At 38.1% G+C, this 72,089-nt stretch overlaps 3 protein-coding genes across 4 annotated transcripts; 1 reads left to right on the forward strand and 2 right to left on the reverse strand.

Annotated features, from left to right (window-relative positions):
* Positions 1-25,913: 25,913 nt before the first annotated feature.
* LOC135636826 (bifunctional 3-dehydroquinate dehydratase/shikimate dehydrogenase, chloroplastic-like) lies at positions 25,914-35,406 on the forward strand. The gene is made up of 11 exons (XM_065148900.1): positions 25,914-26,181; positions 27,060-27,165; positions 27,599-27,817; positions 28,866-29,212; positions 32,731-32,794; positions 32,922-33,030; positions 33,148-33,294; positions 33,957-34,105; positions 34,595-34,757; positions 34,861-34,908; positions 35,083-35,406. The coding sequence occupies exons 1-10, from the start codon at positions 25,994-25,996 to the stop codon at positions 34,902-34,904; spliced, it is 1,536 nt and encodes a 511-aa protein (XP_065004972.1). The 5' UTR covers positions 25,914-25,993; the 3' UTR covers positions 34,905-34,908; positions 35,083-35,406.
* Positions 35,407-37,016: 1,610 nt separating this feature from the next.
* Positions 37,017-44,037, reverse strand: LOC135634662 (phenylalanine--tRNA ligase, chloroplastic/mitochondrial-like). Of its 2 annotated transcripts, XM_065145126.1 has the most exons (10): positions 43,706-44,035; positions 43,424-43,617; positions 39,865-40,071; positions 39,669-39,786; positions 39,454-39,530; positions 39,069-39,248; positions 38,097-38,141; positions 37,649-37,753; positions 37,361-37,474; positions 37,017-37,275 (listed from the first exon to the last, which is right to left on the reverse strand). In XM_065145126.1, the coding sequence occupies exons 1-10, from the start codon at positions 43,953-43,955 to the stop codon at positions 37,225-37,227; spliced, it is 1,341 nt and encodes a 446-aa protein (XP_065001198.1). In that variant the 5' UTR covers positions 43,956-44,035; the 3' UTR covers positions 37,017-37,224. The 2 variants fall into 2 exon arrangements, with proteins under 2 accessions (XP_065001198.1, XP_065001197.1); XM_065145125.1 differs by having other exon boundaries at positions 39,454-39,786; positions 43,706-44,037.
* A 308-nt stretch (positions 44,038-44,345) lies between these two features.
* LOC135634670 (receptor-like cytosolic serine/threonine-protein kinase RBK2) lies at positions 44,346-47,063 on the reverse strand. Its single transcript, XM_065145140.1, has 9 exons — positions 46,643-47,063; positions 46,473-46,570; positions 46,011-46,403; positions 45,561-45,812; positions 45,336-45,490; positions 45,183-45,262; positions 44,952-45,087; positions 44,722-44,871; positions 44,346-44,649 (listed from the first exon to the last, which is right to left on the reverse strand). Exons 1-9 carry the CDS (start codon positions 46,681-46,683, stop codon positions 44,476-44,478), a joined length of 1,479 nt encoding a protein of 492 aa, XP_065001212.1. The 5' UTR covers positions 46,684-47,063; the 3' UTR covers positions 44,346-44,475.
* Between the last annotated feature and the right edge of the window lie 25,026 nt (positions 47,064-72,089).

The following is a 72,089-nucleotide window of genomic DNA, read 5'->3' on the forward strand; positions in this document are numbered from 1 at the left end:
ATAGAGGGCGGCTGTGGGACCACATACATAATGTGATTCATCCATTTCTGGATGACCACCAAGCATAAGTCTCCCACGTTTGGGAGCTCCATCCACCCATGTCTGAGTGAAGTCAATGGGGCTGACAGAGCAATCGCGGGCTCTAAGCATAACTCCCTTTACTATTTCTGACAAAGGTTCACAATATCCCACAAGACACCAGAGTACAAACGGGTAGTATAAACAATAACATTGACACATATCAGAAGCACATGCGGAACAACGAAGATATGCATGTGCCTTTATCAAACAAGGAAATGCAAACAAAGCATTACATAATAAATTTCAGATATACAATAATTTCAGGATGAATGATACAAGAACTTAAAAGGACTAATATAAAGCTTAATTGAAGAAGAATTTAGCAGAAATCAAATTTCCAATAGGATGAAAATTGAATAGGCAAAACCCAACAAAGTTTTCAATTATGACAGAATTTGAATGGTACATTTTCTGAATTGTTTGAGTGCCCAAGCGTGCTCCAAATCACTAAAAATAGGTATCATTGGAAATCTGTATCAATCTATTTTTAGATGAATTCAGATTTCTAATTTTTTGAGTTCTTAACAGGAAGTTGCAAAAAATAGAGTAAAGGAAGGTCAGAATTGATCATCCCTATTTTGCAGACTTGATAGAATCAATTTAAACAGATGTTTCAGAAGGCAAACATGCTTCAAAATTTCCTACTAGGTGTCAAAATAAAGATATGTAAATCTAATTTCCAAAGAACTAAGTTTTACATAATTCAGAATTTTCTCTAGAGAGTTATGAGCAATTTAGTAACAGAAGGTCAGAAATTTCAGTCCCTAGTTTGCAGAATCGGTAGGGTTAATTGAAACAGAAGTCTTAGTAGGCATTTAAACTCCAAATCATTCAATCTCAGTGTCAAAATAAAGATATTTGAGTCTACTTTCAAATGAATTAGGCTTTGCCTAATTCAGAGTTTAGTGCTAAAAGTTAGAGCCAAAACAATGTATAGAAGTCAGATTACCAAAAAATTTCAGATTCATGGCTTTGTATCAAAAGGAAAGAAATGTTTGGTACTAAGCTGAAATCTTTTGAATTATGAAGAATTAAAAGGAAAACAGAGATTAGGAATTCTGTAGGAAGAGGTTAGAACACTTGCCTTAGATGAGTTTGATTCCCAAATATAGGGAGTTGATGCAAAACCTCAAACAAAGTTTCCTCTTCTTCTTCTTCTCCTTCTTCTTCTTCTCTTCTTCTTCTTCTCCTCAAACTAACGTTGGCTGCAAAGTTTCTTTTTAATGATGCCTTAAATTACTTAGGTTTGGCTCATGCTAAAATAGTGAGGTGGCAAGCATGCATGGGGGTTTAGGTGTCAATCTTTAGAATAAATACAAGTGACTCATCCTTGTTAATGACACATGTCCTCCATTTTATTTTATTTTATTTTTATTTACTCAATTCTGAATATTTTATAAATCATATCAAAATTTTAATATTTACTCTTAGGTCCTTAGCCATAAACTTTAATATAATATTATTTTTAAAAAAATTATTAAATAATCCTCATATTTACAAACAAGCATTTACTATTTTTTTTTTAAAATGGGGGATGTTACAGCAGTGCCCTAAGATATCTAGGCGGTGGTACTACAAGCAGCAGTGCTGCCAGTGGTGGTACCTCAGATTCCAAGGATGTGATACTCTTTGGCTCCAATTTTGAAGCCATTGGGGTCTATAAATACCCCACTCTTTTCTACATGAAAGGGCACGAAATCTATTGGCATAATCTTGAGTTCTTGAGTCTTAAAGTGTTATAAAAGTGAAGAGTTCTCATCCTTCATCTCTTAGCCTTGTAACCATCCAAGAAAGAGGAGTGAGACTTGTAAGGGTTGTCTCCTAAACCTGGGAAATAGAGAAAGTATTGTAAAGAGGTGTTCGGTCATCACCTATTGAAGGAAGGCTTTTAGTGGACGTCGGTGACCTCGTCGGAGGAAGAATCCGAAAGTGGATGTAGGTCACATTGACCGAACCACTCTAAAAGTTGGTTTGCATTTACTTTGAGCAATTTACTTTTATAGCAAACTACCTCTCCTCCTTACTGTGCTTTTACTACGCCGACATACGCTTTCATGTAAATACCTTTCGAGATCGACTTTAATCATACGAAGACTTTACAAAATCGATGCTTTTCATTTGTGTAATTTACATTACTGCAAATTTCCTTAATCTTTTCTTGCACTTCTACGAAAGCTTTCAAGTTCAAATTATCTCCGAAACGGATTGAATCGAAACCATTTTTGTCGAAATCAGTTTTAATCGAAACAAGTCTTTTGAAATCGTGAAAGTTTTCCGCTGCACTAATTCACCCCCCCTCTTAGTGCCGCTCTTGATCCTAACAATTGGTATCAAAGCAAGGTTCACTCTCATTTGGTTTTAAACCCAAGAGAGATGGCATTTGCCAGCAACCTAGAGGTCCATTCAATTACACATCTGCCTATGTTCAATGGGACTTGATTACACATATTGGAAGACTAGAATGAGGATCTTCCTAATTTTGATGGATTTTGAATTATGGAATATTATAGAAAATGACTTTCAAAAGTCTTCTCTTCTAATGAACGATTGGAATAATTTGGAGAAGAAGACTTTTGCTTTAAATGCAAAAGCTATGAATGTCTTATTTTGTGCATTAGATAAAAACAAGTTTAATCGAGTATCGATTTGTGAAATAGCTTTTGATATTTGGCACACACTCGAAGTCACTCATGAAGGCACTAGTAGAGTGAAGGAGTCAAAAATTAATCTTTTAGTGTATTCTTATGAGTTGTTTCGAATGAAACCGAGTAAGACCATTAGAGACATGTACACCTGATTTAAGGATGTCGTCAATGGTCTAAAAGGACTCGGTGAAAGTTTCTCGGATTTTGAGCTTGTTAATAAAATTTTAAGATCCCTTCCAAAGAGTTGGGACCCTAAAGTCACGGTCATTCAAGAGGCCAAATATCTAAATAATTTTCCTCTTGAAGAACTAATTAAGTCACTAATGACCTATGAAATGACATGTAAAGCTCATGAAGAGCTTAAAGACACCCTTCTAAAGAACATGAAGGATATGGCACTGAGAAAACAAGAAGATCATTTAAAAGAAAACTCAAGTGATGAGGACTTTGATGATGATTTGACATTCTTAACAAGAAAATTTAAAAAATGAATAAAAATGAATAAATTTAAAAATGACACTAAAAATAAATTTGAACTAAAAAAAGATCAAGTAATTTGCTACGAATGCAAGAAGTCGGGACATTACAAGAGCGAATGTCCCCTAACCAAGAAGAGACAACCAAAGAAGAAGGCTTTCAAAGCAACATAGGACGACTCAAGTGTATCCGAAGAAGAGGAGCCTACCATCACCGAGCAAGTTGCTCACTATGCACTAATGGCTATTGGAGATGAGGTAACAAGTTCATTAGATACAAATTTAATTTTCGATGAGCTTTCAAGTGCTTTTCATAAATTATTTGATGAATGTAGAATCTTAAGTAAAAAGTATAACTCTTTGAAAAAGGAACATGCTTCTCTTATTAGCGACTTTGATAAAGTAAAGATTGAGCATGAAAATAACTTAGCATCCTGCACAAAATGCCATGAATTAGAAATACTTCAAAAGGAAAACTTGTTACTCAAAGAAACATTGAAGAGATTTGAGGTTGGTAGCAAGTCCTTGAACATGATCCTTGCCAACAAGGGTTAAGTTTATAGAAAAGGCGGAATCAGATTTGTGAGTAGCTCTCACTATAATCCAACCACCTTTGTTAAAGGCCCTACTTTGTATGTTTCACCCCGAAAGAAATGTAACTTTTGTTGGATATTTGGTCATGTAGCTTATCATTATCCATTCAAGAAATGTAGTCTATATAAATTGATTTGGGTTCCTAAAAGAACCTCAAATGACTCAATGCAACATGATAAGCTATGTAGATTGATTTTTGAGGCACCCAAGGTCAAATGGGTACCTAAAAATCATCATTTTTTGTAGAAACATTTATCATCACAAGCTAGAAGCAAGAGATGATACCTTGATAGTGGATGCTCAAGGCATATGATCGGAGATCAATCTCAATTCCCTAAGCTCACTAGTATAGACAAAGTATATGTCACCTTCGGAGACAACAACAATGGTAAAATCATTGGCAAAGGAACCATAGGTAACAAATCCACCTTTTTTATTGAAGATGTGTTGTTAGTTAATGGCTTAAAGCATAACCTTTTGAGCATTAGTCAATTGTGTGATAAAGGATACATTATTAAATTTGAATCTAATGCTTGCATTATTGAAAAACCACATAAAAACACATCTATGATTGTACTAAAACAAAATAACGTATACACTATTGACATTAATGATCTTTGCAATGAAATGTATTTTTCGGTTTTGAATGACGATGCTTGGCTTTGGCATAGGAGAGTAGGTCATGCTAGCATGAAACTATTTTTTTAAATTTCATCTAAAGAACTTATAAGAGGAACTCCTCATATTAAGTTTATCAAAGATAATGTGTGTGATGGATGTCAACTAGGAAAACAAATAAAAGGTAGCTTCAAACCTAAGAACCAAATAAGCACCTCTAGACCTTTCTAATTGATCCATATGGACTTTTTCAGACCAATTGCTACATCAAGCCTAGGAGGTAGCAAATATGCATTTGTTATTGTGGATGATTATATTATTGATAAGACCCTAAAGTCTTATCGTAAAAAAGAAGAGAAAGGGATAATCACTTTGAGGGGATCGGCCCTCCTTGATCGCTTCGAGGGGATCGGCCCTCCTTGATTACTTCGAGGGGATCGACCTCCTAGGGTTTGTCAAAAGACAGAATAGTATTTTTCATAGATAACTGAAAAGAAGCAGTTACATCCCTATTTATAGAGTTCCACCTAGAGTCTATCAGGACTTGAACTCTAATAATAAATAAATATTAAATAAACCTCTACTTAACTCTAATTGAACCAAGCTGACTCAATAAACAACTGGACTAAATAGACTCGATAAACATTATTCAAAAGCTCAAAAAAAGGTCCTAATAGTTCCTCCCTCTTCAAATCAGCCTTGTCCTCAAGGCTGAGCAGCATCAATCTCGGGGAGCTTCTCTTTCAGTACTTTAGCCATAGACTATCTGCAACGCATCACAACCCGTTGATCAAGTAAGTATGGTCTCCACTTTTTGATAGTGTAAGCAACATGTCAGTCTTTCAGTGTAGTAATTATTGCATGAAACTTCTGGCCCTGTATAATCAATTTTATCATTGAACCTTTACTATCACAAGTGAAAATCTGTTTATCAACGATCTTTACTTCGAATCTATCATAGTCTTCAATGTGGTGGGCCAATCGATCAACGGCCTCACTGTCCATAAATTGTTAATACTGCACGTATCAATCAAAATAGTGACAGGCTGATGCTTCAAAGTTCCTCTGATTTTCATAGTTTGTGGGTTAGCATAGCCAGCCAATGCATGCACTATATGTGTGATGGCTTCCATATCTTCATTAGTTTCGACACCTTCATAATCAGAGTATAACTCTTCTGCTTTCGGTTCCTCTCTAATTGGCTGAATCATTAGATGTTGCCATTGTTTACATTGGTGCTCCATACTCCACTTTTCATCATAGTGCAAACCCCTTGCTGATCTTTCCTTGCTAATTTTTTTCTCATGTAGATGTGCAAATGAGATCACAACTATCATAGTGTGGGGTTGACAAGCCTTAACTTCACACCGGATCTCCGGATTAAGCCCTTCAATAAATATATTCAGAAGCTGTCATTCCGACCAATCTCTAGCTTGATTTGATAATCTTTCAAACCTACTCTGATATTCCAATACTATAGAAGTTTAAAAAATTTTGGCGAGCCGGCCATCAACATTCTCATATTCGGATGGGCCAAATCGAACAAGAAGCCCTCTTTTGAACTTCTCCCATGAAGGAACTCCGTAAACAGTTTCATACCAATCGTACCATTGGAGTGTATCTCCATCGAGCTAGATTGAGGCTATTTCCACCTTGGATTCTTCTGGAGTTCTGTGAAAATGGAAAAAAATTTCTGCCCTAGAGATCCAACTGGTCGGATCCCCATCTTTCCATATGGAAAATTCCACCTTCATGTGTAAGTAGTTTGTGTCACAGTCTTGGGGCCTTTTTCTTGTATTTTCATATCTATGTAACGTAGAACTTGAGCCCCCATTTTGTTGAAATTTACTGAGGCTCTCCAGTAGGCTCTTTTTGAAATCATTAAGTGTTTCTTGTAGTCGGTTCTCAATTCTGATTTCTAATGTTTCCATTTGTGCTTTCACCGAGTTATCAATAGCCATTACATAAGACTGCAAATCTGTAATCTCAACTCCTGTTTTTGGTGTCGGTCAAGGGCATCAACACTGTCGATGCGAAGTTGCCAAGGAGGTGGATGCCAAAGGCAGTGCTGCAGTAGCTGCGTTGGAGGAAGAGTAGCTGCCCTATTTATATCGCTGCGTGGGGTGAGAGCGCCGGGGCTGGAAGGCGACTGCGTTGATGTAGCTACAGCTGCTACGACCTAAGGGGTGATCGCCGAGCAATGGGGTTGAGGCTGCTATGATGGCAACCTGTGGTGATGGCAACCTGTGGTTGTGGCCGAATATGCTAAGCAAGGGGGAGGCGACGTTGATGCGGCCGAGGTTGAGAAGAGGATTCGGTGTTACGTGCACTACTGGGGTTGAGGCAAGGCAGTATACTTGCTGTGGTTGCTGCGTTCGCTATTGGAGGGTGGTTGCTGCAGAACAAGGGGTTGGTCTTTGGCCGAGAGCGATGACGGTGGTTACAATCGGCGGCTGCAACAGCAGAGGGTGCCACTATTTTTGTTGCTGCGTACTTTGTTTTTGTCGCACCACCGAAGGAGTTGGCCGGAAGGATCATGAGCGGTTGAGGAGAAGGCTACGGTGGCTGGCAGCAGCGGTGGTCACTGGTCGAAGCACAGCATTGGCGGTGGAGAAGGAGGCAGCGAGGGTCGCAGCCGGGATCGACGGGGGCTGCAGCAACAAAGGAAGCTCTATTTCTATCGCACCACAGTGAAGCCACTAGCGATGCTGGCAACGACAGTGCGGCGGTGATCGTGTGGCTGAGAAGCAATGGCAGCGGTGGAGAAGGAGGAGTCGGCGGTGTCACGGTTGGGAACAAGGGAAGCCGGTGAGTTGCCTTATTTCTAGCACTATGGATGCAGAGCAAGGAGGATCGGCTGCTGGGAGGCATGTGGCGGTCGTCGCACGGTGGCTGGTAGCTGTGGTGGCTCGGCAACGAAGAAGAGGGGTGGCATTGAAGTGGCCGAGAAATAGCGACGGCGGTAGAGGCAACCGGCGCTTGCGGCAGTAGAGGGACCGGCGGCTGCTCTGTTTCTATCGCACCACAAAAACAACGATGCCGATAGATTGCACCGTCGAAGCTGCAACCAAGGGAAGGCAGCAATGGTAGTGCAGCTAGGGCAGCGTCGCCGATGGTAGAAGCGGCGATGGGTGGTCCGCTGGCTGGGAAACCGCGACCGCGGCCCTTCTCGCTCGAGCGAGATGCGGGCAACGAGGAGGCAAGGTGAGAAGTTTGCTGGCCGGTGTCACGCCCCCCGAATTATCACATTCAGGAGGTGTGACTTTGTCTAAAATCAATAATATTATAATTCATTATCAATTCAATCTAGGATCCAATCTAACAATTTGAGGATACTAAGAATCATTCAAAAATCAATATCCATAATTCATAAACATGTACGTTACATAAATCATAATTCACTTCACTCAGAGATTCACAAAATCCAAAGACAACTCAACTAAACATCAATCACAATACAAATCCATAACCATAGAAGTATATACAATCACAAAAAGATAATTATTTACCATGAGTTCTTATCCTTATACAACTTAAATGTATCATTCCATAAACATGAGCGGTCCTTTAAACTTTTACAACACATAAGTATCCACATATCCTTAACATTACATCAGCAGTAAAGTATACTATACAACAAAAAAACCTATCATCCAACAAAGATTAGCTCAAAAATCTTCTAGCCTTTCACCGCTTCAACCCAATTCTAGCTTTTCAGTGCGTGACAAGCTACCTTGAAAAATTTATATAGCAACGGGGTGAGCATAAAGAGCTCAGCAAGTGACTAACGTATCCATGGCGTTAGGAGAAGTTCAAGCAGGCTTAGTATCAAGATACAAAAGTAGAAATACAAGTGTTCATTTGAAGTCATCTCATTTGATATAAAATCACAAAGGTTTACCTCATTCAAAAACAGGCATTAGACATAACAATAGGAGAAAGGAAATTGGAGCATTTCATTGGCAAAAGAAGCATTTAGGCATGCATCAAATGACACATGAAGCATTTAGGTGCATATCAAAGGCATAAGAGTGTTTGGGGGCATAATAATGACAAACGAAACATTTCAAAGTATAACAAGTGAACCAAATAATAAACACAAGCTTGTATGTCATTTTTGATGTAGCATGCATTCCATTTTTATCCAAAGCATAATATGAACTCATAAACAAAGCTTTGGATATCATATCAATAAACATAGATAGCGCTGTGGGACCACATACATAATGTGATTCATCCATTTCTGGATGACCACCAAGCATAAGTCTCCCACGTCTGGGAGCTCCATCCACCCACATCTGAGTGAAGTCAATGGGGTCGGTAGAGCAATCGCGGGCTCTAAGCATAACTCCCTTTACTATTTCTGGCAAAGGTTCACAATATCCCACAAGACACCAGAGTACAAAAGGGTAGTATAAACAATAACATTGGCACATATCAGAAGCACATGCGGAACAACGAAGATATGCATGTGCCTTTATCAAACAAGGTAATGCAAACAAAGCATTACATAATAAATTTCAGATATATAACAACTTCAGGATGAATAATACAAGAATTTCAAAGGACTAGTATAATGCTCAATTGAAGAAGAATTTAGCAGAAATCAAATTTCCAATAGGATGAAAATTGAATAGGCAAAACCCAACAAAGTTTTCAATTCTGATAGAATTTGAATGGTACATTTCCTGAATTGTTTGAGTGACTAAGCATGCTCAAAATCACTAAAAATAGATGTCATTGGAAACTGTATCAATCTATTTTCGGATGAACTCAGATTTATAATTTTTTGAGTTCTTAATAGGAAGTTACAATAAATAGAGTAAAGGAAGGTCAGAATTGATCATCCCTATTTTGCAGACTTGATAGAATTAATTTAAACAGATGTTTCAGAAGGCAAACATACTTCAAAATTTTTAAATTTATTTTAAAAGAGAGATATGCGAATCTATTTTCCAAAGAACTAAGTTTTGCATAATTCAGAATTTTTACTAGAGAGTTATTAGCAATTTAGTAATAGAAGGTCAGAATTAATCATCTCTGTTTTGCAGAATTGATAGAGTCAATTTAAACAGATGTTTCAAAAGGCAAACGTATTTCAAAATTACTAAATTATATGTCAAAAGAAAGATATGGGAATCTAGTTTCAAAATAACCAAGTTTTATATAATTCAGAATTTTCACTAGAGAGTTATGAGCAATTTAGTAACAAAAGGTCTGAAATTTCAGTCCCTATTTTGCAGAATTTGTAGGGTTAATTAAAACAGAAGTCTTAGTAGACATTTAAACTCCAAATCATTCAATCTCAGTGTAAAAATAAAGATATTTGAGTCTACTTTCAAATGGACTAGGCTTTGACTAAATCAGAGTTTAGTGCTAAAAGTTCGATCCAAAACAATGTATAGAAGTCAGATTACCGAAAAATTTCAGACTCATGGCTTTGTATCAAAAGGAAAGAAAGGTTTGGTACTAAGCTGAAATCTTTTGAATTATGAAGTATTAAAAGGAAAACAGAGATTAGGAATTCTGTAGGAAGAGGTTAGAACACTTGCCTTAGATGAGTTTGATTCCCAAATATAGGGAGTTCATGCAAAACCTCAAACAAAGTTTCCACTTCTTCTTCTTCTCCTTCTTCTCTTCTTCTTCTTCTCCTCAAACTAACGTCGGCTGCAAAGTTTCTTTTTAATGGTGCTTTAAATTACTTAGGTTTGGCTCATGCTAAAATAGTGAGGTGACAAGCATGCATGGGGGTTTAGGTGTCATCTTTAGAATAAATACAAGTGACTCATCCTTGTTAATGACACATGTCCTACATTTTATTTTATTTTATTTTTATTTACTCAATTCTGAATATTCTATAAATCATATCAAAATTTTAATATTTACTCTTAGGTCCTTAGCCATAAACTTCAATATAATATTATTTAATATAAAATAATTATTAAATAATCCTTATTTTTACAAACAAATATTTTACTAAATTTTCAAAAATAGGGGATGTTACAGCCGGGGCACAACGGCAGCGGTGGGCGGTGGCCGGGGAGGAGCGGCGGCGGTGGTCGCCGACCAAGAAGCACCACTAACGGTGGAGGAGAAGGAAAGCTGGGGTGGTCGGCGCCGGGAAGCAAATGATAAGACCCTAAAGTCTTATCGTCGCTCTGATACCAAATGATAAGACCCTCACAATTTTTTTTTTTTTTTAGATGAGGAACTACAATGAGAATGGCGAGGATCGTTGCTCTGATACCAAATGATAAGACCCTAAAGTCTTATCATAAGAAACAAGAAGAGAAAGGGATGATCACTTCGAGGGGATCGGCCCTCCTTGATCGCTTCGAGGGGATCGGCCTCTTAGGGTTTGTCAAAAGACAGAATAGTATTTTTCATAGATAACTAAAAAGAAGCAGTTACATCCCTATTTATAGAGTTCCACCCAAAGTCCATCAGGACTTGAACTCTAATAATAAATAAATATTAAATAAACTTCTACTTGACTCTAACTGAACCAAACCGACTCAATAAACAACTAGACTAAACAGACTCAATAAACATTATTCAAAAGCTTAGAAAAAGGGTACTAACAAGTATATACACATAAACTTATTTTTTGGCACACAAAAGTGAATGCTTTAGGTATTTTTCTAAGTTTTGTAAACTTGTTCAAAATGAAAAGGGTTTTATGATTTCATCAATTCGAAGTGATTACGGTGGTGAATTTTAAAACCATGATTTTTAAGAATTTTATGAATCTAATGGATACAACCATGACTTCTCTACTCTAAGAAATTCTCAACAAAATGGAGTAGTAGAAAGAAAGAATAGAAACTTACAAGAAATGACAAGAAATATGTTGAATGAATATAACCTACCCAAATATTTTTTGGCCGAAGCCATAAATATAACATGCTATGTCATGAATAAAGTTCTAGTAAGACCTGTACTCACCAAAACTCCTTATGAGTTGTTGAACAACAAAAAACCCAATGTTTCATATTTTAAAGTTTTTGGGTATAAGTGTTTTATCTTGAATGAAAAAGATACCTTAAGAAAATTTGATGATAAATCCGATGAAGGAATTTTTCTTGGCTATTCTTTTATTTCTAAATCATTTCGTATCTTTAATAAAGGAACTTTGATTATAGAAGAATCTATTCATGTTGTTTTTAATGAAGTTTCCGAAGTTAAGAAAAATAATTTTGATGATGATATTAATTTTGATGCTTTGAATTTAAATAAAACCCTTTCTCCATCTAGTAACTTGGATACATTTACTTCCGAAACATCCTTACCTAAGGATTAGAAGTGTGTAGATACTCATCCTAAGGAGCTAATCATATGAGACATCTAAAGGGGTTCGAACTCGTTCCTCTCTTAATTAAGAATTTTTATGCAAACACCGCTTTTCTCACCCAAATTGAACCTAAATACATTAACGAGGCATTGAAAAATGATTCATGGGTCATCGCAATGCAAGATGAGTTAAATCAATTTGAGAGAAATGAGATGTGAAAGCTTGTTCCTAGGCCAAATGACCATTTAATTATTGGTACTAAATGGATCTTTAGAAACAAGCAAGATGAATTTGGTATTGTGGTTAGAAACATGACTAGATTAGTAGCCAAAGGTTTCAACCAAGAAGAAGAGATCGATTATAAAGAAACCTTTGCTCCTTTGGCACGATTAGAAGCCTTAAGGATGCTCCTTACCTATGCTAGTAATAATAATTTTAAGTTGTTTCAAATGGATGTTAAAAGTGCTTTTCTTAATAGCTTTATTTCTGAAGAAATTTATGTTTAATAACCTCCCAGATTTGAGAATGATAATCTCCCTAATCATATGTTTAAATTGACTAAAGCTCTCTATGGATTGAAACAAACCCCAAGGGCTTGGTATGAGAGACTTAGCTCATTTCTTATCGAAAATAATTTTTCTAAAGGCAGGTTGATACTATATTGTTTATCAAAAAATTTTAAAATAATTTTCTTATTGTTCAAATTTATGTTGATGATATTATTTTTTATTCTACGAATGAAACTCTTTGTGAGTCATTTGCTAAAAGTATGAGTCTTGAATTTAAAATGAGTTTGATGGGGGAATTAACTTTTTTTTTTGCTTACAAATCAAATAACTAAGTAATATTATATTTATTAGTCAAACAAAATATGCTTTAGATTTGCTAAAAAGGTTTAATATGGATAGCTCAAAGGCTATCAACACTCCTATGAGCACCTCCACTAAATTAAAAATTGATGAAAGTGGAGAAAGCTTTGATAAAAAAGCTTATAGGGAATATGATAGGAAATTTACTATACCTCACTGCAACTAGACCGAATATCATGTCTAGTGTAGGACTTTGTGCTAGGTTTCAATATAATCCTAAGATATCTCATCTTAAAGCAGTTAAGAGAATACTTAGATATCTTAAAAGAACCATAAATCTAGGATTATGGTATCTAAAATCTGATAACTTTGAGCTAATTGCTTATGCTGATTTTGCTGGATGTAGTTTAGATAGAAAAAGAACATGCAGAACATGTCAATTTTTAGGATATGCACTTGTTTCTTGGTCTTCCAAGAAATAAAATTCGGTTGCACTATCTACAACCGAAGCTGAGTATATTACAGCTAGTGCATGTTGTGCACAAGTTGTGTGGATGAAAAATACTTTAGAATATTATAAGATTCATTTTAAAAACATTCCCATAAAATGTGATAACATAAGTGCAATATATTTAACAAAAAATCTCATTCAACACTCTAGAACTAAACATATTGATATCATGCATCACTTTATACGAGATCATGTCAATAATCATGATGTAATCTTAGAGTTTATTGATATGAAACATCAATTAACTGATATTTTTACAAAGCCCTTAAGTGAAGAATAGTTTGATTTTATTTGAAGAGAATTATGAATGTTAATTTGTCTGAAAGCATGAATTTATTAAATTTTATTTTTGGACTTTCTTTATTCTTTGGATCACTCACTTAAATTCTGTGCTGATAATTTTATGATACGAATTTTACATGATGATAAGGTTGTGTGCTTCAATAATATGTTTACTTTGATATTGGAATTTTGTGCTTTGATGCTGAAAGTTTCTATGATGTTGTGATCTCTTTAAATGATAAGCATGTTATCATATAATGATGCAATATCATATTTACTTTGATGATTATGATCTCTATTGAATATTAAAAAGTTTTAATCATACATGATGTAATATCATATTCTTAACTTTTGAGTGCTACAAGCACTAATGATATTATCTCATACAAGGAGCGATGATAGGCTATGATGAAATATTTTATAAATGCATGAAGTATTTATACATATCTTGATGTTTGATACATGGAAGTAATTGACAAATGCATCTCTTATGGATTTCACTCTTATGAATTTTTAATGAGAAATGGATTTGATGCAATGCTCTTCCCATTATAAAGTTTTATTCATGAATTTCTCCTTCATGTGATACTCCTCTCCCATGAATTCTTCTCATGAAAAGTGAAGGAATTCTAATGGATATATTAATCCTTGAAAGATGAATTCTCGTGTGTGATAATGAAATCATTTGTGTGATAATTTTCATAGGGATTTGATTTCATATGGATATCTCAATCATTTTCATGAATCTCTTCTCTTTGTCAAAATGAAAGCATGTTTTAACGTTTTTGACTTGATTCAAATCATTTCACAAATTTAGTTCTTAATGGATTCCCTCCTTACCTTCTTTCCTCTTCTTCATTCAAAATGTGATAACAAAGGGGGAGAAGTTGTTGGAATCTATCATTTTAATGTTGATAGCATTTAATGATGAGAACTTTTGAGTGTTAAACTTGCTTGATTTTTTTTGCCACACTTGTATTGTTGAATTGTTCTCCTTTTTGTTGATGACAAAGGGGGGAAAATAATACCAAAATATGGTAAATTGATGATAAATGTATGCAATGTATTTCATCATATATACTTGAAATGTTTGCTTGATAAATTTCTTTCATTATGATAAGATATCTAGAACTTAACTTGCTATTTAGTGATTGATATCTTGCCATAGAATGATAAATTGCTATCTTTGTCATCTTTCATATTTGAAATATCATACTTGAAAATGAATGTCATGCCTTGACATCATTTTGAGAAATACTTGGCATCATATTTTGAGAAAGATAGATCATGATAGGAATCATGATGTGCATATTGATCAGTTTAATTAACTTATCTTATCGATTTGTTTCTTGAATTCAAAGGCCTTCAAGAATGTCTTTTCTCAAGTATGGCATATAGATAGGGGGAGTTAAGGTTAACTCTGTCATTAATTGATTGTCATCATCAAAAAGAGTAGATTATTGAATCTCGGATTTTGATGATGAAGTCAATTATAAATTGTTTGATCTAATCTATATGTTGAGAAAAGTGTGCAGGATTAACTATGATAGCAGTAAGACATAAAGCAAGTATTATGCAGGAGTCAAGATCGAGATCTCATTGGGAGTTCGAGAGTTCAATGGAAGTTCGGATGTTCGTCGGAAGTTCTGCCGGAACCAATCGAGAAGTCCAAGAGCTTACCATAGAAGCTCATCGGAACTCGCTAAGAAGATCATCGTAAAGTTCAAGAGCTTACTGGGAGTCTGTTGGAACATTGTCGAGAGTTCATCGGATGTTCGCCGGAAGTACGCCAGAAGCTCGCTAGAAGAGCAATTGACGCATCAAAATAAGAAGCACTATAAATTGTGTCTTAATTATCATAGTTAGAGCATGAATTAAGTTAGGATTGGTAGGTAATCCCACTAACTTAATTATGGGTCAATTGAGCCCTTAACAGGGCTGAATTGGGCCGAATCGAGCACCCAATTCAGCCCTTGAATTCTTAGCCGGCGATGGCACCGCCTGGAAGGCAGTGCCCCAGGATATCTGGACGGTGGTACCACCCAGACTGGGCAATGGTACCATCGACAGTAGTGCTACCAACGGTGGTATAGCCCATGTTCGACGGTGGTACCGTCTAGTGTCATATCAACAGTGGTAGTATCGCTGAGTAATGGTGGTGGTACCGCCAGTACCCTAGATTCCGGGGATATAACACTTTTTGGCTCTAATTTTGAAGCCATTAGGGCCTATAAAAACCCCACCCTTTTCTGCATGAAAGGGCACGAGACCTATTGGCATAATTGTTAGGATCGGAGCGGCACTAAGAGGGGGGGGTGAATTAGTGCAGCGGCTTAAAAGGTTGGTTTCGACAAATCTTTCGTACGATAAAAATCGGAATCAGAAGTGCTTAACTTGAAAGTGTATTCGCAAAGTTGTGCAGTAAATGTAATGAGGAAATAAAGCAAGTAAGAGGGTTTGCAGTAATGTAAATAGCAGTAATGAAATGCAAACCAGAGATTACGCCGTTTTTAAAGTGGTTCGGTCAAGTGACCTACATCCACTTGCGAGGCCCCTCTTCGATGAGGCTCCCACCTTCCACTAGCAAATCTCTTGAAAGGGAAGGGTAAATACCCCTCTTACAACTTTTACAAGCGGTTCACTCTCTTACAGATTTTCAGCAAGAAAGAAGGAGGTGAACACTAGCAAATTGAAAACAAGACTAGCAAAGACTTTTATAAGACTTTTCTCTCAAACAATTGCTGCTCAAAAAGTTGTATTCTCTACTGAGACTTGAGGGGTATTTATAGGCCTCAAGAGGATTCAAATTTGAGCTCCAAAAATTTGAATTCTCTTATGTTCCCGATGCTGGCGGTGCCACCGCCCAGCCAAGCGGTGCCACCGCCCAGCGCTCGGGCGTTGGACGGTGCAACCGCCCAGCTCTCGGGTGCTGGGCGGTGCCACCGCCTAGGCCAAATCAGCTCACTGGTTGGGCTCCAAACTTGGCCCAAACCAGTCCGAACTCGGGCCCAATTGGGCCCTACATGGGTTATAAGATTAACACCTAATCTTAACCCTAATTAATGTGTTAACTACGAATTTAAAGACATTTTCTAAGCTATTACAAAGTCCGTAAGTCAAGACTTTTTCCAGTGAGCTTCCGGCGAACTTCCGACGGTTTTTCGATAAACTCTCGGAAACCATTCTGCAGACTCCCAGCAAACGATTTGATCTTGACGAGTTCCAACGAGCTTCTTCGGCAAGCTCCAATCTTTCTCGGCGAGCTCCGCGAACTTCCAACGAACCTTCCGACAAGCTTCCAAAAAACCCTTCGGCAAGTTCCCTACTCATTCTCGGCTAGTTCCGGCAGCATTCCCGACGAACCTTCGGACTTCCGTCGAACTCTTGAACTCGCAATAAATCCTTCGTGCTTGACTCCGACACTTTGTTTTGTTTTATGTCTTCGTCGTTATCGTAGTTAATCCTGCACACACAAGTTAAAACTCTACTCCGATCTAGACAATTATTATAAAGCGAATTGACATTCTGTTGCTTGGCACGTCATTGGTTGGCGCTTCGTCCGATTCTTCGGCGCATCGTCCTCTCTTACGGTTTATTGCCCAATCGGCGGTTGACCTCCGCAATGCCATATCCTTGGCGCAATTCTGCTCTTGGCTCGATGCCCAACGTCCGAAGCCTTCTACCATCCAATATCCTGACGTGATTTCTTCCGGCGCAACGTCAATTCCTCCTGCCTTAATTGTCTAATCCTGATCGAGTAGACCTGCATAACTCAAAATGTAGTTAAACATAAACATAATTATCAATTGGTTTCATCATCAAAATACGAGATTCAACAATCTCCCCCTTTTTGATGATGACAACCAATTGATGACGGAGTTCAACTTGACTCCCGGAGTTTAAACAAACTCCCCCTATCAATATGTCATATTGATAGAACCTTGAATTCAAACTGAATTCAAGTCATTGTAATATTCATCATGAATACTTGCAACACGTCATTATGAACTCATGCATAGACTTATGCATATCATGTCATCAACAAACTTCTCCCCCTTTGTCATCAACAAAAAGGAGACGTACAACTATTCTTTGTGTTTATAATATAAGTTCAACTCATTGCATGAAAAACATAATATTAAGTTTTATCATCATGCAGTTTTGAAGCTAGAAAATTTAGCAAGTAATGCATCATGCTTAGGACATTCAAGCTATCAAGTTTTAGATATGCAAGTTTTACAGCATATAAGATAGCACTTTTGGTAATGTTCAAGATAGTAAGTTCTACATCATGCAAGCTAGCAATATTGAGATGTTCAAGAAAGCAACTCTTGCTTCTTGAAATATGCAAATTTGTCAAGTTTTGCTAGATGTACAAGTTAGCATTTTTGCCTCTTAAGATAGGAAAGATAGCACATTTGCTTCTTTTGAGATAGCAACTTTTTGCTTCTCTTTAGACTACAAGCTAGCAATTTTTACGATATGTAAGTTTCACAATATACAAGCTAGCAAAAATTTCGAAAGCAAATGCAAGATAGCTTTCTTGTGTAAGCTCATAATTCTTGCTTCCTATTGCAATGTGCAAGTTGCAAGTTTTGCTTCTTGAGATAGGCAAGATAGCACTTTTGCAATTTTTGTTTCTTAAGATAGGCAAGCTTGTGATGTTCAAAATAACAAGCTCTTTCTTCTAGAAGTGCCATTTTTGCTTTCTTTGCAAAGTGTAAGCTAGAAAAATGTTTGAAAAAGTGATCTAAGTTTTGCAACATACAAGCTAGCAAAAATGTCAAACTAGCAAGAGATAATGTTTTACATGAGGCAAGAAAACAATTTGGCAAATGTTACATTTGCATCTTCTCTTTTGAGAAGTGCAATTTTTGCTTTCATCTTGAATTGTGCAAGCTAGTTAGTTTGCCTCTTTTCATGATGTCCACGCTAGAAATTCTTGCTCCCCCTTTGTCATTGTCAAAAAGAAGGGAAGACCCTTATATCAATTTTCATATTATGACAAAGGTAAGTATCATTCTTATTTGTGCATCATTATATATTCAAATTAAAACATACACAATTTCAATAACCTTATTTTTCATGCACGATACCAAAAAATAAATCAATCATCATTAATAAGCATATCATACATGATACTCAAACATTAAAATTTTCAAGCATTTATCAACATGTTGATCATGATACCAAACATTCATCATTTAAAGCATTTATGATACACATCATACGCAATAAATACATCATGTACATCATTATCATAAGTATTGCATACATCATTTTAACTTTATGAATATTTCATCATTGCATGCATCATACCAAAATATTTCAAGCCATGCAAGCCATAAATACAAAGAAATCATGTCATGAAGGATAAAATCATTTGAATACCAAAAGACATGATTCATATAGTAAATATCTTCTTTAAATTAAATATCAAGAAAAATCATAGGAGTACAAAGAAGAGATCTTGTTTTAAAAGAAAAATCAAGTAATAACTCCAAGAACTCACAAGGAAAAATCATGATTCATTTAGAAAATCTCCTCTCAAGAGAATATCAAGTAAAATCGTAGAAGATCGATTAATGAGAAATTTTGATTTATAATAAAATCTCATGTATCAAATGTCGAGAAATCAAAATGATGATTTATATAAAACAAATATCACAAGTTATATTCAAGAGAAAAATCATCATTCATTTTCAACTTATTCAATTTGTCACATCAATATTTCTTAGATATGCATGATACCAAAACATGGTTTTAAATCTTTAACATATAACATGCATAAATTGAAAGGAGAAGGGAAGAATTCAAACGTACAAAGATTTCAACCATCTCATAAACAAATGTAAGACCAAGTCATGAATCCAAAATTCCATGAATCAAAATGATCATCAAAGGTAATCTCATGTTATTCCAAGAAATCAATATCATGATTTTGATAAAACTCATTTCAAATTTAAATAATCAAAATCATCAAAATATCAACTTTACTTTCAAGAGATTCAAAATGGTATACATAGATTTATCATAATAAACATCAAGATCAATAGGATAGAGAAAAATAATTTTTCAAGGAAAAAATATTTTCCACTTTTTAGTTGTTTCAATTCATATGATTTTATTTCACTTATACCAAATAAAAACATGTATAATGTTTAAAACCGAAAGTGTAAGATTTATTACAACAAAGATTAATAAGCCACTTTCATTATGGTAAAAATCAATAATCCATAAATCACAAGATTCATATGCATAATTTCGAAATTTATTAAGCATGATCATTATGCATGACACTAAAACATGGTTTCAAAATGTTTAATATTTTCATTATATCATTATGCAATGGTTTCATTGAACATAATTTTGAATGATTCCTATAGATAACTAAGACTTCTTTAGTTTTAATTTATGTGATTGACTTTATATTAGCATGCTCAAGTTTTGTTCTTATGTCAAAAACATACATCATGTTTGAAAACCAAAGACAAGGTTTAAACAAAAATCATCAAGCCTTCCATATAAAAACCATGCATCATCATTGAAGGTTAATATGGAAATCATCAAAATACACATCTTGCTTCTCAAGCACATATATATGATTATTTAAATCTAACATTTTATTCTATTAACATAAAACATACAATTTTCAAGAAAAATAATTATTCAAAAGAAAAGAGAAAATGCATCATGGAAAACATCAAGTAATTTCAAAATAATTCAAGAGAGTTGAGTTACTTACCTTGTAGTCGAAGCCCGTCAAAGCCCAATTCGCCGTTTCACCTTTGGAAGTTTTTGATTCATCCTTGGTTGCCTTCCTCTTCTTTGGCCTCTTCCTCCGTTCAAGTTCATTGTTTATTTTAGATTTTTGTTTAATGAACTTATTAAGATTTGGTGTCCGAAATTCAAGTTCATCATTGTCCTCATCACTTGAGTCATCGCTCAAGTGGTATTCATTTGTCCGGAGTTCCAAATCCTTCCTGTTCTTTGGAAGGTGGTTCAAGTGTTCATTATGTTCATCATGTGCATTGCGCACCATTTCATATGTCATCAATGAGCCGATAAGTTCTTCAAGTGGAAAAATATTTAAATCTTTTGTTTCTTGTATTGTCGTTACTTTTGATTCCCAAGCTTTAGAAAGTGATCGTAAAACTTTACTAACAAGTTCAAAATTCGAGAAACATTTGCCAAGAGCTTGTAAACCATTGACGACATCCGTAAAACGGGTGTACATGTTAACAATGGTTTCGCTCGGCTTCATTCGAAAAAGCTCAAAATCATGTATTAAAATGTTAACTTTCGAGTCTTTGACTCTACTAGTTCCCTCGTGTGTGATTTCAAGTGTTCGCCAAATATCAAAAGTCGTTTCGCACATAGAAATCCGATTGAACTCATTTTTGTCCAAAGCGCAAAATAAGGCATTCATAGCCCTTGCGTTTAAAGAAAAATATTTTTTCTCCAAATCTGACCATTCGTTCATCGGTTTAGAGGGAAGTTGAAAACCATTTTCAACGATATTCCATAAATCCAAATTCATAGAAATCAAGAAAACTCTCATTCGAGTTTTCCAATAAGTGTAGTCCAATCCATTAAACAACGGTGGACGAACAATCGATAAGCCCTCTTGAAAGCCATGAAGAGTCATTTCTCGCGGGTGTAAATCTGAAATGAGAAATACTGGGCTCTGATACCAATTGATAGGATCGGAGCGGCACTAAGAGGGGGGCGGTGAATTAGTGCAGCGGCTTAAAAGGTTGGTTTCGACAAATCTTTCGTATGATAAAAATCGAAATCAGAAGTGCTTAACTTGAAAGTGTATTCGCAAAGTTGTGCAGTAAATGTAATGAGGAAATAAAGCAAGTAAGAGGGTTTGCAGTAATGTAAATAGCAGTAATGAAATGCAAACCAGAGATTACGCCGTTTTTAAAGTGGTTCGGTCAAGTGACCTACATCCACTTGCGAGGCCCCTCTTCGATGAGGCTCCCACCTTCCACTAGCAAATCTCTTGAAAGGGAAGGGTAAATACCCCTCTTACAACTTTTACAAGCGGTTCACTCTCTTACAGATTTTCAGCAAGAAAGAAGGAGGTGAACACTAGCAAATTGAAAACAAGACTAGCAAAGACTTTTCTAAGACTTTTCTCTCAAACAATTGCTGCTCAAAAAGTTGTATTCTCTACTGAGACTTGAGGGGTATTTATAGGCCTCAAGAGGATTCAAATTTGAGCTCCAAAAATCTGAATTCTCTTATGTTCCCAATGCTGGCGGTGCCACTGCCCAGCGCTCGGGTGCTGGACGGTGCAACCGCCCAGCTCTCGGGTGCTGGGCGGTGCCACCGCCTAGGCCAAATCAGCTCACTGGTTGGGCTCCAAACTTGGCCCAAACCAGTCCAAACTCGGGCCCAATTGGCCCCTACATGGGTTATAAGATTAACACCTAATCTTAACCCTAATTAACATACTAACTACGAATTTAAAGATATTTTCTAAGCTATTACAAAGTCCGTAAGTCAAGACATTTTCCAGCGAGCTTCCGGCAAACTTCTGATGGTTTTCCGATAAACTCTCAGAAACCATTCTGCGGACTCCCGGCAAGCTCCTAGACTTCACGATTTGATCTTGACGAGTTCCAACGAGCTTCTTCGGCAAGCTCCGATCTTTCTCAGCGAGCTCCGCGAACTTCCAACGAACCTTCCGACAAGCTTCCAAAAAACCCTTCGGTAAGCTCCCTACTCATTCTCGGCTAGTTCCGGCAGCATTCCCGACGAACCTTCGAACTTCCGTCGAACTCTTGAACTCGCAATGAATCCTTCGTGCTTGACTCCGACACTTTGTTTTGTTTTATGTCTTCATCGTTATCGTAGTTAATCCTGCACACATAAGCTAAAACTCTACTCCGATCTAGACAATTATTATAAAGCGAATTGACATTCTGTTGCTTGGCACGTCATTGGTTGGCGCTTCGTCCGATTCTTCGGCGCATCGTCCTCTCTTGCAGCTTATTGCCCAATCGGCGGTTAACCTCCACAATGCCATATCCTTGGCACAATTCCGCTCTTGGCCCGATGCCCAACGTCCGAAGCCTTCTGCCATCCAATATCCTTACGTGATCTCTTCCGGCGCAACGTCAATTCCTCCTGCCTTAATTGTCTAATCCTGATCGAGTAGACCTGCATAACTCAAAATGCAGTTAAACATAAACATAATTATCAATTGGTTTCATCATCAAAATACGAGATTCAATAATAATCTTAATATTGTAAAAGTGATGAGTTCACCTCCTTCATCTCTTAGTCTTGTAACCATCCAAGAAAGAGGAGTGAGACTTGTAAGGGTTGTCTCCTAAACTTGGGAAAAGGAGAAAGTGTTGTAAAGAGGTGTTCGGTTTTCACCTATTGAAGGAAGGCCTTTAGTGGACGTCGGTGACCTCGTCGGAGGAGGATTCCAAAAGTGGATGTAGATTATATTGACCGAACTACTCTAAAACTCGGTTTGCATTTACTTTGATTAATTTACTTTTATAGCAAACTGCCTTATTGTGCTTTTACTATGCCTATATACGCTTTCAAGTAAATACCTTCCGAGATCGGCTTTAATCATACGAAGACTTTACAAAATCGATGCTTTTCATTTGTGCAATTTACATTACTGCAAATCTCCTTAATCTTCTCTTGCACTTTTACAAAAGCTTTCAAGTTCAAATTCTCTCCGAAACTGATTGAATCAAAACCATTTTCATCAGAATCAGTTTTAATCGAAATAAGTCTTTTGAAATCATGAAAGTTTTCCACTGTACTAATTCACCCCCTCTTAGTGCCGCTCTTGATCCTAACAATAGTCTCCAACTATCCTATGATCACACGCTCTAAAAATGGTATTTTCAAATCACGTCGAGTCCTTGACCTACATGCTATCATGGATTCCTCATCTACTATCGTTGAACCCACCACCTTCACTCAAGTCCAAAAATCTCTGCATTGGCATACCACCATGTGTGAGGATTATAATGTCCTCCTTCACAACTCAACATGGGATCTAGTACCCTTTCATCATATACAAAATATCATCGAGTGTAAGTGGGCATTTCAAATTAATTGGAACTCAAATGGCTCTATTGCCTGATATAAGGCACGCCTCGTTACCAAAGGATTTCATCAACGACCTGGAGTTAATTTCACTAAGACGTTTAGTCCCGTTGTTAAGCCCACTATAATCTGACTTATCATGAGTCTAGCCACCAGGCTAGCAATTACGATAATTAGATGTTAATAATATCTTTTTACAAGAACTAAAGATGTTTTTATACAACAACCTCCTGGTTTCACTCATCCTCAGTATCCAAGGCATGTTTATAAACTTTGAAAAGTAATTTATGGACTTCGTCAGGCTCCAAGAGCTTGGTACACTGAACTTAGCTCTTTTTTTACCTTAGTTAGCTTTCTCAACTCTAAATCTGATACCTCGTTATTTCTACGACAACACCATAGAGACATAATATATATTCTGGTATATGTGGATGACATTATTGTCATAGGCAACAATCCCATAGAAATCTAAGTGTTCATCAAACAATTGGCAGATCGATTCTCGCTTAAAGATCTAGGACCCTTGAACTACTTTTTGGGCGTAGAAGCTACATTCACATCTTCAGGTCTCTTTCTATCACAAAGAAAGTACATTCAAAATTTATTATCAAAGACAAACATGTAGGACACAAATGCGGTTACAACTCCTCTCTCTACTAGTGGCTCTCTCAAAATATCTGATGGAAGTCCTGCTATAGAACCCACTCAATACCGACAAGTCGTTGGCTCTTTATAGTACTTAGCTCTCACCCGTTCAAGCATTTCCTTTGCAGTCAATAAATTATCATAGTTTATGTAGAGGCCGTCTACTATGCACTAGTCTGTGGTCAAACGAATCTTATGATATCTTAAATAGACCCTCAATCATGGTCTCTTTTTTCGTAAACAGTCTCCACTTCATCTTCATGCCTTTGTCGATGTCAATTGGGCAAGCAACTTTGATGATAGAACATCCACATCGGGGTGTATTGTATTCCTTAGCGCTAATTCAATCAATTGGAGTTCTAAGAAGCAAAAGACAGTCGTATGGTCTACAACTGAAGCTGTATACCATGACATCGCCACTACCACTACAAAACTCAATTGGGTCACAAATCCACTCAAGAAACTCAACATCAATTCCACTTATATAATATATTGTGATAATGTCGGAGCTACCTATCTATGTGCTAATCCGGTATTCCATTCCCGCATGAAACATATTGCTAGAGATTAAGTTGTCCACCGTCAACTTCGTGTTTCTCATGTGCATATGGCTGATCAATTAGCCAACTCACTCATGAAGCCTCTCACTCGTAAACTTTTTGCATTGCATCGATCTAAGATTGGTATCCTTGATAGAAGCACTATCTTGTGGGAGCATGATAGCAGATAAGATTTTCCTAACTGTATGAAGAAATGTCTCTACTCTGTTGAGGAAAATCCTTCCTATGTATAAATAGAGAGAGAATATGTCAATGTAAAATAGCTTCTTTGGTAATTCTTGTCTTCTATCCTCTCTTAACAGTATTGTTGGGTGGTGACCAGGAACAAGAAAACCGTATCCATTAGGAGATTGAGATTGATGACCAGGAAGAGGAAAACCCTAGTTGGTAGAAGTGCATCACTAATCATATCTGCAGATTAGTAATGTTGATGATGGATACAATGGAAGCTTCTGATGCTTAGAACCAGATTTGGAGTTTCTTTTTCCTGTGATCAGGTAGCGTTTTACCTCTCTTTTTGACTCTATGCTTCCTTTGCATCCCAATGCATGCAAGAACTCGGTTTTCCCTTCAAGAACTGCAAGTTATATAGGGAGCTTTGTTGTTGATTGCTGTCATACTTGTAGATCTAGTAGAATAAATTAACTGAAAACGAAGTTAATCTTTGTATGTTGGCAATATGCCAGCAATAATGATGTGATCTTTGAAGTTTATGCATTAGCTGATACGGAGATTCCCCAATCAAGCAGTAATAGTTAAGTTCATTTGTTTCTAGCTTTATATTCTTCGTTTTGGAATAATTTAGGTCATCAACGAATGCTCTTTACACCATGCATGAATGATCCACCGTTCTCAGTAATTTCTTACATGATGCTTAGTTGTATTATTTTAAGGAAATTTGCACCTTTTTTTGGTATCACATCACGTGCATAATTTTGGATGGATTTATATTATTTTCCTATGCGCACAGGATTCGCGTGAACGGTCCCTTATGGGATTGAGTTCTGCGTCTTTTACCAAACACGTAAAAGAAACATTTCAATGGTCATCGATTGTCGGCCCCACACGTGGGGCTGCTGTAGTAACCAATGGTGAGAGATCTTTTATTTTCGGTTACCTAGGCTGAGGCACAGGATCGTGCGCGTTGCGGGGCCGTGCACCGACATCGGCCGCTGCTTTCTGTAGCCTTCTCATCGGCCGACACGACAGCTGTTGATCGCCAGCAATGCCGTGGACCGTTCGATCTAGTTGATTGTCTCCAGCGATTCGATCCCGTGGTCGAGGAATTCTCGATTGATCGCCCAACCTTTTCCTCATCCCAGCTCTCCATTGCGAGATCGAATTCGTCCTTCCCATATCGAGAGAGGGAAAGTGAGAAAGAGAGAGAAAGAGAGAATGACGCTGCTGTGCGTACCGCTGGTGTCGAAGACGGTGGAGCAGATGGTGGCCGACATGGCCGCCGCCAAGGCCTGTGGCGCCGACCTCGTCGAGATTCGGCTCGACCACCTCTCCAACTTCGATCCCCGCCGCGATCTCCAGCTCCTCCTTGACGACCGGCCGCTCCCGGCCCTCGTCACCTACAGGTCTCGTCTCTCTTTTTCCCCCCATTATTCTCATTGAATTATCCAGGAGACGAGATTTTGGCTGGCCCGGTTTCGGCCGCTAATTACTTTGATGGTTACTTTCGCTTTTGTTGTCATTCTGTTTGTATTCTTGTACTTTTGACGGAATTGGAAGGCTAATGATTATGGAAATGAGGGGTTTTGGACGCTTGCTAGGGAAGAAGCAGCAGAGAGTTGCGCTGATTTGCTTTTTGATAACTATGCCCAATAAATCTACATTAAAGAAACAAACTTTTCAATTAATCTTCTATTTTATTGTAATTACTCTAATATTGTTTTTTTCAGTTCGAATTTGAATGCAGGAAGGGAATTGTCTTTATTAAGCAACCATTAATGATCTGCACTGGCCCATTTTCTTAGTCCACTTCATCAGATGATGATGCTGAATTGATGACTTGTAGCTACTTCATCTATGAATTTCTGTCTAAAATGGATGAAAGTGTATTGAAACACAAAAATTTGGGTGCTTGATATGAGATCCTCAGCTTTTCTCTCTGGGTGAAGTTTTACATGATTGCATATTTTACTAACCAAATGCTATCAAACATTTATTCTCTTAGCATGAAATGTGATATCCATTAAAAGAAGAGTTAGCCTTTGTCAATCAAGAATGCTCATGCATATCTTTTCTGAGAAATACAGTACCCTTGCATCTCTTGGATTTCCATTTGGTAGTATGCATTCCGGTCTGAATAATTCCTTTCAGATTGTATATTGCTTCTCTAACAAGCTTTTGCTTGAAGCTTCTTAAAATATGTCTCCGGGAACTTGCTAGATCTTATTCCTATGTATTATGCTCATATTATTGAATTTGATTCTAACATTTTCATCTTCCTTAGGCCAAAATGGGAAGGAGGTGAATATGAAGGTAATGATAAACAGAGATTCCAGGCACTGTGCTTAGCCATGGAATTAGGTGCTGAATATGTCGATGTTGAGCTTAAGGTTGGTTTTTTAAAATTTTATGACACTCAATAAGCAGACACATCTAGTCCCTGATTAGGGTCAATGCTATGTAGTACGACTAAGAAACATTCTACTATACTGGCTTTAGTGAAAGAAAAAAACTGATATTTATCCATTTTGATGTTCTTTCTGCTAATCTGAAGATTCTGTACTGCTACTGAAAAAACCCAGGTCTACTATAACTGGAATCATATGGCAGTTATCATCAATTATCACATGCTTCTAAGGAATTTTCTATTTAGGAAGTATAAATACCTGAGTTAATTTGGAATTCCTTTGTCATAAAACATTCAATTGATTTTGTATTTAGTTATAACTTAATATGGCTCATGGTTTTCTTTTTATCATTATCTATATGCTCAACTGGTATTGTTCTTGGCTTGACATATTATATGATACTTCTTTCTCACAGGTTGCTGAGGATTTTGTTAGACTAATATCTGAAAAGAAGCCAGAGAACTTTAAGCTTATTATTTCTTCTCATAACTATCAAAGCACCCCATCAAATGAGGAGTTAAGTAGCCTTGTAGCAAGAATTCAAGCTGCTGGAGCTGACATTGTAAAGATTGCAACCACTGCTGTGGACATTGTTGATGTTGCACGCATGTTCCAAGTAATTGTGCATTGCCAAGTGAGTACCGGAATATTATTTCAATCTGTAACTGGAGTTAACTGAGGCATGTGTCCTATTTTTGTGTTGTGAGGTGCTGTTCCACTGCACCTTGTGGTTGATTAATATGGTTGCACTGAAATGGGCAGTCAGTTTCATTCATGCTTTCAACTGTTGGTGGCATGTTGCTAGTTGAGGGCAGTTAGTTGCTGGGGCCCTATTTTGTTGGATGTTGCCTGCAGGCTCAGCCGAAATGCAAAGTTGGAGCAGAAGGTCTGCGATGCTGACTCAATTTAAGCACGTGTTGCTGAAAATCTGAAAGAAGAAGAGCATTTTAATGGAATGAAGGATAAGGAAAGATTCTGGAGAAATGGATTCTTAGATTAGGGCTCAGTTACAGCCAGCTTTATCCCATTTATCTTAGTTAATTTTTCATTATGACTTTTTATCATGACCTTCTTTCTTATCTTTTGGTTCTTATTTTGTTAGTAGCAAAGGTCTCTATGACCTTAATATCTCTGCCTTGTTGTATGGCCATGTTAATTGTGATATAGTTATAATATATCAACCATGGATGTAGGCAACTGGCTTTCTACGATTCTTCAGTATCTAGTTGGAATGGTTTTGTGGTGAAAAATGTATGTCATCAACCGTACATTGTTTTATTAAGGGCTCAGATTGAAAACCTGAAGTAAAGAGGATTTGTTTGACTGGCTGTGGTTATGGTAACTTATTAGTTGCTTTCTATGTGCTCCATTTCCTGCTTTCCTTTATAGAACAGCATCTCCTCGCTTGTAATTGCCCTGCTCCATTTCTGAATGAACTCTGAATCTCTTTTTAAAAATATAGTGTTCCACATTATTTATTCTTTTTTATTATTTTTTCTTTGCTTGTTGGGTGTTGCTCATATTTTAGCATAAATTTATCTCCTATCACTACTGTGACAATTTTGTTTATATATAAATGTTGCAAGTTCCTGTCGATGATCCAGTTAATTATTTGAAGACAGCTCTAGTATATTACTTATAATAGAATGTCTTGTATTTTGACTAATGGATAGGAATAGCAGGTCCCGATGATAGGATTGGTTATGGAGGAGAAAGGCCTAATCTCGAGGTTGCTTTGCCCTAAATATGGTGGATATCTAACATTTGCCACCCTTGGCGCGGGAAAGGAATCAGCTCCAGGACAACCAACGATATCAGACTTGTTGAATGTGTACAATATTAGGCAGATTGGAACAGATACAAAAGTTTTTGGGATTATAGGGAAGCCTGTAGGCCACAGTAAGAGCCCTATTTTGCATAATGCTGCATTCAAGTCAGTTGGTCTCAATGCAGTTTATGTGCCATTTTTGGTAGATGTCCTTGCTGATTTTCTAAATGCCTACTCATCAGCAGATTTTGCTGGGTTCAGGTACAGCTGGGTTCTGAGAATATAACTTTTGATACTGTCTCTTTTTTTCAAATGTTTGCAAGTAAATTTCTTTCGATAGATTATTCTTACTTTATTTTGATATGTATTAATAAATCAGAACATCAAAAAAATAGAAAAAGAGAAATTGTTTCACTTACAAGAATTTTGTGGTAAGGTTTGTTGACTTCCTAGTTGTTTGCCTTTATATTATTGGTAATGATTGTCTCCATCTTTGCAATCTAATTTACCTTCACTAACAGGTTGTAGCCTTAAAATGCTAAACCAAAACTGTGCTTCATTCTTCTGTTTCAAGCTTTATATATGTCAGTGTTACAACTATTCTCTAATATTATTAGCATGTGCTCCACTCCTCTATAAGTGATACACTGGCAGGTTGCACCTGACTAGCACGGCATGGTGTAGCATGAACATTCTGATTGCCAACACAAACATCTGAAACTTTGCTTGACAGGCATTGGAATGCCTAATTGCAATTGAATTACAATTTAAGGCCCAGAAAACATTGCATGTCATTGCTATTAAAGGTTTATATCCAAATAGTCATGGATATGTGACTCTTAAGTTCTTTTTCCATTTGGTTTTCCTGCAAAATTCCATTCACAAGGACTTAAATTTTCAGTATTCTGTTCAAATCTCATGCTGAGACCCAAAACCAGGATTTTGTGTGCCGTGATATGTGACCAATTGTCAAACCAGCCTTCTCATCACAAACTTGACTAGATTGGTCCATGGAATCATAAAACTGATCACAATATTTTTTTTGGCTTTGGGTTAGGGCTTCGATGATACAAAAAGTTACCATGTTGCATCACTGCCACCACTTCTTATTGGAGTTGAGGCCAGAGAAGTAGGGAAGAATTTTAGTTTTCTTCTCAATTTCCTTGTCTTTTACTTTTGGATAATGCAGCTGCCCTCGTGTTGGCTTGGGAATTACTACCCTGTGCTAATATACGGCTGACATTGATAGGGATGTCAACAACTCTTGGAAGTTGAAATGACATCTGTTCATGCAACCTTCCAACATGGAAAGTTTTGTTTTTCTTTATGCATGTATTTTTATGTTAGAAGTAACAATTATATCCATTTCATGTGGCTCCATACCTATAGATTTCTAGGCACTATTGCAGGTCTTCTCCTGCTCAAGAATTTCCTTCACAAGAACTTGGTTTCAATTTAGACTGTTGAGGAATTCTTGACAAGAAAGAATACATGATATTTAATTTCTCATGCCACCTTTCACACTTCCTAATATATTTTGATTTTAATTTTGTATCAGTTAGGTGCATTACAATATTCAAAGAATATGATGATCAGTCGATTTGGGAGGGCATTGGTAAAATACAAGTATGATTACCTCAAAAAATACCAACCACCCTAACAAGTAAAAGAAAACCTGTTGAGACAGACATATATCATCAAGATACTAGAAGAGAATGGGAAACACCTATAAATTTGGTAAATGAATAAACTTAATATTAATCCAACTAACATCTTTTATCTTATCTTCATCAGTATGATAAGTGAATCAAATATATGGTTTGTTGCAATTGGTGTTCTACTTCCAACCTCCTAGGTGAAAAGTTGAAGTAGAGGGTGGACTATGCCCAGTGCTTAAGGTTGCTCTATAGTGAACTTTATGTTATGGATTCAAATACAGAAAAAGACTAAAGGCTGCATAAATATTTAACCCTTTCCAGATGCCACAACATGTGAACTTCATATACTGGGCTATCTTTGTCCCTTTTTCAGTTGCTGTGTGGTCAGGTCACGTAAAAGGAACAGATAATCATACTTGATGGATTATCCACCATCTCTTTGATCAATTGCCTGTATACTGATTTCTCTTGAGTTATTAAGGATGCGGAACTGTTGATTGGATATAAATTCTCTTGCCTGATTATTTAATTATGTGCTTCAAGTCTTACTATCAATTGTTAGGACCGAAATCGACACTAAGAGAGGAGGGGGTCGTAAAATCACGTAGATTTGAAAATTTCGTTCGATGAAATCATATCAGAAAGATGTTTAACTTAAAAATGTACGAAAGCATAGTGAGAGTAAGAAATCAGTTTGCAATGTAAATGAAAAGCATAAAGTAAATGCAAACCAGATTTATAATGGTTCGGTCGTTGTGACTTACGTCCACTCCCGATTCCTCTTCACTCGAGGCCACCGACTTCCACTACTGATCTTCTTTCAATGGGCGAAGATCAACTACCCTTACAGTTCTTTCTCCTTTTCACAGGCTCAGGAGAGAACCTTTACACCTCTCTTTTAGATCTCACTCATCCCTTAGAAAACTTCAAACTCTAGGTGGAAGAGACTCTAAATCCTAAGAGAGTTTTTAATTTTTCTCAAGTATTCTTTTCCCCTTTTCTACTCAATTTCGTGCTCTACCAAGCAGAAATAAATGAGATATTTATAGACCCCAAATGACTTCAAAAATAGAGCAAAAAAAGGTCTTATCCTGGGTTTCCCGAGTCCTAACTGTACCATCGTCTGTGTTGGGCGGTACCACCGCCCGTAGCACTGCCATTGAGCAGTACCATTGCCTGACATAGCTTGAGAGATTGTGTCTGGCGGTACCACCGCCCAGTCTGGTGGTACGACCGCCTGACACACTGACACTAGACGGTACCATCGCCTGACAACTTGGAAAAGTATGCTCTTGACTTTTTTAGCTCATAGGTGGTTCTACCTAACCTTGGGTCACTGAATGAGCCTTCCACTTGGCCCAAAGCAGTCCCAACTTAGGCCTAATGGGCCCCTAATTGAGTTGACATTGTTTCACCCCAAAACCGACTCAATTAGACCTAAATTAACTCGATCTAGACACACGATTACAAGTATGAATCCTATGTTGTCCGGCATGTCATTGGTTTATCTGGCGCTTCGTTTGATCTTTCGGCGCATCGTCCTCTCCTTCGACGTATTGCCCATTCGGCATGTTGACTCCTGCAACTTCCGATCTCCTTGGCGCAATATTCGATCCTTCGGTCCGATGCCCGAACTCATGGCACAAAGTCCTTTCGGCACGTTGACCTTTCCTCCGGCCCGATGTCTAATCTTCTAACATATTCCACTTCGGCCCAACGTCTGATTCTTCCTGCTTTAATCGAATTGTCTTTCCTTGATCGAGGTTAGTCCTGCGTTACTCAAACGCATATTAGATCTTAACTTCATCAATCGATTTCATCATCAAAATCCGAGATTCAACATCAATATCTGAGTGTTGTCTGGCAAAGAGAATATTGGTTCCAAGCAAACACAACTAGCCAATAGTCTTTGTCAAGAATAAAAGGATAGCCAATATCATCAAAAGATGCAAGGCTCTAAGTTTAGTATGGCCAGAATCAGTTTTGGATATACTTCGAATTGCCTGTAGTTGACAAATTTTCCACTTAATGAAGAATGTTCTTTTTTGGACAATGAACTGTTATGCTTGATGAACATATCCAATCATGTCTTCAATATCAACTCTACTTCTTGTGGTGCAGTTGTACAATTCCCCACAAAGAAGCTGCAGTTAGATGTTGTGATGAGGTTGATCCAATTGCAAAGGTGAGTGATGGCATTCCCAGTTTGAACGTCTTTGCATCTTTTTCAAGAATTTAAATAGCTACATATTATGAGTTGGTTATGATTTATGTCATTTTATTTTATTTTTGTTTCTGCATTTCTTTACCAGTCTATAGGTGCTGTAAATACAATTGTTAAATGGCCAACTGATGGGAAATTAATTGGTTACAACACTGACTATGTTGGTGCAATATCTGCAATCGAGGATGGAATAAGAGGTGTATGGCATACTCACCAGTCTCATATATCTCTGTTTTATGAATGTAAAAAATGGCAAAGGTAGATTACATTCAGTGGTAACAGCATATCAAATTCCCAAGTATGTTATTTGGCAGGTTCAAAGGGGGTGGGAAAGGACGAGACTGTTTCTCCCCTTGCTGGTAAGGTTTTTGTTGTCATAGGTGCTGGTGGTGCTGGTAAGGCTCTTGCTTATGGAGCAAAGGAGAAAGGAGCAAAGGTTGTGATTGCAAATAGGACATATGGTAATTTTTTTCTAAAGCACAATTAATTATTGTCCTCTTACCACTTTTTAGGTTCTGTATTGGATAGTATTAAAAGAACAGAGCAGTGCATATTGACTGAGTAAAGAAGCAGCATAACATCAACATATATAATATCCTTATGCTCTCACGATTATCCTCTTTATTATGCTTACAATATATGACTTATGTAGGTCCATGCCTGTTTGATTCAATGGCATCATCTCCACTAAAAATTATTTTCTGGATATATATTTTTGCCTTTCGAAATAGCTGATTAGATCTGGTTGATTAAGTTTGGATACCTTAATAAGAGATTTTCCTTGTGAAATTGGGAATATATTTTTTATAGTTCCCATCATTTTCAAGTGCAAATTTGCATTCTGACATTGAAATCTTTAATCATTATTTTTTTCTATGAAGTGAATCTGTCAAAAGCATATGTATAAAATCCACTAATATGGTTCTGCTGTAATCCTTCTGATCATAAAGAATTTTAATTCTATAGTTCACAGTTACCATATATTTGTACATCCTTCTGGTTATTTTTACGATGTTGGTTATAATTTGTTTAATTCTGACTTGAATCAGCAGTAAATCTCTTTTATAAAATGAATTTCTGTGGTTGCGTGCACATGAATTATTTAAACTTGTATGATTGTCAGAACGAGCTAGAGAGCTTGCAAACTTGATCGGGGGTCATGCATTGACACTTTCTGAATTGGAAAAGTTCCATCCAGAAGATGGAATGATTCTTGCAAACACAACATCGATCGGAATGCAGCCAAATGTTGATGAGACCCCCCTCAAGAAGGTTTGTAATATTTTCTTCTCAAGTTGGCTACTAGGATTTTCAACAGTTCAACCATTTCTTCCAAATTTTTGCAATAAATTATGTGTGCCCTTCAGTATATCATTCAGGGAGATGGCCTCCAATGAAGTCTGTGACCTTAGATATATAATCAGCATGTGTCAATTAAATCATCATCTTAAATATTCTGTTATTTGAAATGACCTTGTTCATTTTAATATAGCTGGATCTGATCTCTTTCTGTCTTCCCATCACATAAAACCTTCATATAGATATTCTAAAGGGATATGTAGCACCTTCAAGTTTGATGCATCTGGAAGGCTGGAAACAATATCTCTTGTCTATCTTTTGTAATATGACGAAATAGAACACTGAACATATTAAACTTGAAAGTTACTCTACAATTTTTAGCTGCTAGAATGTGACTATAAATACGAAATTCTGATGGATCCAATTCATGGTCCATGATTAAATGTGTTCCTAAATTTACAGCAAGCTCTTGGGGCTTATGCTGTGGTTTTTGATGCCGTCTACACCCCCAAAGTGACTAGACTTTTGAGGGAAGCAGAAGAATCTGGAGCCACTGTTGTTAGCGGACTTGAGATGTTCATAAGGCAAGCAATGGGACAATTTGAACTGTTCACAAATCTGGCAGGTAAACTTTATTATCATAACTTGACAAACTTTATATGTTTGTAGGAGTCCTTGAATAATTTGGTTTGCCTTGCTTGTTTTCTTTTTTTTTTTTCGTTTTGCAGCCCCTGAGAACTTGATCCGTGAAATTGTGAAGAAATACACATGAAATGGTTAGTTCTCCTAATTATATATAGCCCTTCATTAGGGATAATTCATGCTTGTTTTAAAACTAGAGCATGATTACTATTGAAAATGAGCATATTTAAAGATTATTTGAAATGCCCTCAAATTGTAGGTGACATATTTTAACCAAACAAAAATATTCTGTATTCTCTATTCCTCAGATAATTGCAGTCCAATGCAGCAACACGAGACAGCTAAGTTTTATGGTGTGTCTGCCTGTTTCAATCAAATTCTTTACTATGTTTCATAATATCATGTATGATGGTTCCTCATTTTCTGCAATGGAGGCAAAAATATATTCCCACTGTTGTTGTACAAGGCCTGGAGTCCAGTTTGCTCTAAATAAACCTATTGGCCTCGAGTTGAATACTGTATGTTGATCATATTGCCTTTTTCATTGAAAACCCAATCTCGAGGTAAAAATAAGCCAGATTGATGATACTTTTTCTGAGCATTAATTACATTTCTCCAATTAGCCCCCAGGATGATCACTCTTCCCATCTTTTCTTTGTTGCCTATGCAATTTTGGATTCAAGTGCCCGGTAACAAGTCGAGATTGCTCCGGAGAAGCTTCATTCTGCTTCAGATCAGGCATATCTTGAGATGTTCTTGTGTCGTACAGAAAGACTAAGCAACATAGCAAGAGGATGGTCACATTCCCTACCGCTTTAGTTTACTACCAACTCCAAGGAACCGTGGATCATGGAGAAATATGGTTTATGAATAAATCACTGCATTCTTAATGCATGCTGTATCCAGTCAGTGCCATGTAAATGATGTGTGCGTGTAATTTGAACTGTGTTTTAGGAGCTAGCTGGTGGGCAATTATCCTTTTATTTGAATTTTGAATCATGGTATGTAATTTCGAATAATATCGTCCGGTATGGGTGATATGTATCGATCCGACAGCATACCGGTACATAGATCATTCGTTACCGGACGGAATGTATTACGGTGTTATAGTTTTATACTGTAGCATTGTTACAGAGGAAGAAATATTTAAAATAATTCGGTACGCCCTGGTGTATCGTTCGGTATACCTTGGTGTATCGAGCGATACACGATATCGTATCGTATCGAGTCAATATTGAAACATTGGTACGGTATAGTATTATATACCTTGTTTTGAACTGTGTTTTAGATGAGTAGAATGTTGAGGAAAGTTTGTAGTATCCTTATATTTGTTTCTGCATGCAAGTCAAATTGAACTGTGTTTTAGATGAGTAGAATGTTGAGGAAAGTTTGTAGTATCCTTATATTTGTTTCTGCATGTCCATCATGCAAGTCAAATTGAATTTGGACATTCATCTGATACATATGTATGGATGTAACTGCTATAATTTCCTAACTTTTTATTAATCTCAAGATATATATGCCCATTGGCTCTACTAAATCCATTCTTATTGCTGACACTATTTCTGCTAAGTTAATGAGTCTACATCCAAAGTACACCCAAAATGCAGACTTATTTTAGTCTTTGGTGATCCGATGGGATAACCAACCAAACTAATTTTGTTGAATTTGAATTATTAGATCAAAATACTTAAGTTAAAATTAACAATAATATATTTATTAAATCAAAATTCGATTTTGGTGATTGTTCAATTAATTAATAATTTCTCTTATGCCAATAATGTACTTTTTAATTTTGCCCATAATTAGTTTTTTCTTACTCAAACATTTCAACATTTCATCATGCTCAGTTCTGATACCAATCTCCATCTTATCCCGTTAAGCTTGAACTATTGATTTATTAATTTCGTTGAGTTTATTAATTTACTAATTATATAAATTATATTATGTTTATTAATTTTGTTGAGTTTGTTCAAAATATTAAAATTAAAATTAATAATAATAAACTTATCAATCTCAGCCTTTGTCTATTTTAGACGTGAGACTAAATTAGAATGTTATGAACTTTTTTACACCACCAATAATCCTTTCTCTAAGTCTTTTATCATGTCCAATCGATTCTGATATCAATTGATGAGATAACATTGTTGAGCATAAAATAATGACTCTAGAACTAAGATGAAGTTAATAATAATGTCCATCAAATCATTATAAATCAGTCTTAGTCTTTATACCATGTCTCTACTTCAAATAGAAATCATTATCATAATCATGCAAATTGTCTTAACATCATTGTCACTAAAAAATAATAGGGGGTATTACATTTAAACACAGTCCTTACAAGCATTATTGAATGAAAAATACTTTGTAATGAGCTTAATAATATCAAAATTCAACTCGATCATGCAACTTCATATAAAATAAGAACATTGGGCTATTAGACTTGGCTCTTATCTTAGTGTGACATGTAACTTGTTCTGCACTGCTTCTCTAACATTCCACTGCAAGAAAATAGAGTGGATATATCAGTTGACATCAATAAGTTTGAATTCCAAACGAAAGACGACTTCAAAACTCTCTTGAAACCTGCAACTGGTTTATCTCGTCATCTGTAAGTGAGCGTTCCATCGATCTGAATGCTATTCTATAACAATGGCTGGTCATGCCCTTTTTATTAGTGAAATTGTCGATCAACTTCACCTGCAGCCACATTATTTAGCTCAATGGCAAGCTTTGTAGGCATAAGAATCTCCAAAGAAACAAATATGCATATAGAAATGCAGCTTATGAAATATAAAAATTAGGAGAAAAAGAAAAGAAAATATAAAGTCAACGACAATAATCTTTTCCAATGAATGTCACCAAGAGCCACACCTCCTCTGCAAGATCCCCAGCAATTCCTCTAACGACTTCACATAAATTGTTCTCCGTAAAGGAGTCAGTGATCCAAAAACTGATATCCTTATAGCAGGGAGGAAACTGCAAAAAATATCACCATGGAGTTGGAAAAAGAACACCAAGATTTAATGAGCTTCGATAACAGCACATTTCTAAACGATGAAATGACTCCTTTATGACCCCAAGTATTTATTTAATAAAGCAATTTTTTATTCTCAATTTCTTTTGTTTTTCATCTTTCACATGTGAAGGTGGTTTAGTCCAGAATCTCAATTCTCCAATGATATTTTTCAAAAACGGTAGAAATGCCTTTAGATGTATGTTCAATGACCTGGGATGAATAACATTACCAAAAATTTGTCTATATGTTTGTTCCATCAGCTGATTAGAAAGAGTTAATTGAGCTATTAAGTTCAAGCAGTACCTTTGAAAAAGGTTTGAACTTGACACCAAGCTTGCCCTCTGAGAACTGTTCAAAGGAGGTTAGAATTTATAAATAAAGATCATAAAGCTTAAAATTTAACTAAAGATAGAAGCCAATTTAGCAGATATTTATACATTGATCATCGAGACAGGTGCACTCAGGTAAGTAGTATTTTAATTTGTGAGGTAGATTGTTTTCGATAATATGGAAGTTTATTCCAAAATGGTGACCAAAAGCGAGCATCATGTAATTAAAAAAAAGTCATTCAGTTACTTAGAAAAACAAAAGAACATGATGATCAAGGTTTTAATATGTGGTTTAGAAGGCCACTCATGGTTTGGCAATAAATCCACACTAATTCACACCGCACTGGCTATATGCAGCATAAATATGTGGTCGGCCACATATGCAACTTGCATATACTGTATGTGGTCGCAGGAATACATAGAGTTCATCCAGTTCAGCTATTTATCACTTGCGCAACAATGAAAGGGACCGAAAGTGTTTAATTCAAAGCCTTAACTCTCTTCATCTCTCATTTTGGTATGATGGTTGATAGTGAAGAGTAGCAAGAGCAATAAGTTCTAGATACGAGCACTTGTACCAGAATCTTATATCAATGAATAATATTAAACGTAAACATATAAGATGCTGAGAATATATTTGCAATGATAAACATTCATATTTCATACATCATCAACAGAAGAAATCAATGATAATGGATTCAACATTATTAGGACTTCAGTTTGTATTGATTATAGCGAAAGAAGGATTTTCAGTATCAGATAACCTCTAAATCTTAATTGAAAGATCCATTGATGTATCTCATTTAATAATTGGAGAAATATATCTTTTGTTGTCATCTTTAACGAATATGGAGCTAAGATAACAATATAGTCCAAATCAAGGCAGATAGTTCTACAAAAAAATTAGCATCAGTTCTATCAGCAGCAAAGCCAGAATAAGACATACTTGTGAAGTAAATCGCTGATTAGTGGACCAGAAAAGCCGAATATCTGGTATATCGAAGAGAACCATTGCAAGTCTTTCTAATCCAAGCCCGAAGGCCCATGCAACACAATCCTTTCTACTGTTTCTACTAAGAATCTCCTGTTCAGTCACTCCACATCCCAACACTTCCATCCATCTTTCCTGTGCACATGATCAGAAACACAAATACAAATATGTAAATAATTTAAGGAATCCTGTCCAAAAATTAATGAGATCAGATTTTTAAATATCTAAAGCATATTTTAATGATCCAATTAACAGTATGTTATAGCTTTAATAAGAAAATACAAAAAAAAAGAAGATAAGGGCAGGATCCATCAAGAAGGTTTTGGAACAAGCAGCAGACCTGAAAATAAATCTCTAACTCAAATGATGGGTTGGTGAAGGGAAAATAAGTACCAACCCACCGCATTTCCACAGCACCTGCACATTTATGTACATTAGACATTGGACACCAGATTATAGGCTCCAAAATTGGTATTAGCATTGTATGGCGGTAACTAGCATCTTCCATCTTCCATTTAGAAATAAAAAAGAGAAATGCTATCACTTCCAAAATACCAAAAAGATGCCTTGCCAACCCCTCAAGACACTTCTTTAGGTCCATGGCTGCATAAGATGGTGCATCAGCACCACTACCTTCCCATTCATCTGGAGAGAAGACACGAACCCCTTCCATCTGCATGCTGGGTATTTAAAGATAAGAATTTGCAAATATCCACTTAAACTCTATGCTTTTAAACTGACAGGCAAAAACCTGATGAAACACAGGATAGTGAGTTGAATCAATGGAATCTCGACGATAGACATCCCCTGTTACAAGAAAATAGCTGTGTCCATCCCTCAATAGCTCTGCCTGATGAGCACTTGTATGACACCTTAAAACAGTGTCTGCATTAACATAGTATGTATCATTATAACTCCTGCTTACATGATCAGCAGGAACCAACACCTCATCAAAATTCTGCAACAAGCAGATTTACAGTCAACCATGAGCATATGATGCATGAAACTCTGTGAATTACAAAAGGAATATATTCCAAGAATTTGATCAGAACGTTTTAAAGAAACAAACAACAAAAGGGAAAGAGAATAGCAATTTAATTAAAAAAACAGTAAGCTCTAAGGTCTCATGGTAGATAGCACATCTATTACAAAGATTGGAACTGTTCCAATATGATGTAAACAATATAAAAATCAAGCTTCTTGTTTGCAGTTGACAGAATATTAAGCATATAAATGAATTTTACAATGTGGCAGACTCATTGACCCCCTCCCATCAGCCCAAGGCATAGCCAGGCCAGACATAGCTATAGAATAGCCTTCTTGATGATTAAGAGAGCTCAAATAAAGGTTGGTTCAGCTCAGGACAAATCAATACAGTTTTTTAATAAGTTGATCCACCATGTTTTAGCATAAAGGAGTGCAATCAAGCCTGATGTGAAGTATATTCAGAACCTGGTACAGCAATCCCTCAGCCTAAGAACCTCCTACTTTGTTTTAGATACTGAAAGGACAAATATCCAGCTTTGCAAGAGAGTGGACCGTACAATTCTGGTTGGACTAGAGTGGAGAAACCCTTTTTCTTCCTCAAAACTCTCCTAATCAAGTTAGAAAACAAATGGGTTAACTGAATCTCCTCATCAGATTCTAGCAATAAAAGGGGTGTTTTTCCGAATTTTACTGTTATTTTCGGACTGATTTTCGTCACTATACAAAGTAACTAATTTCATGGGTAAAAATGTCATGTTTTGAGTCAAATTCATGTCCTAAAATCTTAATATGACTATAATACAGGTTAAAGAATCTATTTTACAATAAGGACCTGTATTTTGAGAGTCTGAATGCCTCTTTTAGTAAGTATTAACAGGGCAATGAGACTAACGTTTCTCCAACAACCCTATACATATGAGAGGATTGTAAACCTGGAGGCTCATGCTTGAATATCTTTTTATTTTATGCATAATGAAATTAGTTTAATTAATATGCTTAAGTAACATTTTGTCCTCATTAAAGAAAAGCTTGTCAAAGACATCAGTCTTGAAATAATTGTTCCCAAAGTGGGATTGATGTACCATGACAGCCAACAATTGGCATCATCCTTAATGTCTATAAGATCTATAAAATAAAGCCATGGTTTTATCCACCACAGCAACAGTCTGAACATCAGCCACATCCTTCATATTATGGGGCTTCTCCATTAAAGGAAGCATAATGAGCCATGAGAATAATTAGTTGGACTTTCCTACATGTCCGAGTATCAATTGCCAACCCTGACAACTTCTACAACACCTTCAATGCTGTCAAAGACAACATTGTACTATGTATGATGAATTTTAGTAATAAAATGTATGGGCTTTCAGCCTTTCGAAGGGGAATTGACCAACCTAGTGTTTTTTAGTGTACGAGAACAATGATCACTGTGGATGAAGGAAAGAAGAATAAAAAGAAGTGTGATGCTATTATCTCTCACATCATACCATGACTGCACAATCCTCTTTTTCTCTATTTCACGACAAGGTGAAGATGATAGGAACCCTGCCTCTACTTGATCCAATCAAATTGAACCTGTGGAGGGGAAGAATAGTCCACAAGGGATAAGTTCTCTCATTTTTCCTTCTCCCATTGCTCCCTCTTCTTTGTGATTCAATTAATGTACTTGTTTTTGCTTCTTCTCTTTTCGCCTCTTAAAGAATATCGAGCTGCTGTTCATCACAAAATGTCACAACAAAATTAAAATGAATTCCTTCTATAACATTTAGAACAGCCTTCTTTTCTTACTCATTCAACTGCACACAATTCAATTTGACAAACTTCCAAGTACATGTGTCACATAAAAAGTTGTCAAAAAGCCAAAAGATGACCTCTTGAAAGGCTTAGGTGTCAGGCACACAGGAGAGTGCCTGGAAAAACTATCGGAAGGGATAATATGAGTTGGAATATGCATATAAAGATTAAGTGCAACCACTTCTAACAATCTATAAGTTCTCAATAAAAAGTGATATGTCACGCATATAGCTTCCTAAGCCTCATGAAGACATTTGGGCTGTTGATTGATCTGAAAATAAAAAACTGCCGAGCTAAATGACATAGGCACTGCCTTGGTGACATCCATGATAACATTGGATGAATATGAATAAATTTTCAGCATGCAGAAATAGTTTTGGTGACGTTCATGATAACATTGGATGAATATGAACTAAATTTTCGGCATGCAGAAATAGTTTTACAAGAGCTAAAGACTATAGGCTCAGTTGAAGGTAAAAGTAAAATATCGTATGAAAAAAATATATAATAGGTTCTAAGAAGATGCCTAAAAGAAGCCACAAGAGGATGAAACCTAAATTATCACAACAAGAGCCAACTTCCTTGTGCAAAGTTTTCGTACAAATATGGAATTATCAATTGAAAGTTTATAATAAAAGCATAGTCAGTGAATTGGGTTTTGACCATGCACAAGTGTTAACATGACCATGCACAAGTGATAACATGTTAACCATGCGCTGTGAAGCTGTTTAAAATAATGTTCTTTGATTGATACAATATCCTGTGACAGTTTGATGCTATTTTGATGGCTGTATTAACCAACAAGAAACTACCATTTGGTCTTTCAAGTGCATAAAGAGTTCCAACTATGTTCTGATAAATAAGCTCCAAACTTGGATTCTTGGCAATATGGTTTCATCAAGCTTCAAGAAAAACTGTGGTGCCTTGTAAACTTCAAAGCACACAGTAAAGCATGTGAATCCTTTCCAGCATTCTGGAAACATAATTGAAATCCACTATATTGGTGTCTGCCAACTTGATTATCCAAGCTTAAAGGAATGGTCTGTCTGGTGGCAACTCTTAATGTTGTAAAATTGTGTTTACAGTAGGAAGAATCAAAAAAATTTATGCTTACTAGTAAGTATAGATGTGAGCCAAGACTAAGGTTTGATGGTCCATGGTGTGGTTTGATTATGAAGCTCCATCAGCAGATGCTATCCTAATTACCCATTGATATTAGTGGAAGATAAGAGTGACTACAGGACTGTGGAGATCAGGACAAATATTAGAATCAAACATGACGCGGAACAGATAGATGACAAGTAAGGAATCTACTTGCCAAATATTAGGAGACAGAAAAAGATGTAAGAAACTGAACCCTTATATCTAAGAGATGCTTGTTATCAAAACCAAAACCCAATATATGGCACAAATCACGAACTTTTCATCACCATGTACTTAAATACAGCATTGAGCTTAACATTTGCAGACGCCACAACACTAAAGTTCCCGAAAAGAAACAAAAAAGAAATAATATGTCGAAGAATTACCTGCTGGACTGAAACAATGGGACAAAGGTCGTCAAACTTGACGAACTTGGAGGAGTAACTGGTATCGAAGTAATCATAAATGGCATTCTTCAAAATCCCAATTGGATGGTTATCCCTCCGGTGCAGCTGCAAGCCAATCTTGGAAAATATATTGTCGGGCACGTTGTTCGTGGGATCGCTCTCCCGCACCACATCTGGCCCATCCACCGAAGAAAACGAAACCTAAATACGTCATGCGAAAGGGGACGCTACTCAAGAATGGAAAGAGAAAAGAAAACGTACCATCTTTGGCGATCTTGACGCCGCCAACCTCGACGAGAGCTGCGATCGGCGGGTTGGCCCTCTTAGAGGAGGGCTTGCTGGGAGAGGCGGAGGCGAGAGACGAGAAAGGGAAAGAACGGGAAGAGGAGAGGACGCGGGGAGGAAGCGGGGAGGAAGGGGAGGGGGGTTTGAGGTGGGAGAAGAGGGGGGAAGTGGCCATAGGGATGGAGAGAGGAAGCGCGCGGGCGCAGGTGATCCTTCGGATAAGCATGCTGTCGTCCAACTCAGTGGATCGGGGAAGAGGAGACCTACGACTCGCTCCCTCAGCCGCAAAAGGATTTGATCGGCTTCGGTCGCGGCAAGTCTTTTGCCGTAGGAGCTATTATTTTCCCTTTTACTAAATTACCTCAAACATCCTTTAATTATCTATAAAAAAAAAATTAGTTTTTACAAACGCTTGTTTAGATAATTATATTTATTTAGACTTTTTTTTCTTATAAAAGTATGTCGCAAAGATCGAAAATTCGATCTCACGATCTTATTATTTACGAATTGATATCTTTACCGACTAAACCAGTTGACATGTCTTTGAATGCTCATTCTCATCGGAGACGAAGTATTTGAGGTGATTCGTAAAAGTACAACAATCATAAAACGCTGATCTCTTTGCCATCCTACTTTTAACCTTCGATAAGTGCTCTTATATATACACAGTTGCTCAAGCCCAGCATGCAATCGACATGGATGAACATGGCCTCAGGCCCTGCACAGGGGCAGGTGTCCTCTTCCCCCTAGAAATCGAAAGCAATCTGCTTGTGCCGAGTAATGTCGCTCAGGTATCTCGTCGCATTATACTCTTCTGCATCGAAGATCTCCTCGGAGTATGTCCTCCTCAAGAACGACCTGTGAAGCGCTCTTCCGTTCTCAGCTCGGCCTTCGTCTCCTCCACTCAATAGCTTTAGAACCTGAACCCAGCAAAGAACTTGACTCAATCATCCTCTGCCTGTTTTAGGGAGTGAAGGCGTTAGTAGGCATGCCTCACTCATGCGAGGTCGCAGAACTGATGAGTGCTGAATGCATATGTACGCCGTCTTTGCTGCTCGATCCATCTGCTTGGAGTCGTAAGAGTCACCGAGAGACGGATCGACGAGGTCCCTGATGCGGTTCTGCTCGAGCAATGGCTTCGCCTGAGGCATCATAAGAGAAAGGGAAGAAGCTCAAGAAGAAGAGAGCGATCGAGGTCAGTGTCATGGACGTATGTACGTACCCACATCAGCAAGCTTTGCTGCGAAGAGTTCACTGCCCTGCGTCCGCTGATGAGCTCAAGCAGCAGGATTCCGAAAGCAAACACATCGGTCTTCTCATCGACCACGCCGTGCATGCAGTATTCGGGAGCAAGGTATCTGCCCGATCGAGAAGATGGACGACACATTAGAGCAAAGCATGAGAAGCGTGAATCATGAATCATGCATGAACTGAGAGTTGAAGCTATACACACCCAAATGTGCCTTCGAAGCTTGGCAATGTGTGATGCGTCACTTCGTCAGGCAGCCACTTCGCGAGGCCGAAATCACATATCTGGATTGCAAGAGCATCCATCGTCAATCTGATGCGGTAGGACGACTATAAGTGATGCTGATTCTGATGATACCTGTGGCTCGAAGTCCTCGGTGAGCAGTATATTCGCAGCCTTGATATCTCGATGAATGATGCGCTTGTGGCACCTCTCGTGGAGGTACTCGAGTCCGTTGGCTGTCCCTACGGCGACCTTGTATCGTATTCCCCACGCAAGTTTGTCTTTCGAATCTGTCACAGCTGAGCCATAAGAATCTCGATGAGGGTGAGAACAAGTCAGTGCAGTGTCTACCGATGCTACCGTGAAGAAGGTTTGCTAAGCTTCCATGAGGTGAGAGGACAAGAACAAGGTGCATGCCTCCTTCGACTCCGACTCCGATCAATCTGGCAGTGTTTGGGTGGTCTACATGGACAAGAACTCCCATCTCGGAGAGGAAATTGTGAGTTTTTTCTTCTGTTGTTCCTCTGGTGATCTTTTTGACTGCTACAAGCTGGCCATTTTCCAGACATCCTCTGTAGATCTCGGCAGAGCCACCCTTCCCTATCATGTTCTCTGCAACAAGAAGAGTGGCAGCTAAATTTGATGTCTATAGCTTCTTCAACAACAAAATCCCTGCAAATGATTGCTAGATTTGATGGATTTGGTTCACAACAAGTAACTTGGCTGGATCAAGGAGCTGGAACAGAGCATCGAACAGCACAAGAGTTGTTGATGGTAGAGAAGAAGCGCTCGACGGATGCCAAAACTCACCAGAGTTGAAATTGTTGGTGGCCTTTTCAAGCTCCGAAATGGTGAAGTTCCTCCAAGTGGGCTTAAAGGAGGAGGACTCGTTATCGGCAGCCGAGGTGGAGTCCGGCATGGGGACACGAGAGTCCCTGTTGCTCCTCCTCCTCCTCGACCGCTTCCGGAACCCGATGGGGGGGAAGCTCGAGAGGCGCCTCATGGACTTGTGCTTCCACAGCCGAAAGAAGCCGTGCCACAGCGCGAAGCTGCTTCGAATCATTTGGGTCTCCGTGTAGGAAGTGCTGGCCTTGGAGGTCGTTTCCGAGTCCAAACACCTCAGACCGTCGTCGAGGACACCCCGGGGCGAGCATTCCGCGAGGACCTCGTCGGCCTCCTTCTCCAGGTCGAGGCACCGCAGATCTACGGATCAGATGCAGAACATTAGCATGGACACGATCAAAAGACGGCAAACCTGAGGTTCCACACCACCTTGAGCAGAGGCGAAGGCGGGAACCGACATGGCCGAGTGCCTGTCGCGGGCGGAATGCACCGTTCCTCCATGCCTCGGGGGTTTCCCTGCGGACACCCTGAGAACGAAAGCAAGAAGGGATTTTTCAGTAGGACAAGAAGAAAGTCTCGAGAAGCAAAGACGGACAAACCTCGGAGGTGAGCCATTGCCGCCGCCACCGAGCTCCTCCATTTGATCTCTGCTGCAGGAAGATTAGAAGGCAGAGTGACCAGTCGGGATCGCTGCTTGGAATCCTCTGCTCTTCCTTCTCTTCTGCTGCGAAGAACCGAGTCCCTCGCCTTCTTATTACTTATCCACCACCCAGAACATCTGCTAAATCCTATCCTCTGCGTCAAGAATAGGTGGTCTCGTTCGGGGGGAATGCTATCAATGGCAGAGACGCGAGCAAGGGGAACACAGCTTTGGCGCGGGTTTCCCTCTGCGCCGCTCAGCATACGGAGGGACGCGAGGAGAGGCCGAAATCTTGCAAGCTGGACCGTCCATCACGCCGAACTGATATGGCAGCAGATGTGGTCTGCATGATATATATTTTTCTACCTCTCCTTCCTATTATTTTGATTGTCGAAAAGGAAAAAAAAAAGATAAATAATTAATCTAGCTTTTTTAATTTGCTTGATTTTTTTGTTTATATATATATATATATATACATATATATACATATATATATACATATATATACATATATATATACATATATATACATATATATAATGTATTTAATGAGATGGGATTGAATAAAGTTGGACATACCACTTCCCTCCCACCGAAGGCATATAATTTCATGGAGTGCAATGGCAACAACAACCATTAAAGCCTTCAATCTTTTTCTTTAGGAAGGCAAAGAACATTGAGATCTAAATTTGTTACATAACTATAATTATAATTTAGTTATAAAATCTGGATCAAATCGATCCATTTGGTTCGGATCGAAAAAAATCAGGAACCGAATCCAGCCCATCGCTTGATCTTATTCACTTTTCTTAACATTTTATTTATTACTTCAAAATATTACAAGAATCTAAGGTAAGGTAAGAAAGCCTATGACTATCTTTCACAAAATTATAAGAAATATTTTTATAATATTATTCATATATTTTTTATTTTTAATAAAAATATTAAAATTATGATCCGATCAATTAACCCATTGCTGCAATCAATATTTTAGTGATTCGAGATTTGATTATATTTATGTCGGTTGAGTTCTAAATAATTATGATTAGGATACATAATACCCCTTTTTCTTTTTTTTGGATTTGGTGGTCACATTCCATCATGGTGAGACATCAAATCGAAGCAAACGATGATCAAGAATGACCCACGGCAGTGAAAGAGAATACTATCCATCAGGCATTATTTTACTGGTATTGAAGTGAGCTATACACCATGAGATGCAATCTCATAAACAGTATTTTAACACCTGTTGTTATGAGTAGGTCCATTGATTGAGGTCTAAACTGTGTTTTTGCATGTTGGTCTTCATGTGGATATGATGTTTGCATCAAACTTAGAGAGGACTCAATTGATTTTCTCTTTGAACTATAAAGCAATCATGTGTGATCTAAACACTTGGTTTCTTGTATGGCAGCTTCTCTTGTGTCATTAGGTGAACCACCACCACCTTTAAATTAGTCATCACCCAATTTGATGACTTAGACTCGTTTCCTTAACACCACATTGTGTTCTTAGAGTTATAATAATGTTTTATTTATTTTGAAAAATAACTATTTAGAATATTTAAAAAATTCTTGGGATTTAAGATGTGTTTTTCATATAAATACATTATATATCTCACGGTCTTAGCTAGGAAAGGCATTGAAGAAAAATTCTACTTCATATTTTTCTTAGTAGATCTAGATCTATAAACACCGGCAACAAAAAATTCTTTTGGTTAATTTCAAAGAATGTTTTATTCAATGCTTTTTATTATTCTAGTTTAGAGAATTCATGGACGTAAGATGGAGTATTGAATCACGTAAATTTTATCTTATTTATTTATTTATTTTATTATTGATGAATGTAAGTAAGAGTCTTTTTAGTTTTAGAATATTAAACAAGAAAGGACTTTTAGTGTAAGTGGTAAAACATAAGTACCGGTAGAAGATCATGATAGAAATAAATATGAAATGATAATTTTATATTTTTAATTAATTTATAATTAATTTATAATATATATATATATATATATATATATATATATAATTTATAATTTAAGAATTAATCATAATAATATATATGTATAATTTGAGTATTTGATTGAGAAAAATCTCTACCTCAAATATTATAAGTATGTATTACCTTAATAAATAAAATAATTCTCTTTCATGAAAAATTATTCATGGTACCAAAGCAAGATTCTCCCTTTTTTTTTGTTGTTCGATGATAGCAATCCCTCTGATATACTACAGTAATTACTCAACTAGCGGTATTCCACTAGCTCTTTTAGATACATTATTCTCAGTGATCTTCTTGGCGATCTTCCTCACGTGCTACTGGCAAATACCAGCCATCGCCACTAATCTCCTTAGCATCGATTCCTTTGGGTTCCCCTGTTCTTTGCATCCCCACATACTTCTCTCAGTTAGTTGTTCATTCCAATTGCATGAAGAAGCGATCCTGATAGCACTTCACAACTGACACCCTACTCCTCATTATCGATCAAGGCATCGATAGGTTCATCTTCTTCTCTGGTGTCTATAGATTCCACCCATTTACACATGGTGTGTGCACTGAAAAGTTGGTTATGTCATAATCCCATACTAGCGTTTTCACTTCTTCCTTAATGAGCGATTCTCTATTGGCCTACCTATTCCCTTTGAGCGACCCATTACCCCACTACTGGTGACTACTTCTAGCCTACCTTCCCACTCCCATCACTAGTAGCCTCCCAACTGCTTCCTTCTCTAGCAGGTTCCCTCGTTACACAACATCAACGATGGTGACAAGTCTAATCTAGCAGGCCACTTTCTCACATTGCAGGTAAATCTGATCCAACCCTTATTGTACCTACAATCCTCACTATAGTCGATATGATCCTTTCTCTAAGGTGTCAGCTATTGAATTTCAGATTTGATAATGAAATTAATTGATGAAGTTAAGATCTAATGTGTGTTTGAGCGATGCAGGACTAACCTCGATCAAGGAAAGATAATTTGAATAAAGCAGGAAGAATCATATATTGGGCCAGTAGAAGATGTCAAAAGATTGGATGTCGGATCGAAGGAATGGTCAACGTGCTAGAAAGACTTTGTGCCATGAGTTTGGGCATCGAGCTGAAAGATTGTATATTATGCCAAGGAGATCGAAAGTTACGGGAGTCAACATGCCGATTGGCCAATACGTCGAAAGAGATGATGATACATCAAAGGATCGGACGAAGTGCCAGATGAACCAATAATATGCCAGACAATATAAGATTCATGCTTGTAATCGTGTGTCTAGATCGAGTTAGTTTACGTCCAATTGAGTCATTTTGGGGTCAAACAATGTCAACTCAATTAGGGGCCCATTGGGCTTGAGTTGGGATTGTTTTGTTGAATCTCGTATTTTGATGATGAAACTAATTGATAAGTGTTTATGATTTGATATTCATTTTAAGTGACGCAGATGCTTCGATCAGGGAGAGACATTTAAAGTAGGAAGAATCATGTTGGGCTGGAGAAACATGTTAGAAGATTGGACATCGCGCCGAAGGATCGGTCGACGTATCGATAGAAGGCTTCGGGCCAAGAAAAGTGGATATTGCACCAAGGATATTGGAGTTGTGAAGGTCAACTGGCCGATTGGGCAATAGACCACAAGAGAGGAGGATGCGTCGAAGAATTGGATGAAGCGTCGATGGACCAATGACATGCCGGACAACATGATTTATGCTTAGTAATAATTGTCTAGATAGAAGTGTGTTTTACGTATGCAGGAGTAACTATGATAGCAAGGAATAAAGCAAAATGAAGTCCCGGAGTCAAGAACGTGATTTCGTTGGGAGTTCGAGAGTTCGTCGGAAATCCAGACGTTCGTCGGAAGTTCTGCCAGAATTGACCGAGAAGTCCAGGAGCTTGCCAAAGAAGCTCGTCGGAACTCACCAAGAAGATCGTCGTGAAGTCCAGGAGCTTGCCAGGAGTCCGTTGGAATATTGTCGAGAGTTAGAAGATCATTGGAAGCTCGCCGGAAGAAACTAGACTTACGAACTTGTTTAGCTTAGTTGTCTTATAATTCGTAGTTAGCACATAATTGAAATTGGAATTGGACCAACCAAATTAGGGGTCAGTTGGGCTCATGTATGAATTATGTTAGGCCCAATGAAAATGCCCAAACAGTGACCCAAGAGGTGGCACCATTGTGGCATAATCTCCGAGATTGTGTCAGGTAGTGGTACCGTTTGGGCGATGGTACCGCCCAATGGTAGGGTGCCAGGAGGTAGCACCGCCCCTGTCAGGTGGTGGTACCACCCAGTGTCAGACTGACACTAGCAGTGGTACCACCTAGTACAGGCGGTGGTATCGCCCGTACCTAGGAAACCCGAGATGAGATATTTTTGTTAGGATCAAGAGCACTAAGAGGGGGGGGGGGGGGGGGGTGAATTAGTGCAGCGGAAAACCTTCTACAATAAAAACTGCGTTTGTTCATTAAAAGTGATTTCGGTAAGAAAGCCGATTCGTAAATCACTTCAACTTTTGACTAGGAGAGATGCAGCAAAGATATGAACACAGTTTGCAGTTATGATGGAAATCAGAATATAAGCGCAAACTGAAATATGACGTTCGTACGATAAAAGCGATTTCGGTATAAAAGCTGATTCGTAAACCACTTTAACTTGAGATAAGACGAGATGCAGTTAAGGCAAAGGTATAAAGGCAGTTTGCAGTTATAGTGGAAATCAGAATGTAAGCGCAAACTGAAATACGACGTTCGTACGATAAAACTGATTTGCGTCTTAAACCCCGATTCGGAAAGTACTGAACTTTGAAACATGTTCGTAAAAACACAGAAGGCAGTAAGCTATTGAGGAGGTTTGCAGTAAAGATAAGATGCTCAAAGTAAATGCAAACCGAGATTTAGAGTGGTTCGGTCAATCTTGACCTACTCCACTTATGGCTTCCTCCACCGACGAGGTCACCAACGTCAACTAGAGGCCTTCCTTCAATAGGTGAAGGCCAACCACCTTTTTACAGTTTCACTCCTTTTGACGGGTTTAGGAGACAACCCTTACAGAATTTTCTCTCCTCTCTTTACAACTCAGAACTTGGAAGAAAAGAAGGAGAAGAACTTTTGGCCTTTACAACAATTTTGAGCTCTAAGAATCATAGAAAAAGATCAAGATTTCGGTGTAAGTTCATACCCTTTCAGTGCTGAATGGGTGGGGTATTTATAGGCCCCAACCTAGTTCAAATTTGGAGCTCAAAACTGTCAATTCCCGGAATTCCGGGATCTGACGGTTACACCTCCTGACTGGAGCGGTTGCACCTGTTGAATCTCGTATTTTGATGATGAAACTAATTGATAATTATGTTTATGTTTAACTACATTTTGAGTGATGCAGGTCTACTCGATTAGGATTAGACAGTTAACGCAAGAGGAATTGACGTTGTGCCGGAGGAGATCACGTCAGGGTATTGGACGGCAGAAGGCTTCGGACGTCGGGCGTCGGGCCAAGGAGAGTGGAATTGCGCCAAGGATATTGGGGTTGCGGAGGTCAACCGTCGATTGGGCAACAAGCCGCAAGAGAGGACGATGCACCGAAGAATCGGACGAAGCGCCAACCAATGACGTGCCGGGCAACAGAATGTCAATTCGCGTTGTAATAATTGTCTAGATCGGAGTAGAGTTTTGGATTGTGTGTGCAGGATTAACTACGATAATGATGAAGACATAAAGCGAAATAAAGTGCGGAGTCAAGCACGAAGGATTCGTTGGGAGTTCAAGAGTTTGACGGAAGTCCGAAGGTTCGTCGGGAACGCTGCCGGAACTCGCCGAGAGAGATCGGAGCTTGCCGAAGAAGCTCGTTGGAACTTGCCAAGATCAAATCGTGAAGTTTAAGAGCTTGCCGGGAGTCCGTAGAATGGTTTTCGAGAGTTTATCGGAAGACCGCCGAAAGTTCGTCGAAAGCTCGTCGGAAGAAGTCTTGACTTTTGGATTTTGTAATAGCTTATAAAATGTCTTTAAATTCGTAGTTAGCATGTTAATTAGGGTTAGGATTAGGTATTAATCCTATAACCCAAGTAAGGGCCAATTGGGTTCGAGTTCGGACTAGTTTGGGCCAAGATTGAAGCCCAACTAGTGGGCTGAAAACACTGTAGTTAGGCTGAAAACACTGTAGGCGGTAGCACCGCCTGAGCTAGGCAGTGGCACCGCCCAGCACTGTCAACATCTAACAGTAGCAGGCGGTGGCACCGCCACTGACAGGCGGTGGCACCGCCAACATCGGGAACTCCACGAGAATTCAAATTTGGAGCCCAAATTTGAATCCTCTTGAGGCCTATAAATACCCCTCAAATCTCAGCTGAGATTACAACTTTTGAGAAGCATTTTGATTGAGAGAAAAGTCTTAGAAAGTCTTAGCAAGTCTTGTTTTCAATTTGCTAGAGAGTTCTCCTTCTTTCTTATTGAAAATTTGTAAGAGGTTGAACTGCTTGTAAAAGGTTGTAAGAGGGGTATTTGCCCTTCCATTTCAAGAGAGTTGCTAGTGGAAGGTGGGAGCTTCATCGAAGAGGGGCCTCGCAAGTGGAGTAGGTCATTTGACCGAACCACTCTAAAATCGGCATGATCTCTGGTTTGCATTTCATTACTGCATTTATCTTTCTACAAACCTTTACTTTGCTAAGTTCACTGCCCTCATCTTATTACGTACGCTTTCAACGCAATTAAGACGATTTCATACGAAACATTATTTTTATTATACGAAAGATTTTCTAAAATCAAAGTTTTAATCCGCTGCACTAATTCACCCCCCCCTCTTAGTGCCGCTCCGATCCTAACAATTGGTATCAGAGCCCAGTATTTCTCATTTCGGATTTACACCCGAGAGAAATGGCTCTTTATGGCTTTCAAGAGGGCTTATCGGTTGTTCGTCCACCGTTGTTTAACGGGACGGACTACACTTATTGGAAAACTCGAATGAGAGTTTTCTTACTTTCGTTGGATTTGAATTTATGGCACATAGTCGAAAATGGATTTGTAATGTCTTCTCTTCCAATGAACCATTGGAATGATTTGGAGAAGAAGATGTTTTCTCTAAATGCAAAGGCTATGAATGCCTTATATTGTGCACTTGACAAAAATGAATTTAATCGCGTTTCGATGTGTGACTCGGCTTTTGATATTTGGAGAACTCTAGAGGTCACTCATGAAGGCACTAGCCGAGTGAAAGAGTCCAAAATCAATATTCTTGTGCATTCTTACGAACTTTTCCGGATGAAACCAAGTGAGTCCATCGGAGACATGTACACCCGTTTCACGGATGTCATCAATGGACTCAAAGCTCTTGGTAAAAGTTTTTCTAATTTTGAACTAGTCACTAAAATCTTAAGATCCCTTCCAAAAAGTTGGGATCCAAAAGTTACGGCCATTCAAGAGGCCAAGGACCTTAAAACATTCCCTCTCGAAGAACTTATTGGGTCTCTAATGACCTACGAAATGAACAATGTGACAAAAAGGAAACTCGAGAATAACCTTCCAAAGAACAAGAAGGATTTCGGACATAGAACACATGAAGACCACTCGAGCATAAGCTCAAGTGATGATGAACTTAAACTACAAATGAAACAAAAATTAAAAAGAAAAAAGAATGTAACTACTTGCTTTGAACGTAAGAAGAATAAAAATTGGGATGAATTGAGCTCTTCTGAAGACGAGGAGAAAATCAAGAAAGGCGAGGTGGCAAACTATGCCTCAACCACTTTCAACAATGAGGTAATCGAAATCCCCCTAATTTATTTCGAAATTACATAATACTTTCATGAGTTATTTTTAATTTAGTTTAGGATTAATTTTCTTGAAAATTACATGTGTTATGTTAATGCAATAAAATGTTAGATATAAATCTAATGCTTATACACCTAGTAAGATTAATCTTATGTATGTGCTTGAGAAGCAAGAATGTGTATTTTGACGATTTCTATATTAATTTTCAATGACGATGCATGACTTTCGAAAGGAAGGCTTGATGATTTTTTTTATGAACCTTGTCTTTGGTTTTCAAACATGATGTATGGTTTTGACATATGAACAAAATTTGAGCATGCTAAGATAAAGTCAATCATATAAATTAAAACTAAAGAAGTTTTAGTTATCTATAAGAATCATTCAAAATTATGTTCAATAAAAATGCAAAATGATGGAATGAAAATATTAAATGTTTTAATACCATTTTATGCATGAGATTTTAAAAGTTATACATAATGATCTTGATGGTTGTTATGAAGAAATTTATTTTTCGATCCTAAATGATTGATGATATATATATATTTTTTGGCACAAAAAGGACAAAGGCATACTTATATGAAACAACTAAATAGATAAAAGTATTTTTCTTGAAAATTCTTGGTTTGATGAATCTATTTTATCATCTTTTTATGAATATCTTAAATATGATTTTGATTTGATGATTTGAATTTGAATGAGCTTTATCTTGATTTTTCGAGATTTATAACTTGAGATTTACTCTATAAAAATCAAGATCTTGTATCCTCAATATTCCTTTTTAGCATCTATTATCCAAATGAATTATGATTGGTATCATTGCCATATTTCTTCTTATCGAGAAAATTTTCCTAAATGAATCGTGATATTTCGGAACCACAATTCTTTTTATGATTCATAATGAATTGAGAAATTTTATATGCTTGAATTAATATCTTATTTTAAGATTGAATGAATTTTATCTATATCATGATCTCCTAAGATTTTTTCTTGATTATTTAATAGGAGATTTTTCAAAACAAAACGTGTCTTCTATTATTATCTTTTCATGATATGATTTTTATACAATTCCTTGTATTCATAAAATGTTTATCTAATCACCCAATTATTTTCTTCTTGATATTGCTTATGTGGTGATATGAAACTATGCATGAAATACTCTTGATATTATTTTGATGCATACAAATGAAAAGTTATAATCATGCATGGTAGGATGCAATTTAACAAATTAATACCATCATGAGTTGAAATATTTATGATTTGGAATGATATATGCAATACTTAAGCTTTTTATTTTGATGATGTATGTGATGTATTGCATATGATGTGAATCATAAGATTTTATATGCATGAATTGAGATTTTGTTCTCCTATGATTCTTTTCGCTATTAACTAACAAGAAACTTGTTCTTGTAAACCATGATACACTACTTGATATCTTGATAATTTATAACTTGAGTTTTCCTTTTGAATCAAGATTGTTTCATATCATGTTTTCTATTTACAATTGAAGAAATTTGTCACAAATGATATATGTCTTTTGACAATCAATTTTATCTTTGTTATTTACCCTTGTCATGATTTGAAGATTATATAGTAAAGGGAAATGAATTACAGGATTGTATTGTTCTTCCCTTCTTTTTGACAATGACAAAGGGGGAGATAGCTAGCTTGCACAAGTCAAGGAGATGCAAAACTTGATTGCTAGCTTGTCTATCTTAAGTAGCAAAGATTGCTAACTTGCTTATTTCAAGAAGCAAAAGTTGTCTTCTTGAATATTACTATCTTGCCTATCTCAAGAAGCAAAACATGCTAACGTGAACATCTAGCAAACTTGTATATTTCAAGAAGCAATGGTTGCTTTCTTGTACATCTCAAAACTACTAGCTTGCATGCTCTAAAAATATTGTAAAACTTGCTAGCTTGTATGTTGTAGAAATTACTATCATACTACCTTGCATATCTATGATGATAGCAAAATTGTATAATGATAAAACTAGGAGATTATGTTAATTATGCAATGTTGGTATCCAATGTTGAACTTGGATATTTCAAAAACTTGCAACTTGCACATTGCAATAGGAAGCAAGAGTCATGGGCCTACATAAGAAAGCTATCTTGCATTTGCTTTCGAAATTTTTACTAGCTTGTATGTTGCAAAACTTGCTCACTTTTTCAAAAACTTTGCTAGCTTGCACTTTGTAAAGGAAGCAAAAATAGCACTTCTCTAAAGAGAAGAAAGAACTTACTATTTTGAACATCACAAAAATTTGCTACCTTGCATGATGTAAAATTTGCTAAGATCACTATCACAAAAGAGTTGCTATCTCAAAAAAGCAAATGTGCTATCTTGTCTATCTCAAAATACAAAGCATGCTAACTTGTTACGGAAGCAAAATTGCTAGCTCAAACATTGCAAAGGAAGCAAAATTTTGCTAGCTTGAAACTTGCTAGCATGTAGTCTAAAGAGAAGCAATTAGTTGTTATATCAAGAAATGCAAACATGCTAAACTTACACATCTTTAATTGCTAGATTGCATGATGATAAAATTTGATACTATGTTTTTCATGCAATGTATGAAACTTTTTTTCTCTAAACAAATAAGACTAGGAACTTCTCCTTTTTGTTGATGACAAAGGGGGAGAAGTATATCGATGACTTCATGCATTAAATTGAATATTTTATGTATTTGCATGATGGTTTAAATGTTTATCAGAACTAGTGATGAATGTTACTTGGATTTGGGATAATCCAAGTGTTCTATCAATGGCATATTGATAGGGGGAGTTTGGTTAAACTCCGGGGAGTTAAAGTTAACTCTGTTAGTCATCAATTAGTTGTCATCATAAAAAAGGGGGAGATTGTTGAATCTCGTATTTTAATGATGAAACTAATTGATAATTATGTTTATGTTTAACTGCATTTTGAGTAATGCATGTCTACTCGATCAGGATTAGACAGTTAACGCAGGAGGAATTGACGTTGTGCCGGAGGAGATCACGTCAGGGTATTGGACGGTAGAAGGCTTCGGACGTCGGGCGTCGGGCCAAGGAGAGTGGAATTGCGCCAAGGATATTGGGGTTACGGAGGTCAACTGCCGATTGGGCAACAAGCCGCAAGAGAGGACGATGCACCGAAGAATCGGACGAAGCGCCAACCAATGACGTGTCGGGTAACAGAATGTCAATTCGCGTTGTAATAATTGTCTAGATTGGAGTAGAGTTTTGGATTGTGTGTGCAGGATTAACTACGATAATGATGAAGACATAAAGCGAAACAAAGTGCGGAGTCAAGCGCGAAGGATTCGTTGGGAGTTCAAGAGTTTGACGGAAGTCCGAAGGTTCGTCGGGAATGCTGCCGGAACTCACCGAGAGAGATCGGAGCTTGCCGAAGAAGCTCATTGGAACTCGCCAAGATCAAATCGTGAAGTTTAAGAGCTTGCTAGGAGTCCGTAGAATGGTTTCCGAGAGTTTATCGGAAGACCGCCGAAAGTTCGTCGGAAGCTCGCCGGAAGAAGTCTTGACTTTTGGATTTTGTAATAGCTTATAAAATATCTTTAAATTCGTAGTTAGCATGTTAATTAGGATTAGGATTAGGTATTAATCCTATAACCCAAGTAGGGGCCAATTAGGCTCGAGTTCGGACTAGTTTGGGCCAAGATTGAAGCCCAACTAGTGGGCTGAAAACACTGTAGTTAGGCTGAAAACACTGTAGGCGGTAGCACCGCTTGGGCTGGGCGGTGGCACCGCCTAGTGCCCGAGAGCTAGGCGGTAGCACCGCCTGAGCTGGGCGGTGGCACCGCCCAGCACTGTCAACGTCTGACAGTAGCAGGCGGTGGCACCGCCACTGATAGGCGGTGGCACCGCTAGCATCGGGAACTCCACGAGAATTCAAATTTGGAGCCCAAATTTGAATCCTCTTGAGGCCTATAAATACCTCTCAAATCTCAGTTGAGATTACAACTTTTGAGAAGCATTTTGATTGAGAGAAAAGTCTTAGAAAGTCTTAGCAAGTCTTGTTTTTAATTTGCTAGAGAGTTCTCCTTCTTTCTTATTGAAAATTTGTAAGAGGTTGAACTGCTTATAAAAGGTTATAAGAGGGGTATTTGCCCTTCCATTTCAAGAGAGTTGCTAGTGGAAGGTGGGAGCCTCATCGAAGAGGGGCCTCGCAAGTGGAGCAGGTCATTTGACCGAACCACTCTAAAATCGGCGTGATCTCTGGTTTGCATTTCATTACTGCATTTATCTTTCTGCAAACCTTTACTTTGCTAAGTTCACTGCCCTCATCTTATTACGTACGCTTTCAACGCAATTAAGATGATTTCATACGAAACATTATTTTTATCGTACGAAAGATTTTCTAAAACCGAAGTTTTAATCCGCTGCACTAATTCACCCCCCCTCTTAGTGCCGCTCCGATCCTAACAGCACCGCCTGGCAGAGCATGAAGACTGAGCCTCTAGGTGGTGCCACCTCCTGTCAGGGGCGGTTGCACCTCCTGCTAGAGCTCGAAGACCGAGCTCAGGCGGTACAACCTCCTGACTGAGGAGGTTGCACCGCTCAACCAGTGCTCGGAGACCAAGCCCAAGCGGTGCCACCTCCTGTCAGGGGAGGTTGCACTGCCCAGTCTCGCTCGGAGATTGAGCCCAGGCGGTGCCACCTCCTGGTTAGGGTGGTTGCACCGCCCATTCTCGCTCGGAGACTTACCCCAGGCGGTGCTACCTCCTGGCTTGGGCGGTTGCACCTCCCAGCAGAAATCAGGGTCCGAATGGGTTGATCCATTCGGCCCAATTTAGGTTTTTCAAGGGCCCAATTGCCCCAAGATTAAGTTAATGGGATCACCTCCCATTTCCAACTTAATCATTGTGCTAACTACGATATTCCCTAAGACATTTACTGCAACTTGCTCCAGTGCGTCAATCGCTTCTTCCGGTGAGCTTCTGGCGAACTTCCATCGATCATCCGATGAACCCTCGGTGATGCTCCTGCAGACTTCCGGCAAACTCCTGGACTTGCGACGATCCACTTGGCGAGTTCCGACAAGCTTCTTTGGCAAGCTCATGGACTTCTCGGATTTGTTCCCGCAGAACTTCCGACGACTGTCCGAACTTCCGTCTAACTCTCGAACTACCAACGTGATCATTATCTTGACTACGGCGCAACTCCTGCTGCATGTCTTTCTTCCATCGTAGTTAATCCTGCACACTTAAAACAAAACTTCGATTGAGACAATTAATCCTAAGCAATTAACCAAGTTGTCCGGCATGCCATTGGTCCCTCGACGCTTCGTCCGATTCTTCGGCGCATCGTCCTCTCCTGTAGCCTATTGCCCAATCGGCCAGTTGACTCCGCAACTCCGATATCCTTGGCACAATACCCGCTCTTCTTGGCCCGATGCCCGAGTCCATAGCCCGAAGCTTTCTGTCGATACGTTGACCGATCCACCGGCTCGACGTCTAATCTTCTGACATGTTCCTCCGGCACAACATGATTTTCCTGCTTTAATTGTCTCATCCTGATCGAAGCATCCTGCGTCACTTAAAATGCAGATTAAATCATAAACATATATCAAGTAGTTTCATCATCAAAATACGAGATTCAACAATCTCCCCCTTTTTGATGATGACAACCACTTGATGACGGAGTTAAACTTAACTCCCTGTGTTTAAACAAACTCCCCCTATCAATATGTCATATTGATAGAACCTTGAATTCAAACTGAATTCAAATCATTGCAATATTCATCATGAATACTTGCAACACGTCATCATGAACTTATGCATAAACTTATGCATAACATGTCATGTCATCAATATACTTCTCCCCCTTTGTCATCAACAAAAAGGAGAAGTCCAACTATCCTTGTGTTTGGAATATTAGTTTAACTTATTGCATGAAAAACATAATATCCATTTTTACCATCATGCAAGTTTGCTATTATCAAATGGTATGATATCAACATGTAAGATTGCAATGTAAGCTTTTGATATCATAACGCAAACATTTCAAGTGTTTATCAATTGTAGCATTTTATCACATGGCAAGATATCAATAAGTAAAGTTGCGATGCTAGTTCTTGATATATTATTATAATGCAACCATGGCATAGAGCAAATATGGCAATCATAGCATCAATTCATATATTTCTCCCCCTTTGTTGTCAACAAAAAGGAGAATGATATAAGCAAATTTTAAATATAAGTGCGATGCCATAAGCAGGTTCATGTCATTTTTTAACAAAGAGTGATAAGATACCAAATATTCAAACATCTCAAGGAAAACATGACATGGAGATAGCTTTGAAAACTTCTTCCATTTTATTTGTTATTTTCTTTTTATATGAAGGAGGAAAGCTATTTCTGAGCTTACTCGAATGAAGTTAAAATTGATAAGATATTAAAGCACGCTTCATTTTTACAAGTATCAAGATATGTATGTGAATCAAATCCTTGTATGTAAAAATGACTTCCTTTTTCAAGAAGGAATTTATAAGCAGGAATCATTTCATCAAATCCATTTCTCAAAACAAAATATTGTTCACATAATAAGTGTATGAGAGATGTATTTGCTAGTTGATTCCATATGTCAAAAATCAATGATATGAATTAAACTTGATATGACATATGCTTATTAAGTCTAGAAGAGGATAATTCGAAAATCGGATACCAATAGTTAAGATAATCCGAAAATGAAATTAACACTTTCATGCATTCGAACAAGGCTGTGCTATTGATTTTCAAATACAATCATGAGGACAAAACATGCTTATTATCATGGAAATTTTTGTATCCGAAGCACATAATTTCCAACCTATTATTAGGGCATGTAATTGTGTAAAATCATCATGGCAATCAAGTGATTTGATCATTCAATCAAGAAAGTCCAAAAATTAATTTTAACAAGTTCAATCATTCGGACATATTTTTGTCATAGTTTTTCAAATACAATCATGAAGATAAGACATGCTCATCATCATGGTAGTATGATAGCAAGTTTACAATATACAAGCTAGCAAAAAATTTTCAACATTTTAAGACACACAAGCTAGCAATTTTCTCTTTGAGATATGCACATTAGCAACTCTTTCTCCCCCTATGTCATTGGCAAAAAGAAGGGAAGACCCTTTACATTAATTTCTAAATCATGACAAAGGTAGGTTTCAATCTTATTTGTGCATTATTATATTTTCAAATTCGAACATGCATAATTTCAAAAACCTTATATTTCATTCATGCATGATACTGAATAAATTAATCAATATTATGAGCATATCATACATGATACTTAAATTTTTAACTATTTATCAACATTTTGATCATGATACCAAACATTCATCATTTAGAGTATTCATGACATTAAATCAACATACATCATTTTAGTAACAACTCATAGCATTTTAAATCATGATTTACATCATATGCAATACATCACATCATAATTAAAAAGTTCAAGTATTGCATGCATCATTGCAAATCATAAATGCTTCATATCATGATGATATCAATTTTGTCAAATTATATCCTACCATGCATGATCATAACTTTTCATTTGTATACATCAAAATAAATTAATGAATATTTCATGTATTCATATCATCACATAAGAAATATCAAGAAGAATTGGTAATGAGATTTACGAATCATGTAGACAAATTATGAATATTAAGAGACATATTATGATTCTTTTTAGATAACTCAAATAGCAAAAAGAAAGAATTATAGTAAGTTATTTTGATTTATAAAAAGAATTCTCAAGGTATAATTCCAAGAAATCACGATTCATTTCAATAAATTTCAATAAGAACACAAGGTAGGTGATCTTGATTCATAAATGATTTCAAGTTATAAATCATGAGAAATTAAGATCATGATTTTGATAAAACCCATTAAATTCAAATCATCAAAATCTCAACATTACTTTCAAGAGATTCAAAATGGCATAGATAATTTTATTAATCTCTTAGTGAAAAAGTCAATAAGGTAGAGAAAAATAAAATTTCAAGAAAAATACTTTTATCTTTTTAGTTGTTTTAATTCATATGATTTTATTTCATCTATGCCAAACATGTAGCATGTTTTAAAATCGAAAGTGCAAGTTTTATTATGACAAAGATCAATAAGGCACTTTCATTAACGTGAAAATCGAAAATCGCAAGATTCATCATCCATAATTATAAAACCAATAAACACGATTTTTAAAATCTCATGCATAGAATAAAATCATGGTATCAAAACATCATTATATCATCAAGCATGATTTCATATTTTCAATTAAAATCATTTTGTTTGTTTATCATAAAATATGTAATATTATCATTTTCGAAATTAATAACATGATAATAATATTTTTTTTTTAAACATTAATTCTAAACTAAAAAAGAAAATACATCATGAAAGCATCAAGTAATTTCAAAATAAATTAGGGGGATTTCGATTACCTCATCACTGAAAGTTGTTAAGGCGTAGTTTGCCACCTCGCCTTTCTTGATTTTCTCATCGTCTTCGGAGGAGCTCGATTCATCCCACTTTGTGTTCTTCTTCTTTGGCCTCTTCCTTCGTTCAAGTTTATTGTTTATTTTAGATTTTTGTTTTATAAACTTATTAAGATTTAGTGTTCGAAGTTCAAGTTCATCATTGTTCTCATCACTTGAGTCATCGCTCAAGTGGTATTCATTTGTTCGGAGTTCCAAATCCTTTCTGTTCTTTAGAAGGTGATTTTGTTCATCATGTTCAATCATGTGCATTGTGCACCATTTCATATGTCATCAATGAACCAATTAGTTTTTCTAGTGGTAAGTTGTTTAGGTTTTTAGCTTCTTGTATTACAGTTATTTTTGAATCCCACTTCTTAGAAAGAGAACGCAAAATCTTGTTTACAAGTTCAAAATCTGAAAAACATTTTCCAAGAGCTCTTAAACTATTGACGACATCCGTGAAACGGGTGTACATGTCGCCTATAGTCTTGCTTGGTTGCATTCAAAAAAGCTCAAAATCATGCAATAAAATGTTAATTTTCGAGTCTTTGACTCTACTAGTTCCCTCGTGCGTGACTTCAAGTGCTCGCCAAATGTCAAAAGCCGTGTCGCACATAGAAATTTGATTGAACTCATTTTTGTCCAAAGCGCAAAATAAGGCATTCATAGCCTCTACGTTTAAAGAAAAATACTTCTTCTCCAAATCCGACCATTCGTTCATCGGTTTAGAGGGAAGTTGAAAACCGTTTTCAACGATATTCCATAAATCCAAATTCATAGAAATCAAGAAAACTCTCATTCAAGTTTTCCAATAAGTGTAGTCCAATCCGTTAAATAACGGTGGACGAACAACTGATAAGCCCTCTTGAAAGCCATGAAGAGCCATTTCTCTCGGGTGTAAATTCGAAATGAGAAATACCGGGCTTTGATACTAATTGTTAGGATCAAGAGCACTAAGAGGGGGGGGAGTGAATTAGTGCAGCGGAAAACCTTCTACGATAAAAACTGCGTTCGTTCGTTAAAAGTGATTTCGGTAAGAAAGCCGATTCGTAAATCACTTCAACTTTTGACTAGGAGAGATGCAGCAAAGATATGAACGCAGTTTGCAGTTATGATGGAAATCAGAATATAAGCGCAAACTGAAATATGACGTTCATACGATAAAAGCGATTTTGGTATAAAAGCTGATTCGTAAACCACTTTAACTTGAGATAAGGCAAGATGCAGTTAAGGCAAAGATATAAAGGCAGTTTGTAGTTATCGTGGAAATCAGAATGTAAGCGCAAACTGAAATACGACGTTCGTACGATAAAACTGATTTGCGTCTTAAACCCCGATTCGGAAAGTACCAAACTTTGAAACACGTTCGTAAAAACACAGAAGGCAGTAAGCTTTTGAGGAGGTTTGCAGTAAAGATAAGATGCTCAAAGTAAATACAAACCGAGATTTAGAGTGGTTCGGTCAATCTTGACCTACTCCACTTTTGGCTTCCTCCACCGACGAGGTCACCGACGTCAACTAGAGGCCTTCCTTCAATAGGCGAAGGCCAACCACCCTTTTACAGTTTCACTCCTTTTGACGGGCTTAGGAGACAACCCTTATAGAATTTTCTCTCCTCTCTTTACAACTTCAAACTTTGGAAGAAAAGAGGGAGAAGAACTTTTGGCCTTTACAACAATTTTGAGCTCTAAGAATCACAGAAAAAGATCAAGATTTCGGTGTAAGTTCATACCCTTTCAGTGCTGAATGGGTGGGGTATTTATAGGCCCCAACCCAGTTTAAATTTGGAGCTCAAAACTGTCAATTCCCGAATTTCCGGGATCAGGCGGTTGCACCTCCTGACTGGAGCGGTTGCACCGCCTGGCAAAGCTCGAAGACTGAGCCTCTAGGCGGTGCCACCTCCTGTCAGGGGCGGTTGCACCTCCTACTAGAGCTCAAAGACCGAGCTCAGGCGGTGCAACCTCCTAACTGAGGCGGTTGCACCGCTCAGCCAGTGCTTGGAGATCGAGCCCAAGCGGTGCCACCTCTTGTCAGGGGAGGTTGCACCGCCCAGTCTCGCTCGGAGACTGAGCCCAGGCGGTGCCACCTCCTGGCTGGGGCGGTTGCACTGCCCAGTCTCGCTCGAAGACTTAGCCCAGGCAGTGCTACCTCCTGGCTTGGGTGGTTGCACCTCCCAACAGAAATCAGGGTCCGAATGGGTTGATCCATTCGACCCAATTTGGGTTTTTCAGGGGCCCAATTGCCCCAAGATTAAGTTAATGGGATCACCTCCTATTTCCAATTTAATCATTGTGCTAACTACGATATTCCCTAAGACATTTACTGCAACTTGCTCCGGTACGTCAATCGCTTCTTCCGGCGAACTTCCGTCGATCATCCGATGAACCCTCGGTGATGCTCCTGCAGACTTCCGGCAAACTCCTGGACTTGCGACGATCCACTTGGCGAGTTCCGACAAGCTTCTTTGGCAAGCTCATGGACTTCTCGGATTTGTTCCTACAGAACCTCCGACGATTGTCCGAACTTCCGTCGAACTCTCGAACTCCCAACGTGATCATTGTCTTGACTACGACGTAACTCCTGCTGCATGTCTTTCTTCCATCATAGTTAATCCTGCACACTTAAAACAAAACTTCGATTGAGACAATTAATCCTAAGCAATTAACCAAGTTGTCCGGCATGTCATTGGTCCCTCGACGCTTCGTCCGATTCTTCGGCGCATCGTCCTCTCCTGTAGCCTATTGCCCAATCGGCCAGTTGACTCCGCAACTCCGATATCCTTGGCACAATACCCGCTCTTCTTGGCCCGATGCCCGAGTCCATGGCTCGAAGCTTTTTGTCGATACGTCGATCGATCCACTAGCTCGGCGACCGATTTTCTGACATGTTCCTCCAGCACAACATGATTTTCCTGCTTTAATTGTCTCATCCTGATCGAAGCATCCTGCGTCACTTAAAACACAGATTAAATCATAAATAAATATCAAGTAGTTTCATCATCAAAATATGAGATTTAACAATTTTTAGGCTCCAAGTTTGAATCAACTTGAAGCTTATAAATACCCCTCTCATCCCTAGTTAAGATACACACAAGACTTGAGAGTGAAAAAGAAAGAAACGCTACTGTAATCTTGTGTGAACTCCTCTCAAAGTTCTAAGTGTTAGAATAGTTCGAGAGAGGAGTGAGTAGGGGTGTAAGGGTTATCTCCTAAATCTAGTAAACGGAGAATTGAGTTGTAAAAGGTGGTTGGTCTTCACCTATGTTAGGATCGGGGTCGGCACTAGGAGGGGGGTGAATTAGTGCAGCGGTAAAATCACGTCCTCAAAATTTTTCGTTTCGATTAAAACCGATTCCAATGAAAACTGATTTCGAAAACTTAACTTTGAAAGCGTACATTTATAAAGTGAATGCAGTAGGCAAGTAAAGATTCAGTTTGCAGTATGTAAATGGCAGGAAGTAAATGCAAATAAGAGAACACGCTAATTTTATAGTGGTTCGGTCGTCGTGACCTACATCCACTCCACCGATTCCTCCTCCGTCGAGGCCACCGGCATGTACTATCGATCTTCCTTTATAGGCGAAGATCAACCACCTTCTTACACCCCTCTTCTTCTTTTTATAGGTTTAGGAGACAACCCTTACAAGCACTCACTCTTCCCTTATAGAATTCTAAACTTAGAGTGGAGGAGGGATTTTCTAAAGAGATTGCTGTTAAATCTTGGATTTTGATGATGAAACCAATTGATAAGTATTTATGTTTTAATCTACGTTTTGAGTGACATAGGATGCTACGATCAGGATGAGACAATTAAAGCAGGAAGAATTATGTTGGGTCGGAGGAAAACATGTCAGAAGATTAGACGTCAAACCGGTGCATCGGTCGAGGTATCGACAGAAGGCTTCGGGCTAGGGATTCAGGTATTGGGCCAAGAAGAGTGGATATTGTGCTAAGGATATTGGAGTTACAGAGTCAACTGGCCGATTGGGCAATAGGCCGCAACAGAGGACGATGTGCCAAAGAATCGGACGAAGCGTCGAAGGACTAATGACATACCAGACGACTTGATTAATGCTTTGTATTAATTGTCTAGATCGAAGTATATTTTACATGTGCATGATTAACTATGATAGGAAATGATGTAGCAAAATGAAGTCCCGGAGTCATGGACGTGATTTCATTGGGAGTTCAAGAGTTCATCGGAAGTCCGGATGTTTGTCGAAAGTTTTGGCGGAACCAGCCGAGAAGTCTTGAAGCTTGCTAAAGAAGCTCGTCGGAACTTGCCAAGAAGATCATCGTGAAGTCCAGGAGCTTGTCGGGAGTCCGCTAGAACATTGCCGAGAGATCATCGGAAGTTCACTGGATGATCGCCGGAAGCTCGCTGGAAGAATAGACTTACAGACTTGTTTAGCTCAAATTATGTCTTAGATTTTGTAGTTAGCATGTAATTGAGTTTGGATTTGGACTAACCCAATTAGGGGCCAGCTAAGCCGATGTAAGGATTATGTTAGGACCAATACGAGAACCAAACAATACCCCATGAAGTCTCACCGTCGTGGCATAGTCTTCGAGACTATGTCAGGCGGTGGTACCGCTAGTCTGGGCGGTTGTCCCTGTTGGGAAATCATAGGGGGCGACATCATATGCGCAGCGGAAGAACAAGAAAACAAAAATCCCCGATTCCCAAAAAGATGTTCATCGTCGTGCGAAGATTGGTGCGCAAAATCCGCAAAAACACAAATCTGCGTAAAGAGATTGTGTTACCTAGGGAGATCGTATATCCCTGTTTCCTTGCAGATCCTTAGGAGAGGGTGAAGGAGGTCAAGCGTCCTCCTCTCTAGCGGTGATCCACACAGCAGGGTTGCGACGACGCTCCTCAAAACTCCAGGCCTACTCTGAGGTGGAGAGGGAGAGGAGAATAGGAAGGGCAAGCAAAGACTCTAGCCTATGAGGCTGTGAATCCCTCCTATTTATAGAGATCCCGTGTCAAAACCCTAATGGGTCCTTTCCCTAGTGGGTATTGGATCTGCATCCAATAAGACAAGGGCTCCGTCGGATATCTCATATCCGAACCTCTACTCATCGCAATGCCTACCATATGTGTGTGACCCTCTAGGCCCAATATCGAGCTGGCCGTGAGTCATACCTGTCAGAACTTCTTCTAACTCAGTGAATTATTATCTCTGTAATAATTCACTCGACTCATCGACTACGGAAGTACTAGGCCACTACGCCGTAGTCCCCAGACGATACAGGGGAATCCAATCCATTGGACCTGTCTGTCCTCAGTTACCATGTACCTATAGTCCCTCATCCATCTAATATCCCAGAGACCGTATATCGAGCATGGTGCTGTCAGACCCATACGGTTTCTACTCGAGTCTCGCTCTAATCGGATTCTCCCGGAGAACTCTTTCTCTCTCAACCCGAATGACCCTGGCCAGGGATTTGTCTGAGCAAGAACACATGGGATATTCCTCTCATGATACCGAGAGTGGATGATCCTCTATCGACACTCAATAGCCCTCGTAAGGTCGACTACCACTCCCAATGACCAGCTGTACTAGATCTGGGAACAACTAAACCTATAAGTCTGGTATCAAAGAGTGGAGCACTCATACAGGACATCCTTGGTGTCTCAAGTCTAAGAACCAGATACACCACTAGGACTACGGAATCGTTGTCTGACAATAAGGCATCATCAACCATCCAGCATTCCGTAAGCGGATCAATCAGTGAACTCATTCTCCAATGAGCACCTGTACTGTATCCCTAGTGTCCCTACACGAGCAGCTATGAGACCAGCTGCATCCATCATATGGACGGGTATACAGCACACCAGTCTATCCGGTTATCACGATGTCCCTCTCGAGTAACCTATGACCGGGATTATTTAGGATATGTGTTTAAAGGTGAATCGATCTCATTATCGTGATCTCATCACGATCTGATTCCCATTGCACAAATCCAAGGACATCACAATATATATGCATTTATGCAATAGTTATAAAGTGATATACGCCAAAATATAATAAGCAAAAAGATTCTGTATCAAGTCACACGTGCCATCACTCACGTGATTGGCTTGCTGGGCACTTATGACTAGCAATCTCCCACTTGACCTAAAGCCAATCACCTATGTGTCTGATCCCCATCAGACCCCTGTGACGCTCAAAGACAATCTGAGACAATGGCTTTGTTAGTGGATCTGCAATGTTATCTTCGGATGGAACTCTTTCCACTGCTACATCTCCTCGGGTCACGATCTCTCTGATAAGGTGGAACCTCCTCAGAACATGCTTAGATTTCTGATGAGACCTAGGTTCCTTCGCTTGAGCAATTGCCCCGTTGTTGTCGCAATATAGGGAAATCGGCTCCTCACTATCCGGCACGACTCCCAAATCTGTGATGAACTTCTTCAACCAGACTCCCTCCTTTGCTGCATCTGATGCAGCAATGTACTCCGCCTCTGTGGTCGAGTCAACAGTGGTATCTTGCCTGGAACTCTTCCAGCACACTGCTCCTCCATTCAAGGTGTACACATACCCTGAATTCGACTTGCTATCATCGACATCAGACTGAAAACTTGAGTCAGTGTAGCCTTTAACCTTAAGGCTATTACCTCCATATACTAGTAAAAGATCCTTAGTCCTTCTCAAGTACTTAAGGATACACTTTACTGCTTTCCAGTGCTCCAAGCCTGGATCCGCCTGATACCTGCTCGTGACACTCAGAGCATGCGCTATATCAGGCCTAGTACATAGCATGGCATACATGATAGACCCTATTGCTGAGGCATAAGGTATCATATCCATGTTCGCCCTTTCTTCTGGAGTCTTTGGGGACATACTCGTAGAAAGCGATATCCCATGTCTCATCGGTATGAGACCTCTTTTGGAATTTTCCATGCCAAACCTTTTGACAATGGTTTCTATGTACCTGGACTGGGACAAGCCAAGCATCCTTTTGGATCTATCTCTATAGATTCTAATCCCCAAGATATAAGATGCTTCTCCTAAGTCCTTCATGGAGAAGTGTCTAGATAACCAAGCCTTTATTGTGGATAGCATTCCTATGTCATTCCCAATGATGAGGATGTCATCCACATATAACACCAAAAAGCTAATAGCGCTCCCACTTACCTTTCTGTATACACAAGGCTCATCTTCGTTCTTAACGAAGTCATAAGATCTGATTGCCTCATCAAATCTTATGTTCCAACTTCGGGAAGCTTGCTTTAGTCCATAAATGGATCTAAGCAACCTACACACCTTATCTGGGCAGTTCTTGGACACGAATCCCTCAGGTTGCATCATATACACCTCCTCCTCCAGGTTCCCGTTGAGGAATGCGGTTTTCACATCCATCTGCCAGATCTCATAATCATAGTGTGCTGTAATAGCCAATAGAATTCTGATGGATTTTAGCATTGCTACGGGTGAGAAAGTTTCGTCGTAGTCAACACCTTGCCTTTGACGATACCCCTTAGCCACTAGCCTTGCTTTATAGGTCTCTACCTTTCCATCTACTCCGATCTTTTTCTTAAAGATCCACTTGCAACCGATGGGTACAATACCTTCGGGTGCATCAACTAGGTTCCAAACCTTATTGGAGTACATAGAATCCATCTCAGAATTCATGGCTTCTTTCCACTTCCCGGAGTCTATACTCATAATAGCCTCCTCGTAGGTCTGAGGATCAATATCCTCTACATCCTCTGCTCTAATATGTCCCACATATCTCTCAGGAGGATGGGATACTCTATCAGACCTGCGTAAAGTTGAAACTTGTGTATTAGATACCTGAACAGACTCGGGCTGTAGAGTGGTGCTTGAGCTTGGTTCTCCAACCTCGCTCAATTCTATCATTCTCCCACTGTCTCCGTCAAGAATGTGTTCCTTCTCAAGGAACACTGCTCTCTTAGCTACAAAGACCTTTTGGTCCTCGAGATGATAGAAGTAATACCCACAAGTTTCCTTGGGGTATCCCACAAATTTACATCGCCCTGTCCTTGATTCTAACTTATCGGGGTTGTGTCTTTTAACATGGGCAGAGCAGCCCCAAATCTTAACTACTTTAAGATCAGGCTTCTTCCCTTTCCATATCTCATATGGTGTAGACACCACCGACTTAGTTGGAACTCTGTTCAGAAGGTAAGCTGCGGTTTCTAGGGCATATCCCCAGAATGAGATGGGTAGGTCAGCGAAACTCATCATGGACCGTACCATATCTAATAATGTACGATTTCTCCTTTCAGAGACACCATTGAGCTGAGGTGTATAAGGAGGTGTCCATTGGGATAATATCCCATGGTCCTTGAGGAAGTGAGTAAACTCTGTACTTAAGTACTCACCTCCTCGATCTGATCGAAGAGTTTTGATACTCTTTCCAGTCTGGTTCTCCACCTCATTCTTATACTCTCTGAATTTCTCAAAGGCCTCGGACTTGTACTTCATTAAGTACACATATCCATGCCTTGAGAAATCATCAGTAAATGTAATGAAGTAGGAGTAACCTCCAATGGCATGAGTTGACATGGGTCCACATACATCACTATGTATGAGTTCCAACAACTCAGTGGCTCTCTCTCCAGTTCCACTAAATGGAGAGTTGGTCAGTTTTCCACGAATGCAAGGCTCACAAGTTGCATATGACACATAGTCGAATGGATCTAGATATCCATCATTTAGCAACTTTTGAATCCTTCTTTCATGGATGTGACCTAGCCTACAATGCCACAGGTATGCACTGTTCAACTCATCTCGTTTCCTTTTGGACACATTTATATTCATGATATGTGGAGTGGTGTCTAACATAAATAAACCATTATGCAATGTTCCTTTCGTGATGATCTTATCATCTAATAATATCGAACAACCATTGTTCTCAAAAACAAATTTATATCCACTAACTGTTAAACATGAAATGGAGATAATGTTTTTGATAATAGAAGGAACAAAATAACATGTATCTAATGCAATAAAAGCTCCACTAGGCAGATGTAGGGCGACCTCGCCAACAGTTAATACAGCAACTTTTGCTCCATTACCCATCTTGAGGTCCATCTCGCCTCTCTCTAGTCTCCTAGGCCTTGCCAGAACCTGCAACGAATTACATATATGATAAGCACTACCGGTATCTAATACCCATGTGTTATCATAAGAGTCTGACAAATGGAGACTGATCATGAA

This window comes from Musa acuminata, chromosome BXJ3-4 (genome assembly GCF_036884655.1).
Source record: "Musa acuminata AAA Group cultivar baxijiao chromosome BXJ3-4, Cavendish_Baxijiao_AAA, whole genome shotgun sequence".
Taxonomy (NCBI): domain Eukaryota; kingdom Viridiplantae; phylum Streptophyta; class Magnoliopsida; order Zingiberales; family Musaceae; genus Musa; species Musa acuminata.

Coding starts and splice junctions, on each gene's coding strand:
- LOC135634662 (XM_065145125.1), bottom strand. CDS start 43,955: ATGCTTATCCGAAGGATCACCTGCGCCCGCGCGCTTCCTCTCTCCATC. Junction 40,072..43,423: donor CCATTGTTTCAGTCCAGCAG/GTAATTCTTCGA, acceptor TGCTTGTTGCAG/AATTTTGATGAGGTGTTGGT. Junction 39,787..39,864: donor ACTATCCTGTGTTTCATCAG/GTTTTTGCCTGT, acceptor CCCAGCATGCAG/ATGGAAGGGGTTCGTGTCTT.
- LOC135636826 (XM_065148900.1), top strand. CDS start 25,994: ATGACGCTGCTGTGCGTACCGCTGGTGTCGAAGACGGTGGAGCAGATG. Junction 27,818..28,865: donor AAGTAATTGTGCATTGCCAA/GTGAGTACCGGA, acceptor TAGGAATAGCAG/GTCCCGATGATAGGATTGGT. Junction 29,213..32,730: donor GCAGATTTTGCTGGGTTCAG/GTACAGCTGGGT, acceptor CTTGTGGTGCAG/TTGTACAATTCCCCACAAAG.
- LOC135634670 (XM_065145140.1), bottom strand. CDS start 46,683: ATGGAGGAGCTCGGTGGCGGCGGCAATGGCTCACCTCCGAG. Junction 46,571..46,642: donor GGCAATGGCTCACCTCCGAG/GTTTGTCCGTCT, acceptor TTTCGTTCTCAG/GGTGTCCGCAGGGAAACCCC. Junction 45,263..45,335: donor CCGAGGACTTCGAGCCACAG/GTATCATCAGAA, acceptor CTTGCAATCCAG/ATATGTGATTTCGGCCTCGC.